The sequence below is a fragment of the Ovis canadensis genome, chromosome 1 (assembly GCF_042477335.2).
Source record: "Ovis canadensis isolate MfBH-ARS-UI-01 breed Bighorn chromosome 1, ARS-UI_OviCan_v2, whole genome shotgun sequence".
NCBI classification, from domain to species: Eukaryota; Metazoa; Chordata; class Mammalia; order Artiodactyla; family Bovidae; genus Ovis; species Ovis canadensis.
In genome coordinates this window covers 280,477,416-280,549,504 of record NC_091245.1, presented here as the reverse complement: position 1 = coordinate 280,549,504, position 72,089 = coordinate 280,477,416, and the positions used below count along the sequence as shown (strand labels likewise).

The window sequence follows — 72,089 nt, the reverse complement described above, 5'->3', positions numbered from 1 at the left end:
ACAGAGGACAGAAGGGGAAGGCAGCGTCTGTAATGGAGACCCGATTTCAAGGCTGAGACTGGGAGAGCGTGAGATTGGTGCAGACACAGCCAACTGCTAACCTGGAGTCAGAAAGGCTCTGTGTCTATAACAGACCGTCCTTCCTCCCTCGTCACGGAAGGTGAGAGTTTGGCAGCCAGGGTGTGTCTGTTCTTTCCACAGTCTCTTGGAAAATTTAGAGGTAGAACAGAAGTTCAAAGCAATCAGAATGATTCTCTGATTATATGGTATATGAAGCCCAACCTCTTCCCTTGGGTATTAGAATGAGAGGGCTACTCCCTCCTTCCCCTCAAATGAAGCATGGATCTGATTAGGCCTCTAGATCCACAGGAAGCAAAGAAGTTACTATAAATTCATGGGAAATATAGAAGCATAGGAACATTCTATATGACAACATGGGTTTGCGGCCTGTAAAACGCACATAGAGAGAAACTCAATGAGAGAAGCACCTGGTTTTTACAAGCGAATCAAACAGAGTGACGGAGTGAAAAGCGGAGACTGAAGCAGATGGAAGGGACGTGGCAGCTGTTTGCCTACCTGTTGGACTGCATGGAACTTTCAGATCCTGGTTTGAACACACACCGAAAATCAGGAGGAGAGAGAGAGAGACAGGAAGATACTAAGAAATTAGTGATTTTTCTTCAGTGGACATAGGGTCACACTTCTTTGAAGGAGTCTTTATCATTTCATGCGTACATGCGTGCAGCTCACATGCTTAAACGTTTATGGGTGAGGTGATGAGGGTTCTAGTGAGAGACAGTATGGCTTGCTGGCTCCACAAGCTAGAGTCAGGTCCCAGGAGAGGGAGGATGCAGTTCCCCCTCCAGCCAGGACGGGCAGGTGTTCCCTGCTTCCTCTCCTCAGTCTTTCTTCAGCGATAGCAAAGTTGATTCCCAGCGCATGGTCTTCTGTGTTCCAGACATTGTAATTGAGTTCACTTACACCAAGTAATTTCTCCAGAACTGAAGAACTAGCAGAGTTATTTCTGGGTAGAAGAAACACATATCGCTCACCGTTCTGCAAGAGGCAGGATGTTGGGCGCTCCTGCAAGCTTGCATGAGGGACACCATCTGCACTGCAGGAAGCACCGTGGCGACCCTTTCCACGGTGTACAGTGTCTCAGCAGCCATGTGAGACGGGCTGGTGGGATGCAGCTGGGATATCTTTGGATATGGTCAACGGTCCATCCCTTTCGAGAGTGATTCACAGGTTCTCGTTTTCTGGTGAGACTAGCTCGGTAAAGATTGTGTCAGGCCTGGTATTTTAGCTCTGAAGCATAGAGGAAATGATAAACGTTCAGTCTCTTCCCAAATATTGTACCCTAATGCAGACTTTGCCAACAAAGGTCCATTTAGTCAAAGCTATGGTTTTTTTCAGTAGTCACATATGGGTGTGAGAGTTGGACTCTAAATAAAGCTGAGTCTATGGGGTCACACAGAGTTGGACACGACTGAAGTGACTTAGCAGCAGCAGCAGCTGAAGAATTGATGCTTTTGAACTGTGGTGTTGGAGAAAACTCTTGAGAGTCCCTTGGACTGCAAGGAGATCCAACCAGTCCATCCTAAAGGAGATCAGTCCTGAAAGACTGATGCTGAAGCCGAAACGACAATACTTTGGCCACCTGATGCAAAGAGCTGACTCATTGGAAAAGACCCTGATGCTGGGAAAGATTGAAGGCAGGAGGAGAAGAGGACAGAGGATGAGATGGTTGGATGGACATGAGCTGCCCATGAGATGGACTCAATGGACATGAGCTTGAGCAAACTCTGGGAGATGGTGAAGGACAGGGAAGCCTGGCATACTGCAGTCCATGGGGTCGCAAAGAATCGGACCATAAAGAAGGCTGAGCGCTGAAGAATTGATGCTTCTGAACTGTAGTGCAGGAGAAGACTCCTGAAGTCCCTTGGACTGTGAGGAGATCCAACCAGTTAATCCTAAAGGAAATCAGTCCTGAATATTCATTGGAAGGACTGATGCTGAAGCTCCAATACTCTGGCCACCTGATGCAAAGAACTGACTCACTGGAAAAGACCCTGATGCTGGGCAAGATTGAAGGCAGGAGGAGAAGGGGACGATGAGGATGAGATGGTTGGATGGCATCACCAATTCAATGGATATGAGTCTGAGTAAACCCATATGGACAGGAGTTGGTGATGGACAGGGAAGCCTGGTGCGCTGCAGTCCATGGGGTTGCAAAGAGTCAGACACGACTGAGTGACTGAACTGAATTGAACTGAATGCAGACTTTGGTTATTTGTCTCGATGGAAAGAGCAGTCCAGCTCAGATTAATCGAATCTATCCAGTCATCTATTTACTCATATCTACTCATCCATCCATCCATCCATCTATATTTATTACATATCTACTTCTAATAAAAATATATATCTTCTGTGTAATTTCTTTGAGGATTTTGATGAAAAATTGATTTTATGTGATATTTATCATAATTATTGATCACCAGCATCAACATTTTGGGGAACATCTTCATGTTTCAGTGGAAAAAGTTATATCAGGAGGAGTCACAGTAACTTAAAATCTTCACTTATTATATATCAGAAAACTGTAATTTTCTGTGCTCAGGTTTCTGCACCTATAAATTGTTAAGAAAATAACTTCCTCTGAAAAAACAACTATTCCAGGAGAGAATCAGCAATGATTTGATAGTATGTTCCGAACTTTTGAAGAGATGGGATATTATTACAACATGTTAAATGAAAAGAATGAAATAGTCTTCAGAATAATCTCAAATTTGTAACATACTAGGTAAAATGTACTAATGCAAATAAATAGAAAATTTTGTTTCTATAATACAAGTTTATGTAATTAAAAACATCTATTTATGATTAGAAAATGCTATAAAAAGAATCTATGATGGTATAACGAGGTAGCAGGTATGAAAAGCCTAAAAAGCTAACACATAATGTAATTATTCAGAACTGATACTTTGTTTATCAAGTTGCTGAAAATCACAGAAAGGCAGTCCAGTGGGTAGATAAAAACAGATAAGTGACGGAACCCCACTGCGGTCAGTGTGACTATATTGGATTCAGAAACCACCTGTTAACCACTTTTAACGAGTAAGATGCTAGGCTAGGTCAAATAAAACTGTTTAAGTAAGGGAAGGTAAGTCAAAAGAATGAGTCTGACGGGACTTCCCTGGTCGGGGATCATAAGAGCCCCCTGCCCCGAGCAAGCAGGCCTGCGCACCGCAGCTAGAGAACCCCCCAGCGCCGCAACTAGAGCCTCCATGCCGCAGCGAAGACCCAAAACAGCCAATTAAAAAAAAAAAAAAAAGAATTTGGCTTTCAGGTAGGGTATTCAATTCTTCTGTGTTCAAGAAGAACTAAGCACAGAATTGGAACAGGTGGTCCAACGGGAAAGCCGAGTGTAGCGTGTGAGCCCTGGAAGGAGATTTGGAGGGCGCTGAACCCAGCGCCTGTGATGAACGGAAGCGCGAGGGAAGGTGGAGTGTGTACATGCTCGCCTAAGCTCAGACAGCACCCGAGTTAGCACCGAGACACGGGTTCAAAAGGCAGGTCACGTTCTGCCGCGCTTTCCCGAGAGCTGACGCGGAGGCCTCCGGCGGGCAGCCACTGCTGCTCGGAGGCAGCCCCCTGGCTGACCCGCCCGAGGGCTGTGATGGCACGCCCCGCCACTCTGCACCGTGGGTTCGGGGCCCCACAGATCTGACGCTTGATCCAGCGTGTCTGCCCTGCTCTTCAGCCGGCCCGACTTTTCTCTTTTTTAACTTTTTAATTAATTATTTTTTGTTATTTTATTTTATTTTTAATTTTACTTAACAATACTGTATTGGTTTTGCCATACATTGACATGAATCCACCACAGGTGTACATGAGTTCCCCATCCTGAACCCCCCTCCCGCCTCCCTCCCCATATCATCTCTCTGGGTCATCCCAGTGCACCAGCCCCAAGCATCCTGTATCCTAGACTGGCGAGTCGTTTCTTACATGATAGTATACATGTTTCAATGCCCTTCTCCCAAATCATCCCACCCTCTCCCTCTCCCTCTGAGTCCAAAAGTCTGCTCTACACATCTGTGTCTCTTTTGCTGTCTTGCATACAGGATTATCGTTACCATCTTTCTAAATTCCATATATATGCGTTAGTATACTGTATTGATGTTTTTCTTTCTGGCTTACTTCACTCTGTATAATTGGCTCCAGTTTCATCCACCTCATTAGAACTGATTCAAATGTATTCTTTTTAATGGCTGAGTAATACTCCATTGTGTATATGTACCACAGCTTTCTTATCCATTCGTCTGCTGATGGACATCTAGGTTGTTTCCATGTCCTGGCTATTATAAACAGCGCTGCGATGAACACTGGGGTACATGTGTCTCTTTCAATTCTGGTTTCCTTGGTGTGTATGCTCAGCGGTGGGATTGCTGGGTCATAAGTGAGTTCTATTTCCAGTTTTTTAAGGAATCTCCACACTCTTCTCCATAGTGGCTGTTCTAGTTTGCATTCCCACCAACAGTGTAGGAGGGTTCCCTTTTCTCCACACCCTCTCCAGCATTGATTGCTTGCAGATTTTTGGATCGCAGCCATTCTGACTGGTGTGAAATGATACCTCACTGTGGTCTTGATTTGCATTTCTCTGATAATGAGTGATGTTGAGCATCTTTTCATGTGTTTGTTAGCCATCTGTATGTCCTCTTTGGAGAAATGTCTATTTAGTTCTTTGGCTTATATTTTGACTGGGTCATTTATTTTTCTGGAATTGAGCTGCATAAGTTGCTTGTATATTTTTGAGATTAGTTGTTTGTCAGTTGCTTCATTTGCTATTATTTTCTCCCATTCCGAAGGTTGTCTTTTCACCTTGCTTATGGTTTCCTTTGTTGTGCAGAAGCTTTTAATTTTAATTAGATCCCATTTTTTAATTTTTGCCTTTATTTCCAGAATTCTGGGGGGTGGATCATAGAGGATCCTGCTGTGATTTATGTCTGAGAGTGTTTTGCCTATGTTCTCCTCTAGGAGTTTTATAGTTTCTGGTCTTACGTTTAGATCTTTAATCCATTTTGAGTTTATTTTCGTGTGTGGTGTTAGAAAGTGTTCTAGTTTCATTCTTTTACAAGTGGTTGACCAGTTTTCCCAGCACCACTTGTTAAAAAGATTGTCTTTACTCCATTGTATATTCTTGCCTCCTTTGTCGAAGATAAGGTGTCCATAGGTGTGTGGATTTATCTCTGGGCTTTCTATTTGGTTTCATTGATCTATATGTCTGTCTTTGTGCCAGTACCATACTGTCTTGATGACTGTGGCTTTGTAGTAGAGCCTGAAGTCAGGCAGGTTGATTCCTCCAGTTCCATTCTTCTTTCTCAAGATTGCTTTGGCTATTCGAGGTTTTTTGTATTTCCATACAAACTGTGAAATTATTTGTTCTAGCTCTGTGAAAAATACCGCTGGTAGCTTGATAGGGATTGCATTGAATCTGTAGATTGCTTTGGGTAGTATACTGCCTGACTGTTAGAAGGAGCCCCTCCTGCAAACCCCCTGATTTGAGGGTGCTGTCTGTTTCCTGCGGGGCCCCTGACTAGGACAGCACTCAGTAACTGTTTTTGAATGAACGATTACAAAACAGATTTTTCAGGACAAACGGATACATTCTCAGGTTTATATGAAATTTTATACATATCCTCATATCATGCCCAATGAATAAGACTGTAGAAATTCTATTTTTTTATTGGAACATAGTTGCTTTACAATGTTGTATCAGTTTCTTTAAATAGCAAAGTACATCAGTTATACATATACACACATCCACTGCTTTCTAAATTTCCTTCCCTGCTTAGGTCACCAGAGAGCATTAAGTGGAGTTGCCTGTGCTGCACAGAGGTTCTCATCAGTTACCTATTTTATATGTAGAAGTGAGTCATTCTAACTCTTAAAGAAGGAGTCAGTGAGTGTTCACATTCTGCAGAATTTAAACTGCTTCAGAACTACTTTGAATGAATTTAAATATAAAATTCTCAGCTACTTGGCAGATAAAGTAGCTTTCTCATTTTTTATCCTTATAAGTGTGTTTTATATTCATAAAGATTTAATTTCTTAATAAACTCCACAGAACTGAGTTGATAATAATTAATTTAAAACAAACCAAGGGAATGCCACTTTTTAATAGTTTTATATTCTCAATAATTAAAGGTAACTTGTTAGCAAATAAAAGACTAATAAATTGCTTTAATTTAAATAAATGATTTTCCATTATTTCCTAGCATGAAGACCTGTGGAGTGGTTTCATTTCACCCTGGACAAGAAAAGAAAGAACAGAAATTAGGATAATGAAGCTCTGTCTTCTTATACGATATCAGAAGCTTGAAAGGTGCTTGCTGATTAGTGCCAATTACTGGCTTATAGAAAATAGTTTGCAAAGGTGGAATATAGATGTTGATTTGTCTTTGTAGGGAATCCTTGTTTAGTGAGTGACTACATTGCTAAAAGTAAATTGCTAAAGGTGGCTGTCGAGTTGCTATCGCTGTATCTCTGCCTCCTAGAAAGTTCGCTGGGATTACACGATGTAGAGATGAGTGGTCCTTTCCTGAACTGGAGTGTGTGGAATGGTTGGTAAGGTGGAACAAAATCTTCCTTTGGAAATCTGTAAATTTTTGAGATGGAACCAGTCTACTGGTCAGTTATAAATCTGTCAGGTTGGCTAAGGCGTTATTGCTCAGGATTCTACTAAAAAGCCAACGGACTGGCCTTGTATCTTGATTTCTATTTTCTCTCATCTCTGTCTGGTCAAGTAGACTGTGTGTGTGTGTGTGTGTGTGTGTGTCCATATAGTACACTCACTTTAAAATATGGAGTAAAATATGCATCCGATCACTCTATCACGCTTTGGTTTGAAAGTCCAGTGTTGGCTCTATCTGGCAACTTCATGCACTGGAGAAGGAAATGGCAGCCCACTGCAGTGTTCTTGCCTGGAGAGTCCTAGGGACGGCGAGCCTGGTGGGCTGCCGTCTATGGGGTCGCACAGAGTCGGACACGACTGAAGCGAATTAGCAGCAGCAGCAGCAGCAACTTTAATTTCAAGAGGAGTTAGAATTTAACTTTCCCAAAGGAACACATTTCCAAGTGGAATTAAAGTTAATATTTTTCAAGGTTATACATCCTATTAATTAGATGGTATTGGTTAAAAAAATAAAAAGTATTGTTAAATAACAACAAAATAAGAAAAAAAAAGTCCTCAGTGGTCTGTAACAAAAGCATTATTTTCTTCATGTGAGTCTGCAGGGCAGCCTGGAGTCAGGAGATCTAGACTGGGATTGGCCAGTCAGCTTTGTTGATCTCGGCTAGACTCACTCATGTGTCTGTGGGTTGCCTGGGGGCTAGTTGATCCAGGCTGGTGGGTTGGAGCAGCTTGGCTGGACGGCTCTGTTCCATGAGTGACTCGTCCTTGCTTGAGGTTGGCAGGCAAGCCAGGTATGAACCTCTCATATACGGCAAAAACACAAGAAGGCAGATAGAAACACTCAGACCTTTTAAAACCTAGGCTGGAACTGGCACAGTTTAGAAAAAGGTGTGGAAACAGGGGGGTGGGTTTAAAGAATTTGGAGCTAATAATGCAATTTACCACAAAGACTAGGAACATTTAATGTAATCAATTTTCTCATTTTTTAATTTAAACACAGAGGCAGCATTATTTTGCAAAGTACCCGATCTGGTTCCCTTTATGTGATATTTCTTTAGAACTTCATTTTCCCCTCTGGGTTCCAAACTCAATTTACTTTGTCTTGAGCAGGTTAGGGAAAAGTCCTCAACTCCAGACTGTTTTTTCACTCCTTTGCAAAGAATTTAAGTCAAAATGCTTGCTGTTTTTTAACTGATAAGTTTAACTAAGGCCTTATAATTTCAGAAATATAAAAGTACAGTAATTATAGACACCTTGAAGACAATATCCAAATATTTCAGTCCAAAGGCAGCACAGAAAGCTCTACTAAGTATATTATAAAAGTAAAACCAAATAAAGCAGCCGTCTAGAATTTAGGCCTAGACCCATGAAAGGCATTTCCCGAGCTCATAGCTGTGTGAAAGTTGAAAATAACGGGCTGATTTCCTAGCAGAGGGTCCGCAGGATTGCATGTTCTAGTGTAGCTTTATAATCTCATGAAGTCTTTGGCCTCAGTCTTTGGCCTACATTTGGATCGAATATAGGAGTATATGCTCACAGGTCATCTGTGCACCTCAGGAGGGCTTCCCTGGTGGCTAGACAGTAAAGAATCCACCTGCAATGAGGGAGGCCTGGGTTCGATCCCCGGGTCGGGAAGATCCCCTGGAGGAGGCATGGCAACCCACTCCAGTATTCTTGCCTGGAGAGTCCCATGGACAGAGGAGCCTGGTGGGCTACAGTTTACGGGATCACAGAGAGTCGGACGCGACTGAGCGACTAAGTGCCCACACTTCAGGCAGTGTGAACAGTTTAGTGAGCTGGTTATAAAGGTAAATGTGACTATAAAGGCCAGTGACAGGTCTTGCTTTCAGCAGAGCCAGGGTTGTGCTCAGCCTAGGTGTGTTGAGGCCCGTCTGGAGGGCTGGAAGGGTGGGATCACCAGGAATCCATCTGTATGGATGAGAGGAGACCCCTGGGGAATGACTCCTCCTGAGCAGGGAGAATGTGTACGTGGGTGTAATCACAGCCCCAAAACACTGGCGGGGAGAAGGTGATTTTAAACGCTGTGCAGAGCGCCCTCAACCAGCGCCTGTGTGGACTGACCTTGAGTTTCAGAGGGAGGCAGGAGACCGCCAAAGACACTGAAGGTGAAGTTTCTCCAAAACTTGAAACGATACGGAAGGCACATCCACTCTTCTGAAATCTGTAGAGAAAAACACTTAGCGCCTCTCTTCTCAAGCTCCTATCTTGGTATATTCTGGGCTCGAGGACTGAATGAACTTTTATTCCGAACCCCCTTAGGCAGGACAGAGAAGCCCTTTGGTTTCTCTTTCTCCTGTGGAGGGAGGTGGACGAGCTGATCTCTTTAGGGAGAGCTTTGTTCACTGGCATTTATCCGTCAGAGAGCGGGGTACTCACACGTGACCTCCCAGCTACATGTGTCCTGGTCTGTATGCATTTATCCTGGGAAGGGCCTGCAACCCATATTCTGAAGAAGGTCTTGTGAGCTAGACCACGCCCAAAAGGTGAATCTACACAGATGTAGAAAACACACTTTTGGTGACCAAAGAGGAAAGAGAAGTGGGCAGTGTTAAGCATTAAGTCACTTCAGTCACGTGCGACCCTGTGCGACCCCATAGACAGCAGCCCATCAGGCTCCGTAGCTCCGTAACTCTTGCCGGATTCCCTAGGCAAGAACACTGGAGTGGGTTGCCATTGCCTTCTCCAATGCATGAAAGTGAAAAGTGAAAGTGAAGTCGCTCAGTCATGTCTGACTCTGTGCAACCCCATAGACGGCAGCCTTCCAGGCTCCTCCATCCATGGGATTTTCCAGGCAAGAGTACTGGAGTGGGTGACATTGCCTCCTCCGAGAAGTGGGTAGGGCAGGATAAATTAGGGGTGTGGGGTGAGCAGATACAACCTACTCTGCATAAAATAAATTACAAACTTTATACTGCACGCAGAGGGCATTCTAGCCGATACCTGTAATAACCTACAATGGAGTCTAATCTGCAAAAAAAAAAAAAAAAAGCCTGAATTACTATGCTGTATACCTGAAACTAATATAATATTATAAATCAACTGTACTTCAGTGAAAAAAAGGTGAGTCTAAATTTAAGGTGAGCAGCACTGATTGTTGTCATTAGTCCTTGGTCGCTGCTCCTTTGCTTTCCTGGGTCTCAGCAAGCAACAGAGAGACGCACCTGAACCCGGGGCTGCCTGGACGTCCAGGCAGCGGGAGCTCTGTGCTTCCTCCTATGTCCTCGTGGAAGCGCTGGGAGCTCTGTCTCAGCCCAGGCAGAGCGAAGGACCGGCCAGGTCAGAGGGACTCAGGGGGAAGACAAGCGCGGGCCCAACGAGCTAACGAGAACCTCTCCACGGCTGCCCGCGTTTACTGTCACGCGTCCCGCTGTGTCTTCGGGGGCACGCCTCCCGTACAGCTGTCCTGGCCCCGCCGGCTTCCCCTCATTCTCGAAGCCCTGTCTGCTCTGCGCGCACCCGGGCGTGTACGGTAGGGCTGTCTGAGTAAGCGTAGGAGTCTGGTTTGCAGCCCCGCCAGGCCTCTGCGTGTGCCAGTCACGCCGGCTTGCAGGTTTGTTAGGGGAGGTGGGAGGCTTGGCCTTGGCCTCCGACTCAGCATCCGACAGTTACCCAGAGGCCCGGCGTTTTGCAGATCCGCGCATAAATCCGCCAGGTGTTTGCTTCTTGCGCGGGCTCTGTGTGCGGCAGCACTCTGAACTACTAACAAGGTATTTTTAGTGGAGAGCAACAGGGGGAGGCTGTCTGTTCTGTCCATGCCTCTGCTGAGGGCACTGGGCAGTCCGCAGGGGAGGGCGCTTGCCGTATTGGAGATCGGGCAGCTTTAGCAAAGCACAGCCCGGGCACAGCGTGACCTCAGACAACACGGCTAGAAGCTGTCATCAGAGGCGGCGACGGTGAAACCGCACGTCCCCGGCTTGGAGGCTTGCGGCCGTGCCCCGCGGAGGCAGGACGGAAGCCAGAGCAGACAGCAGCGAGCAGAGACTGTGAGCCCCTGGCTCTTCAGGCCCAGCCGGCTGTGTCGGGGCCACGCAGAAGTGCTGGGGGGGGCGTCCAAGGGGCGCTGGAAAGCACTCAACAGCAGGCCGGGGAGGAGGTTGAGAACCACTGTGTTTCTATAAACGTGACTCTCTCACTCCCAAACGCGTGGGGCCTGGGGACACGCAGGTGCTAAGGAGTTTGCACAGGTGTTTGGCTCACTGTTAAAATTCTAGTTACAGCTAATCTGATAGCCAGCTCGGGTGCTTGGAATGCGCTCTTTGATTGGTTTGATAATTTAAAGTCTTTTATTTTCTTTCTGGGGTTGTTGACTGTGAACAGAGAGCGCTGGCATCTATTTTTAGCCTTTTGAGGCTTTGGCGTTACTGGTTCCTGAACATGTCAGTTAAAATAAAACCGTTTCCTATGTCCTTCGTGTTTGTGACAGGAACGAGTAAGGGGCAATTAATACTTTCAAGGGGCAAAGTGATGGATGGACAGATGGAAGAAAGGAGGGAAGCTTTAGTAGTGACACAGGAATTTCAAGTTTTAATTCCCATTACTAATAAATCCCACAAATATATATTTTTTGGTTAACGTGTGTGTGTGTTAGTCACTCGGTCGTGTCCGACTCTTGGCGACCCCACGGACTATTGCCCAGCAGGTCTCTCCATCCATGGAATTTTCCAGGCAAGAACACTGGAGGGGGTTGCCATTTCCTTCTCTACTGGTTAACATAGTAATTCCAGTTTCTAGCACAGTATATGATATATTGGAAACTCAGTATTTGTTGATGAGTAAGTGTTTACTATATCCGTATATTATTGTCAATGCAGTATGTGAAAGATGTAATATGTAAACTGTAGACTTTTACAATCTGTAAAAGTCATGAGGAAGTTGTGCTTGGGCGAGAGCCTGAGAGGGAAAGAGTGACATGAGGCCAAGGCAGAGAAAAATTGAATTGAAGACAAGGGATTTATTTTGTTTTTTACTGAAGTATATGACTCACAGCATGTTAGTTTCAGGAAGCGTACAGCAAAAACACTCGGAGTGTATGTGTGAGTATGTACACACGCATATCTATTTTTCCTAGTCTTTTCCGTTACACGTTATTATAGGAAACCGAGCCTAGTGCCCTGTGCTAGACAGCAGGTGTGTTGTTCATTTTACATAGAGTAGTGTGTATGTTTTAATCTCAAACTCTTAATTAATCCCTCCTGTCAGCTCTGTAACCATGAATTTGCTTTCTATGCCTGTGGGTCTGTTTCTGTTTCGTAAATACGTCCATTTGTGCCGTATTTTCGGATTCCATGTATCAGTGATATCATATGATATACATGCATGTTTAATTTGGAAGACAAAGAGTTTTTAGCATTTATTTGACTGAGGAGTCGTTGCCCTGCAGTGTCGTGCTGGCCCCTGCCGTGCACCAACGCGGATCAGCCATCGCTGTGCAACAGCCTCCCTCCCACCTAACACCCCGCCCTGGCTGTCCCAGAGCCCTGGCTTGAGTTCCTGGGGTCCCAGAGCAGATTCCTGCGGGGTGTCTAGTTTGCATATGGTGACGCATGCGCTGCCTTGCCACTGGGCCACTTGTCCAGCCTCGCCGTCTCCACCCTGCCCATGAGCCTGCATCTCCATCGCTGCCCTGTTCATCAGCGCCGTCTTCCCAGAGTCTGCATTTGTGTGTTAACACACAACATCTGTTTTTGTCTATTTGTGTGTTAACACACATTTGTTTTTCTCTTTCTGACTGACTTCACTCTGTATAATAGGCTCCAGGTTCATCCTTCTCATTAGCACTGACTCACATGGGTTCCTTTTTACAGCTGAGTGATACTCCATTGCGTATATGTACCGTAACTTCTTAACCCGCTCATCTCGATGGGCGTCTAGGCTGCTTCCGTGTCCTGCCTACTGTGAATAGTGCCGCAGTGAACACGGGCACGTGTGTCCTTTTCAGTTATGGTTTTCTCAGGGAGTATGCCCAGTAGTAGGATTTCGGGGTCATGTGATAGTTTTCTTCCTAGTGTTTTAAGGAGACTTTGTACTGTTTTCCATAGTGGTTATAACAACTTGCACTCTCAACAGTGCAAGAGGGCTTCCTTTTCTGCACACTCTGTCCGGCAATTATTGTTTGTAGGTTTTTTGATGATGGCCATTTTCACTGGTGAGAGGTGATACCTCGTTGTAGTTTCGATTTGCATTTCTCTAATAATGAGTGATGTGGGGCGTCTTTTCCTGTGTTTATTAGCCATCTGTATGTCTTCTTTGGAGAAATTAGAACACAAAGGATTAAAAAAAAATTTTTTTATTGAAGGATAATTGCTTTACAGAATTTTGCTGTTTACTGTCAAACCTCAACATGAATCGGCCACAGGTATATGTATATCCCCTCCCTTTTGAACCTCCCTCCCATCTCCCACACCATCCCAGCCCTCTAGGTTGATACAGAGCCCCTGTTTGAGTTTCCTGAGCCATACAGCAAATTCCCGTTGGTAAAGGATTTTGAAGACGGAGAGTGACATGGATCTGCCACTTTAAACTCTGAAATGCCCGCCCATCAATCTAGGGGCTTTTCTTGGGTTTTACTCTGTCTTTGCTCAACATGCCACTTCAAATAGTAAGAAACTGCATGCATTTCCCAGGAATGTTTATTGAAAAAAAGTAGTTTAGAGCATAAGACAGAACAGACTCTTGGCTGCACATGAACAATTTGTTCCAAAAAATCAGATTTAAACGCTATTGTGGTGATAAAATGAAAACGTTCGGCAGATCTGCCTTCCTGAGGCCTGGCTGCTTAGCCTAACTCATATCCCTCCATCACAGTGATGGCCTCTGGTCCTCTGATGAGGCCGCTGGAACTGGAGCGCTGGGGGCGGCGCCAACGTGGCCTCCGCCCAGTGGTGCGGTTTCCAGGTCGTCATTTCAGAGCAGCGGAGAGCTGCCAACAGGGGCCGTCAGAGTCGTTGTCAGAATCCTGTATATCAACAAACAGACATCTTTTTCAGAAAGGAGAGCCGCACAAGCTGTCCGTAGGGAACAGAGCTGTAGGCAGCCCGGCATATTTTCAAGCTGAAAGCTGGGTAGTGCTTTTCCTTTCTTAAAAGTGACCTTTGCTATAAAATCAGATGCCACCATCAGTCACTAGATTTCACTGTGATAACTGGCTCAGATCCTTTAAATTAAATTGTGGCTAAAACCTGAAACAGACATGCTTTTTTAAAAAATAAGAAGAGAGTACACGACTGAGGAGGAGAGAGAGGCTGTGAGTCGGCCTGCCCCCGACCTGACGCTCAGAACAGTGACAGCGCGCTCTGCAGAAGCGATCCGGTGCGTCTCATCACCTCTGTGTGCTCGGAAGACATCTGTTCACATCCTGCTTTCTGTGATGTGGTTATTTCTCACAGATTCTCGCTATAACATTTTTCCCCCCTTGAGAGTATATTATGAACTGCTGCAATAAAAATATGCTTTTCCAGAAATACACACAGATACAGAAAACAAACTTATGGTTACCAGAGGAAGAAGGGAATGGGTAGGGATGAGTTAGGAGCTTGAGATTAACAGACACACACTGCTATATATAAAACAGATGAAAAGTGAAGCCCTACTGTGCAGCACAGAGAACTCTACTCAGTATCATTTAAAAAGCTATTAATATATGTCTTCTGTTTGCAAGATTTTATTGCAGGCTTCCTGCCCCTCATTTTCTCTAATCTGTTTTCCCTGGACGTGTTGGGAGGACTGACTTTCATTTTTTTCTCTTTTCTCCCCTCTTTTCTGTTTCTTTGTTCTTTGCTTCTCTTTCTCAGACACACACACACACACACACACACACACACATATGTGTGTGCAGGCACACACACACACACCCCCCTTTGGCTTTGTCTTCCACTCTTCTCTTAGCCTATTCGTTTTTGCTATGTTTTCTTCTCTGAGGTTTATTTTTGTTCCCCGAATGCTCCTTTCTGATAACACCTTGTTCTTAGTCCACGTGTGCCGTGTATTTTGTGGTCTCTGACTCCCGTGGTGTATGTTTATGTGAGAAGTCTTCTCCAAGCAATCTTGGTTTTTTTCCCCCCTAGTTTGTTCTTTTTTTCTGTTTACTTTGTTGTAGCCTTCTGTCTTTTGGGTTAGAGACTTTCCTCAGTGGTTGGCCATCCTTATTTGCCACCTTTGTCAAGAGTCGGGGATGAGAGCTGCTTTGGGAGCTCTGAGGACATTCTTAGAGCATGCTGGCTGAGGGCTGCAGCGTAGAGCAATCTGATTGGAAGTCTGTCGGGAACCCATGCCTCAGTCTTGCCTCTTAGGCTTCTTGGCTTCCCAAGTGGCTCAGGGGACCTGCCTGCTAATGCAGGAGATGAAGGAGATGTAGGTTTCATCCTTGGGTTGGGAAGATCGCCAGAGAAGGAAATGGCAACCCACTCCAGCATTCTCGCCTGGGAGATACCATGGGCAGGGGAGCCCAGCGGGCTATCATCCCAGGATTGCAGAACTGGGCATGACTGAGCAAATGGACATGCACCCTTGGGCTGCTCAGATTTCAGCAAGAAGACTCTCTGGCTTCCTGCTTGAGAGCCCGATGAAGAAAGAAACCGGCTTTTGTTGTCTCAGCATAATTCTGCTGAGCTCCACCTGAGTTGTTTTGTGTATCAATAGTAGTATAAAGGGACTATACAGTCTGCAACCTTCTGAGATTATCTTTTTTCATGCAGCATAAATCCTTTGCACTCTACCCAAGTGGCTGCACGTATCAATAGCTCATCCACTCTTATTGCCGAGGAGTATTCCTGACGTGAAGGTACCGCAGTTTTAACTGTCCACCCAGAGAACATTTGGATTGTTTCCAGCTTTTAGCTCTTATGAGTAAATCTGCTGTGGGCTTTAACACATAGGTTTTTGTGTGAATGTGAATTTTACTTTCCTGGGAATGCCGATCAGTACAATGACTGGATAATATGGTAAATGCGCATTTAGTGTTTTAAAAAAGCTGCCCTTTTGTACTTCTGCCAGTAATGTGTGGGTGACCCAGTTTGTATGTTCTCCAGCATTTGGCGGTTTCTCAAGGTTAATTAGGTTGTTTGTTTTCTAGACTGTACTTTCAGGGTCTTCTTTCTGAATGATTAGCTTAACCCAAGGTCACAAAGATTTTACCAGTCTTCTTCTAGGAGTTTTAGAGCTTTAGTTTTATGTCTGTGTCTTAGACCCATTTTGAGTTAATTTTTATGTACAGTATAATATAATGTATGGATCAAAGTTCTTTTTTTTCATAGGTAGGTACTGAATTGCTCCAGTATCATGTATTATAAAGGCTAGACTTTTCTCATGAAATTGCTTTGCGCCTGTCAAAATCACCTGGCCGTGTTTTTGAGCGTCTGTTCCTAGACTGTCTATTCAGTTCTGTGCATCTATGCATGGTTTGCCAATTCCACAGCTCTGTAGTGAGTCTTGGAGTCAGGTTGTGTGAATCATCCAACTTTCTGATTCTTTTTAAAAATTATTGTGACTATTCTAGCTCCTTTACCTCTCCGTATACATTTTAGAATCAGTTTATCAACATCTGCAAACATCTTATTAAGATTTCGATTGGAATTATAGTAAATCTGTAGGCCCACGGGGGAGAATTGACATCTTAACTCTGTTGAGTCTTCTAATCCACAAGCTTGGTGACTGATTCCATTTCCTAAGGTCTTTTGTGACTTCTTTTATCCACGTTTGGAGTTTTCAACACAGAGACCTGGAGCGTATTTTGCTAGACTTATACCTAAGTGTTTCATGTCTGTGATGCTATTATAAGTGGTTGTACCAGGTATCAATTTATTTTCCATATCCCAAGTGATCTTTTTCAGTTCTTCATCCTCAATGGCTAGCTCATTGTCCAGTGTGGACTAAGAACTTAATAAATATTTGTTGACTCTTGGTCTTAATGTTAGAAAATTTGAGTTCTATCCCTGGCTCCACTCACTGTGATATCTTGGGTGATATCACAGCCTCCCTGAGCTTCACTTTATCCATCTGAAAATACACTGGGTATAGATGATATATATGCATACTTGAGTCCTATTTACTCTGTGAGTCTAACACTGAGTCAGCTTGACATGAATTGTCAAAGCCTGTTTCCCCCCCAACCCCCCCGCCCATACTGCTTACCTGAGCTAAGCAGAATGAGAGGAAAAATGAACTTAGCTAAGGTTTTTCTAACCTACTCTACTGGCCAACTGAATTGAATGCTCTTGACACTGAACATTCAAAACTTTAAAAATAAGTATTTATTGGGATTAATGGGTCTATATGGAAAGAGAATAAAGTCATGGTGGTTCCTATGTATTTCCTCCTATATTTCACAGTCCTTGGAGTTTAATTTAGGTTGGAATGTTCTCATAATCTGTGCATCTCCAAGAGGGATGTGTCTGGCATTAAATGCCCTGGTAATGATCATCCTATGTCACCAGCTTGATTTTACTTGGTACTCTTTACATTAGGAGGAATCAGGTTGGTCTTATGAAATCATGCAAAGTAAAAAGTTACGGCCACCAGAGCAGTTCCACTCACCTTCTCCTCCCCCTCATCCGTGTGAAATGCTGCCTATTTCATTCCCCACTGGCATCCCATTGCCTCAAGTAGTTATAGCAGAAGAAGGGATTTGATTCTCAAGGGCTATTTACTCCTAAGACTATTATTTTAGAGAAATGGTGGCCTAATTATTGTGGGGGCTTAAATATTTTATCATGCTTGGGAGATAAAATCGATAATGCAAGATTTTAATAACCCAGTGACCAGGTCTCACTGACCAGTGTATGACGTTGTCTCCTTTCATGTACTCAAATTATTGCATTGTGTATTAAGACTTCGACTACAACTGTCACCCTTTTCCGAAGTGAAAATGTGTGTGTTCTCAGTCGCTAAGTTGTGTCTGACTTTGCGACCCCGTGAACTGTAGCCCACCAGACTCCTCGGTGTGTGGATTTCCCAGGTAAGAATATTGGAGTGTATCGCCATGTCCTTCTTCAGGGCCTCTTCCCCACCCAGGGACTGAACCTGTGTCTTTTGTGTCTCCTGCATCGACAGGTGGACCCTTTACCGCTGAGCCACCCGGGAAGCCCCCAAAGTGAAGATTGTTTCCATCAATCAGGGTTTAGAAATGCGCTTAAGGGACTTGCCACGCTTGCTGTCAGTGTGCTTTCTCTGCCTCTGCAGCTAGGATTCTGTTTCTGCCCTCGATGGAAACTCCCGGCAGAAGCTACCTGTAGCTTTGCTCCGGTCTTCCGTTACTTCTAGACTTCTCTGAATCGCTTACAGCCTTTGCGATTTTTCCTGGTATTTTCTCTTCCTTGCCTTCTATACACATCTTAAAATATTAGGCCTTTTTTTTTGTTTTAAACTCCCTGGCCCTCTTGTTTTTCTCTTTGTCCTTTACTCGTTTTGTCTTGGAGCAGCTTTGAAGTTATGAAGAAGGATGACCTCGAGGGATTGTTGGCCAGAAGCCAGCTGGGGGCAAAAGGGGGCATCATGGCAGATGTCAGTAAGCACAAGTGAGAAATGAAGACCACCCTGTGTGTTGGCACCACGTAGCCCTTCTGGGATTGTGGGCACAGACACAGCTGAGGTATGAAGTGACCTGAACTGATGAAGGTTAACTTTTCATACCTAGTAGAATGAGAGCTCAAAACAGAAATCAAATTAATTTGTAGAAATAAAGTTATAGCTTGGAAAATACTAGTTTGTGGCCTGAGACTTAAGTTTGCCAAATACAGCACTTTCAAATTGCTCTCTGTTATGTGTATTTTGACCCTGAAAATATTATGAAGAAGACAAATCAATTATGGTTGCTTTCTAGAGTTACGTGACTTTCCCAGTCTGTGAAATCCAGTGGCGGTAAGGCAGGAATTAGCTTTCAGGGCCTCTGCTCCTCCGTGCCACACTCTTTCCACTAGACCACACAACCTCAGGGGTTAACTGCTTATTTAATAACTGCGAAGGAATCTAGTGATCTGTCGTCAGAGGGGCTAATGCCAAGTGAGAGCCAGGAGGGAAGAAGCTGCCCTCAGCAGCAGTAGATACTATGTTAATGGGAAACACTTTTGAGTCAAAACAGCTGACACAGCCATCAATACAGCTGATTGCTATGCGATGTGATCTGAGTCATGCTACTTTGCCATTTTAGTGTCTAAGAATGATTGCTACACGGTTCAAAAGAGGATTAATAAGTGTTGAAGTTAACCTCTTGTGCAGCCTGGCTCATTTTCCAGGTAAGAGAACAGAGGTCCTGAAGAGTTATGCCTTTTATCCGGTGATGAAGTTGGCCAGTGGCAGAAAGAGGGTCAGAACCCAGGTTTCAGACAGTGTGCACTCCCTCAAGCAGAGATGGTGCAGGTGTTTCTGTTTAGGCTGCAGAGGCTGGGGGAAGGGCAGGGACCTGCAGAGCAGGTCAGATTTACTGCGTCCCAAGCAGGTCAGGAAGCAACAGTTAGAACTGGACATCGAACAACAGACCGGTTCCAAGTAGGAAAAGGAGTACGTCAAGGCTGTATATTATCACCCTGCTTATTTAACTTATATGCAGAGTACGTCATGAGAAAAGCTGGGCTGGATGAAGCAGAAGCTGGAATCAAGATTGCCAGGAGAAATACCAATAATCTTGGATATGCAGATGACACCACCCTTATGGCAGAAAGTGAAGAAGAACTAAAGAGCCTCTTGACAAAAGTGAAAGAGGAGAATGAAAAAGTTGGCTTAAAGCTCAACATTCAGAAAACAGATCATGGTATCCGGTCCCATCACTTCATGGCAGATAGATGGGGAAACAGTGAAAACTGTGGCTTGCTTTATTTTTCTGGGCTCCAAAATCACTGCAGATGGTGACTGCAGCCATGAAATTAAAAGACACTTACTCCTCCGAAGGAAAGTTATGACCAACCTAGACAGCATATTAAAAAGCAGAGACATTACTTTGCCAAGTCTAGCCTTTGTCTAGTCAAGGCTATGGTTTTTCCAGTGGTCAGGTATGGATGTGAGAGTTGGACTGTGAAGAAAGCTGAGTGCCGAAGAATTGATGCTTTTGAACTATGGTGTTGGAGAAGACTCTTGAGAGTCCCTTGGACTGCAAGGAGATCCAACTAGTCCATCCTAAAGGAGATCAGTCCTGGGTGTTCATTGGAAGGACTGATGCTAAAGCTGAAACTCCAGTACTTTGGCCACCTGATGCAACCTGACTTTTCAAATGCTGACTCATTTGAAAAGACTCTGATGCTGGGAAAGATTGAAGGTAGGAGGAGAAGGGGATGAGAGAGGATAATATGGTTTGATGGCATCACCGACTCGATGGACATGGGTTTGGGTGAACTCTGGGAGTTGGTGATGTAGAGAGAGGCCTGGTGTGCTGCGGTTCCTGGGCTTGCAAAGAGTCAGACATGACTGAACGACTGAACTGAGCTGAACTGAAGCTTCCTGGACTGGCTCATCCCTCCCTGAGCTCTGCTACCCATCGCCACAGCATTTCAGCAAGCCTGTTAGAGGGTATTCATGCTATTAACCTTTCCTTGGACAATCTGAATATTTTTAGCTTCTGAAGGAAGAGTTTGTCTCAAGGAGCACTGGCTTAGGGTGGGGTGGGTGGTAAATATATCTTTAGTCTGTTAGCTTCTGGCTTTCATCATCATTTTCAGATATATGGTTTTCTGTAAAAGACTTGGAGATCATAGAATTTTTGCCAATCTTATAAGGCATCCAGGTCTTAGACCCAAATAGTATTCTATTTCAGGATGACCATCTAAATCCACTTACCCATTACTCTTTTTTTTTCATTTACTGATGCTTTTTGTTACCTTTAATTTCAATCTCAATTATGTTTCCCCTGTTTCTGCTCCTCACTAGCCCCCTCAGACTGCATAGAGAGCTTACTTCATTCCAAACAAGGATTCTGTCTTAATTCATCAACCATGTGGTCAATTAATTAGCCTAAATCCTTGAATACCTGTCAACTCTTGCTGAGTTGGCAGGTTCGTCTCCTTCCTTCCTTTCCTTTTTTAATGCTTTGTCTTTCTGACTTGTCATTTGGTTAAGTTCCAGTGATGAATAATGTGGTTTTGCTGCAGGTTAGAGTGTTTTAAATTGAAATCTGAGCCTGTAGTCTCCTCAGTGTTTTATTAAAAAACAAGCAAACACATTAACAACCTTTCGTCTGTCTCTACCTAGTAATCTGCATAATTTCCCAAGACCCACGTGTTGTTGGGGAGGGGGGGGCTTGGCTGTCGTGGCTGAAATCCAGGCGCTTAGCCCTAAACGAGGCTGCTTCTAGTGAGGAGAGTTCAGACCGTGATTAGAAAACTGAGCAATCCCTCTAGAGTCATCTGTGTAAATTAATCACACGAGCTCTAAATTCTGTAAAGCTAATCTGAATGAGTGTGAGGTCTTTCACAAGGTCTGGAGTACTTTCCTATATAAGTTTACCCCCAAATATTCAAAAACAGAATGTTCTGTGTCCTTTTATGATTCCAAGAGTAAGAACTATCCAAAAACAGACCATCTCCCTCGACTTCTCGATGGCTGTTACCCTCAGAATTTCTCTGATTTCATTTCCAAGTGTGAACATTCATACCGTGATTAACATTCTTCTTCTGCAAGTTCAGTTCAGTCCAGTCGCTCAGTCGTGTCCGACTCTTTGCGACTCCATGAATCGCAGCATGCCAGGCCTCCCTGTCCAACTCCCAGAGTTCACCCAAACTCATGTCCATCGAGTCGGTGATGCTATCTAACCATCTCATCCTCGGTCGTCCCCTTCTCCTCCTGCCCCCAATCCCTCCCAGCATCACAGTCTTTTCCAATGAGTCAACACTTCACATGAGGTGGCCAAAGTACTGGAGTTTCAGCTTTAGCATCAGTCCTTCCAAAGAAATCCCAGAGCTGATCTCCTTCAGAATGGACTGGTTGGATCTCCTTGCAGTCCAAGGGACTCTCAAGAGTCTTCTCCAACACCACAGTTCAAAAGCATCAATTTTTCGGCGCTCAGCCTTCTCCACACTCCAACTCTCACATCCATACATGACCATAGGAAAAACCATAGCCTTGACTAGACGGACCTTTGTTGGCAAAGTAATGTCTCTACTTTTTTAATATGCCATCTAGGTTGGTCATAACTTTCCTTCCAAGGAGTAAGTGTCTTTTAATTTCATGGCTATAATCAGAAATAGATGTTTTTCTGGAACTTTCTTGCTTTTTCCATGATCCAGCGGATGTTGGCAATTTCATCTCTGGTTCCTCTGCCTTTTCTAAATCCAGCTTGAACATCTGGAAATTCATGGTTCACGTATTGCTGAAGCCTGGCTTTGGGAATTTTGAGCATTACTTTACCAGTGTGTGAGATGAGTGCAATTGTGCGGTAGTTTGAGCATTCTCTGGCATTGCCTTTCTTTGGGATTGGAATGAAAACTGACCTTTTCCAGTCCTGTGGCCACTGCTGAGTTTTCCAAATTTGCTGGCATATTGAGTGCAGCACTTTCACAGGATCATCTTTCAGCATTTGAAATAGCTCAACTGGAATTCCATCACTTCCGCTAGCTTTGTTCATAGTGATGCTTTCTAAGGCCCACTTGACTTCACATTCCAGGATGTCTGGCTCTAGGTGAGTGATCACACCATTGTGATTATCTGGGTCATGAAGATATTTTTTGTACAGTTCTTCTGTGTATTCTTGCCACCTCTTCTTAATATCTTCTGCTTCTGTTAGGTCTGTGCCATTTCTGTCCTAACTGAGCCCATCTTTACATGAAATGTTCCCTTGGTATCTCTGATTTTCTTGAAGAGATCTCTAGTCTTTCCCATTCTGTTGTTTCCCTCTATTTCTTTGCATTGATCACTGAGGAAGGCTTCCTTATCTCTCCTTGCTATTCTTTGGAACTCTTCATTCAGATGCCTATATCTTTCCTTGTCTCCGTTGCTTTTCACTTCTCTTCGTTTCACAGCTATTTGTAAGGCCTCCCCATTTTGCTTTTTTGCATTTCTTTTCCATGGGGATGGTCTTGATCCCTGTTTCCTGTACAATGTCTTGAACCTCCATCCATAGTTCATCAGGCCCTCTATCTATTTAGTCCCTATCAGATCTAGTCTCTTAAATCTATTTCTCACTTCCACTGATTTGATTTAGGTCATACCTCAATGGTCTAGTGGTTTTCCCTACTTTCTTCAACTTAAGTCTGAATTTGGCAATAAGGAGTTCATGATCTGAGCCACAGTCAGCTCCTGGTCTTGTTTTTGTTGACTGCATAGAGCTTCTCCATCTTCAGCTGCAAAGAATATAATCGATCTGCTTTCCGTGTTGACCATCTGGTGATGCCCATGTGAAGAGTCTTCTCCTGTGTTGTTGGAAGAGGGTGTTTGCTATGACCAGTGCATTTTCTTGGCAAAACTCTATTAGCCTTTACCCTGCTTCATTCTCTATTGCAAGGCCAAATTTGCCTGTTACCCCAGGTGTTTCTTGACTTCCTATTTTTGCATTCCAGTCCCCTATAATGAAAAGGACATTTTTTTTGAGTGTTAGTTCTAAAAGGTCTTGTAGGTCTTCATAAAACCGTTCAACTTCAGCTTCTTCAGCGTTACTGGTTGGGGCATAGACTTGGATTACCGTGATATTGAATGGCTTGCCTTGAAACGAACAGAGATCATTCTGTCGTTTTTGAGATTGCATCCAAGTACTGCCTTTCAGACTCTTTTGTTGACCATGATGGCTACTCCATTTCTTCTAAGGGATTCCTGCCCGCAGTAGTAGATATAATGGTTATCAACAACCAGTGAGACAGATGACAAGTCTGAAAAATGTACTGTTAAAATAGCAAAGGCTATTTGTTAAGAACTTTTGAAGTTTTCAAATCCACCGTGAGATCTTTGTTGGGAACTGGCTGGGCAGGGCCTCCCTCTCGTGGCACGCGTTGTACAGATGCCTTCTGACCTGGTGGAGGCACGTCTGCCGGAGATCAATTTCCCACTTGAAGCTGAGAGCAAAGTCATTTATCCTTCCTTCTCGTCCTTGGAGAAAACGGTCCTTTTGTTCATATTTTTATGTAAGGACTTCCCACCTCGTCAGTTCTGACTAATTTCATCCTTTCTGTAGTGTGTTTTGGTTTCTTGCTTCATGAAAGGCAGGTCCATTGAAGAGACTTTGGCAAGGAGGTCAGGTCAGAGACTTAATCTCCCTTTTTATTAGAGTGTCAGTATGGACAGGGAAGCCCAATCTAAAATCTCCACGTGACTTCCTGGGAAACTTCTGAGGGAAGAAACCAACAACAGAATGCTATGCACTTCTTTCTAATGAAAGCCTTTATTTCTTAATACCTAGAAGAGACACAGATCATATCTTAGGGGTTTAGTTACCAACAACTTAATTTACGAGACTTGACTTTCTACATTTTGGGAAGATGCAACTTTACGGGAGGGAAGAATATTTACTTAGGGATATGAAAATCTGGTTTGTCCTTAGATATGTATTAGCTGCATGACATAGGATGAATTAATACTCCAGGCCTTTAGGTTAGATTACTGCAAATTTTCCTGACAGCTACAATGTCCCATGACTATTCCACAATCAGGGGGAGTATGGCAGGGCCCAGGCAAGAACATGCCCCTTGTACAACACAGAACAAATAGGCTCAGTAAACTTTCTGTGTGTCTAGCTCATTCCCACCTCCTCCACCCAGTCTTGTTTTAGGGAACAAGATCTCAAGAGGACCCTGTAAGTATCTGCAAAACAATTTCCATATGCTATTTAGAGTTACACTATTATCCTGGTCTTTAATTGGAAGGATTACTTCTTCCCAAGTCATTCTTTTTGACTTCTAACAGTGGTATTTTTTAGTTTTGTCCCTTGAAACACTTAATAAATGTTCTTCATAAAAAAGTTATGTGATGAAATGGATTTAGTGAACAATGTATCATGCAGTCGTTTACCAGTCCACTTTGGTCTTTGGGTACACAAAGTTCATCAGGATCCTTCTGTAAAGATCCCTGCTTAATTGTATCTAACACAGCATGATGGGCAGAGTAATATCTCCACGTTTGCTTGTGTTCTAAGCTCAGAACCTGTTAATGTGTGTTACATGACAAGGGAAAATTAAGGTTACAGATGGATTATTGTTGATAGTCAGCTGAGCTTAAGATGGTAAGATTGTCATGGAATATCAAATGGGGCTAGTGTAATCACAAGCATCTTTAAAAGTGGAAGACAAAATCAGAAGAGACAGTTTCAGAGTCAGATGAAGACTTGACTGGCTGTTCCTGTTGAAGACGGAAGCGGGTGACTTCTAGAAGCTGGAAAAGGCAAGAAAATTACTCTACCCTGGATCTTCTGAAAGAAACGCAGCCCTGCTAACACCTTGATTTTAACTCAGAGAAACCGCCGCCCACCCCCCCACCCTTGGACTCTGGCCACCAGAATTGTGAAATAATAAATATGTGTGGTCGTAACCCACCAAGTTTATAATCACTTGTCACCTCAGCCTTAAGACTTCGATGCAGATAACGTTTCCCAAAGTTATATGATCATCTTGTTTCCTGGCTCTTGTGTCCAAATTTGGGGCAAAATTTAAGGGGAATGCTGGTCCCAGCCATTTCTTTTTCTTCTTTAACCACATCCAATAGAAGTTTCTGTAATGATGAAAGTGTCATGTCTGAGGTGTCCATTAGTTCTCAACTTTAGGAGCTTCCTGGGTATGAACCAGACCCTGTACGTGGAGGGCTAGAAGATGCTGAAGAAAGAAGAGAATATTCCATAATAATGAGCAATGAATTTTACATCTGAGGCTTGCGTTGGACATCGCAAGACAAGCAGACTTTGCCACATGCCTGCCGGACCTGGAAAGTTCACACAGAGGACTTCACTGGGTTTAGCCCCATACCCTGTCCAGACGGCCTCAGCAGCACCTCACTCTCTCAAGGCTTCGTCTTCAGGACAGGATGTGGGGGCAGACTCTACCTTCCAAGGACAGGGGAGCCGTCAGGGGCTTTCGATTGTTTGGGTCCAGGTCTCCAGTCAAATGGTGGCCATGTCCTCTTGACGACCTTCCCCCACAGCTGCTGAGGACTTGAATTGTGACTCGGTGAAACTGAGGAACAGAAACTTAACTTTTAATTAACTTTAATTCCAATAGGTACACGTGGCTAGTGGCTATCATATTGGACAACACAACATTTCCAAGTTCAATTGCCAGGCAGGATGTATAAATATGAGAGGTTGACCGAATAAAAGCAAGACAACGGTGGAGGTGTTATGATGAACGACGCTGATCTTTGGCCTCAGTTCCAGAGACTCGCGAGGAATAGTGGAGACTGGAAAAGACCCCGATGCTGGGAAAGACTGAAGGCAAAAGGAGAAGGGGGCGACAGGAGGAGATGGTTAGACAGCATCCGCAGCTCAATGCACTTGAATGTGAGCAAGCTTGGGGAGGTGGGGAGGGACAGAGGAGCCTGATATGCTGCAGTCCAAGGGGCCCCAAAGAGTTGGACACAACTTAGTGACTGAAGAAAGACAACAGTGGAGAATGGGAGGTGGGTGTCCTCTGAGCGTGTGCTCGACTCAAGGGGCCAGACTACTTTGCTCCCTTGTCCGTGGGATTGTCCAGGCAAGAACACTAGAGTGAGTTGAATTTACTTCTCCAGAGGAGCTTCCCTGACCCAAGGATCGAACCCACGTCTTTTCCATCTCCGGCATTAGCACTTCAGCACTGAGCTACCAGGGGGAGCCCTCTGCTCCTGCTGGCTATTGCAATGAGGGAACAAAACTTATGATCAGAACAAATTCTGCAAGAGAAACCAAAAATCTGGGTTCTTAGCTACTTCGATTTCTCAGAGTTTCAGATAAAAGCAAGCAGAACGCTGGGGCACATCAACCTGCAGACTTCTCGCTGAGGAGTCCTGAACACGGACGATCCAGAAGTTGCAGAAGTATTTCCATTACTTTACTTCTGAGACCCCAGCGGGAGGGAGAGGGGTATATTGGCATTCAGGGCAGGGCTGCTGTGTGTGGTTGTGTAGGCTGGGCAGTGACCGGGACACACGCACCACGAGTCCCTGTTGACATAGTCCAATGAAAGATGTCTATGTTTATTAAGACAGTTTTTTCAGCAGATAGCAGTATTTTGTTCTTAGAAGACCGCACATTATGACAGTTTTCCAATAACGGAAGTAAATCGCCTTGAAGAAATCTTTTGTTTTGCTTTGTACCTGTTGACTGGACTTGTGGCCACTCTGATAAAGAGAAGTATGAGTTCAAAGGACGGTGTGCAGGAAGGCTGAAAATCAGATGAAATCCAGCCTTTGGAGCCTACTGCTTGTAAACACTAACCTACTCTTTTTGCACATTTATTAGGAGGAGAGGGCTGTAGCTTTCCCCAGAGGGTGCCAGACCGCTGATCCCAGCTGAGAATTCCCACTTTGTGCCTCTTCTCAGGGAGAGCTCCGCTCTGCCGGTCGCTGCAGCGGCTATGTGCCGGGTTCCCCTTCAGTCCCGCGGCCTGCCAACACGGCCCCTCACAGAGGAGCTGCTCGGTGGGTATTCCCTTTCTCACGGCCCCACTACAGGTATCTCTCTTCTTTCCGCTTCTGCCTGTTCCCCCTCTCTGTCCCGCGCCTCTGCGGCTGCCTCGTCTCTTCCTGCCTCCGCCTGTTTCCCCGCCCGCTCCCCGCTCCCCGTCACCCCGAGCGGCTCCCTCCTTGCGGTCTCACTTTCGCCCGCTTTTGCTCTGCTCGCTATTTCTGGCTCTAGCTTCGCTGTCCGTTCCCCACCAGGGCTTCTGAATCTGCAGAGCTGAGGCAGCAGGCGCTGGCACAGCCTGCCCTTAACTCTTCAGTTGCTTCTGTATCAGGAGGCTTTCCGGCTCCGCCCCTTCCCCAGGTGCGGGCCGGGGCGGCGCGCGAGTGCCGGGCGCCCACTGAGACGGAAGTCCTTGCCGAAGCGCCAAGGAGGCCCTTGGAAGGCAGTGGCCTTCAGCGGCAGCGCCTCCAGGGCACGCTGCCTCCTCTTACTCTCTCTCACCTTTTAATCTTAGGGAATAAGCCAGTTTTATCAAAGCAGAATTCCCTGCTGCAAATGAGAGTCAAACAGCTACTTATTTTAGCTTCCATGGCGTTTACTCTTCCCGGGTCAGAAGAACCATCCGGGCCGGTGAGTCTGGTTGTGGTAGCTTACGGTGAACGGTGTCAGACTTGAGCTCTCTGAAGAAGAGGGCTTCGGGACCGGGGACCCGGCTTGATCACTCAAGAGCTTTTGTGCAGCAGAGTTTTATTACAGTATGAAAAGTGAGAGGGCAAGCTCGACAGAGAATCAGCAGCGGGCGGGCGTGCCCCCTGCCACTCTTTAGGAATGTCTCCTGTTAGACGCTGTCCATCAGGTAAGAGAGGCACCTCAAGGCTCAGCAGTCCCACCAGGCCCCTCCCCCACAGTGCGTTTTTGAGATAGGATGGCACCAGGCCTGTCATCCCCCAGCCATAAAACGATGGAGAAGAATACTGGTCTGTTGAGCTTCATCAGCCAGAAGTTAGCCTTAGGTGGAACCATTTTGAAGAAAGGCAAATTCCAAAGCAAATACACGGTTTCATTGACATAGCTTAGGAAAAACATTTCCATAAGAAAAACACATTGGTTAGCTCACAATTCGACAAAAGTTAAGTTCAGGTGAAACCAGGTGTCGTCATGGCAACACAGAATTTTAAGAGAAAAAAATCTGATGCTTGTAGTTGGTTGCTTCCTGCCGCTTAAGGGAGAGATAACAAGTGGCCGACTCTTGCAGCCCGGTTCCTTTGTCTGGAGATCCCGACCTTCCTGCCTGTTACCCTCTCAGCTGTAACTTCCCACCAGCCCTGCGGGGCAGACAGTCGGGCTGAGAACAGGTGAATGAGGAAGGGAAGCCGGCCATGCCTGGCTTGCTCCCAGCCTTGCTTCCAGATCGTCAGCTGCGAAGAAGCCATCCTGCCTGACGCAGGCTACTGCGCTTTGAATTATTCTGCACTGAGTTGCGTGGACCAACCACAGGCGTTTGAGGGAAAGGCTTGCTTAATTTCTCTTCAGGCTGCCTTGGAAACTTAGAATGTTCCAGAAGCAAATGTTCTTCATTTTTAATTAGGCATCTATTATTCTGGCTTCAGATTTATGCTTGTGCCGGCGACGGAATGAAACACCAACAGTGCAGAGTGGTTTGAATCTTTATATTTAACACTTGCTTCTTACAGCTGCTTTATTTAATATCCCTGGCACAACAACCTACAGGGCAAGCTGCCAAGCACTATGATTCAGAGACTATACAGTGAGCAGGCGCAGGGCGAGATAACCTTTACCTTGGCTTATTTACTGCAGCTAAGACTTTGTTTTGGGGAACTTCCTTATCAACTTAGAATCCGTTTTGTCCCAGGGCCTGTTCCTTTTGAGGAATCAGAGAAACATCCTTGTGTGCAAGATATGTTCTTTTCCCACGGGCACAAACAGGATTCTTAGCTGAACATCTCGTTTGCAAGAATGCTCAGCCCTGGTTGAGAGTCTCGTTTGCAAGCACTTCTCAACCTTCCTTATACCTAGTTCCCTACACTGGGCAGAACATTTCGTTTGCAAGAATGTCCAGCCCTGGTTGAGAGTCTCGTTTGCAAGAACTTCTCAACCTTCTTTATACCTTGTCCCCTACATGCTTGGACTCAGATGTATGGTTGGTGGTGATGACAATAATTGAAACGTCCCAGAGTGCCCTTTCTCTGGCGAGGTACGTACAAATTAGCTAGTCACAGCAACTGAACTTGGGAAAAAAGTGTATTTGCAGGAGGTGGGGATGCCAATTATACTTACATATAATTTACGAATGTAAATTATAATCAGAGCTAGTTCTGGGCCATCTAGGGGACCTCTTGTTTAAATCATGATTGAGTTTGCAAGAGACTCTGACCACTGCCTCAAGTTGGCCTCTATACCTTCCTTGTGAGCAGCCAAAGGACTTCTTCCCTTGGTTAATCAAAACGTTTGCCTTGAAAAGATACATGCATCCTGATGTTCATAGCAGCACTATTTACAATAGCTGAGAGATAGAAGCAACCTAAATGTCCATTAATGGATGGAAAAAGATGTGTGTGTGTATACATATATATACACATACGTACATATATGTATTCATAATACACAGTAGAAGATTGCTCAACCGTAAAAGGAATGAAATAGTGCTATTTGCAGCAACATAGGTGGACCTGAAGCTTGTCGTGCTGAGCAAAGTAAGTCAGAAAGAGGAACACCTCATGACATCACTTATGTGTGGAATCTGAAAACAATGATGCAGGTGAACTTGTTTTGCAAACAAATAGACGCATAGACATAGAAAACAGACTTATAGTTACCAAAGGGGAGAGGTGAGGTAGGCGTAAATCAGGAAGCTGGGCTCAGTATATGCTGTTGTGTATGTAACATATGTTCCCTGGTGGCTCAGAGGGTAAAGAATCTGCCTGCAACACAGGAGACCTGGGTTGAAGATACACACGTATATGTACACACATATACGTGTGTATAAAAGCAAGGACCTACTGTACAGCGCAGGGAACTATATTCTATATCTTGTAATAAGATCTAGAAGAATCTGTAGGAGAATATAGATACAGATACATAAACACATGTGTGCTGTGCTGTGCTTAATCACTCAGTCGTCTCTGACTTTTTGCAACCCCGTGGACTGAAGCCCACTGGGCTCCTCTGTCCATGGGGTTCTCCAGGCAAGAATACTGGAGTTGGTTGCCATGCCCTCTTCCAGGGGATCTTCCCAACCTAGGGATTGAACTCAGGTCTCCAGCATTGCAGGCGGATCACATGTATAACTGAATCACCTGAAAGTAACAATCAAGTATAATCAATTATACTTCAAGAAAGAAACCACCCCCACCCTGCCCCCACCACCACACACACAAAACTCTTGCCTTGACTTACATATGACTGAACAGAGCTAGAGATTCAGGACTTAAACACGTATGCTGCCGCTCACTCTTTCTGCTTCAGCCCCCTGGCCTTTTTTATTCCCTTAGATTCAATGCAAAAGAATGCTCAAACTACCGCACAACTGCACACATCTCATACACTAGTAAAGTAATGCTCAAAATTCTCCAAGCCAGGCTTCAGCAATGCGTGAACCATGAACCTCCAGATGCTCAAGCTGGTTTTAGAAAAGGCAGAGGAACCAGAGATCAAATTGCCAACATCCGCTGGATCATGGAAAAAACAAGAGAGTTCCAGAAATACATCTATTTCTGCTTTATTGACTATGCCAAAGCCTTTGACTGTGTGGATCACAACAAACTGTGGAAAATTCTGAAAGAGATGGGAATACCAGACCACCTGACCTGCCTTTTGAGAAACCTGTATGCAGGTCAGGAAGCAACAGTTAGAACTGGACATGGCACAACAGACTGGTTCCAAATAGGAAAAGGAGTACGTCAAGGCTGTATATCGTCACCCTGATTATTTAACTTCTATGCAGAGTACATCATGAGAAACGCTGGGCTGGAAGAAACACAAGCTGGAATCAAGATTGCCGGGAGAAATATCTATAACCTCAGATATGCAGATGACACCGCCCTTATGGCAGAAAGTGAAGAGGAGCTAAAAAGCCTCTTGATGAAAGTGAAAGAGGATAGTGAAAAAGTTGGCTTAAAGCTCAACATTCAGAAAACGAAGATCATGGCATCTGGTCCCATCACTTCATGGGAAATAGATGGGGAAACAGTGGAAACAGTGTCAGACTTGGTGTTTTTGAGCTCCAAAATCACTGCAGATGGTGACTACAGCCATGAAATTAAAACATGCTTACTCCTTGGAGGGAAAGTTATGACCAACCTAGACAGCATATTCAAAAGCAGAGACATTACTTTGCCGACTAAGGTCCGTCTAGTCAAGGCTATGGTTCTTCCAGTGGTCACGTATGGATGTCCGAGTTGGACTGTGAAGAAAGCCGAGCACTGAAAAACTGATGTGTTTGAACTGTGGTGTTGGAGAAGACTCTTGAGAGTCCCTTGGACTGCAAGGAGATCCAACCAGTCCATCCTAAAGGAGATCAGTTCTGGGTGTTCATTGGAAGGACTGATATTGAAGCTGAAACTCCAATACTTTGGCCGCCTGCTGCAAAGAGCTGACTCATTTGCAAAGACCCTGATGCTGGGAAAGATTGAGGGCAGGAGGAGAAGGGGACGACAGAAGATGAGATGGTTGGATGGCATCACTCACTGACTCAATGGACGTGGGTTTGGGTAAACTTCAGGAGTTGGTGATAGACAGGGAGGTCTGGTGTGCTGCAGTCCGTGGGGTCGCAAAGAGTCAGATATGGCTGAGCGACTGAGCTGGGCTGATCTGAAACCCCCCACACTTCTTCCTGCCGCCGGTGTGCACTTCTGGAGTGCTCCTTATTCTCCTCAAGTGCTCCCTTCTGCCAGCCCTCAGCTCTCCCCAGGTGTCCCCCCCTCCGAGAAAACTTTTACTGACGTCCTGAGCACTGGAGCAGAATGATAACCTGCCAAATAGAGGGCGTTCCATGATGTAAGCTTCCTTCACAGATTTGTCCATGTTGTGACTTCATGTTTCTTTCCGTGATCATTTGATCAACGCCTGTCTCTCTTCTTAGACTGCACGACCCCAGATATGGGGGTGGTTTTGGTTACTTTGCATCTGCAGTATTTGTCAGTGAGCTTAACGCACGGTGAGCAGTAAATAAATGTTTGTTGAGCGAATAAGTGGATGAATGAATAGGAGGACTGTAGCATTGCAATGCCATATGAGTCACCTTAGCCATGATCCTGTCTTGTTATCATTTAGTAACTTTGGGAAACAAATTAGCAAGTAGGTTCAGGCCAGCAGGACCCAGACAGAGAAGAAAGAGAGAAAAATCCTTGTGGCAGGCCGGGGATGCAACTCTTGAGAGGAAAGGAGAAGGGAGAGGGTCACAGAAAGAAAGGCCAGTGGCTCTGGTGAGACCAGTCGAATTCCTCCCCACTGATAGGATTAGTAGAGCTGACTGCAGTGGTTAGAGGCTTCTAAGCACCCAGAGCTGCTGCATCCCTGCTGTGGATTTTGAGAAGGAAGCAGTTATAGTAGGAGTGCAAACCTCCAGGAGAGAGGCTCACAGAGGCTGTGGAAATGGATCCAGCGGAGTGAGGACGGATTGGGGTCCTCTGACCACATCCAGTGTTTGCTGCGTTGTGCAGCCAAGGGCCACCGAGTGTGGCGAAAACCTGCTGGAGCCTGCAGTGGAGAACGGTGCAGAGTTGCAGTGACACTGAGGGACGCCCACAGTGCCAGCACCGGGGCGTTTCCAGGGGTAGCAAGCGTCCTGTGGCTGTGAGCCCAGTTCAGGTCAGGTCGGTTCAGTTGCTCAGTCATGTCCGACTCTTTGTGGCCCCTTGAATCGCAGCATGCCAGGCCTCCCTGTCCATCACCAACTCCCAGAGTTCACTCAGACTCACGTCCATCGAGTCCGTGATGCCACCCAGCCATCTCATCCTCGGTCGTCCCCTTCTCCTCCTGCCCCCAATCCCTCCCAGCATCAGAGTCTTTTCCAGTGAGTCAACTCTTTGCATGAGGTGGCCAAAGTACTGGAGCTTCAGCTTTAGCATCATTCCTTCCAAAGAAATTCCAGGGCTGATCTCCTTCAGAATGGACTGCTTGGATCTCCTTGCAGTCCAAGGGACTCTCAAGAGTCTTCTCCAACACCACAGTTCAAAAGCATCAATTCTTCAGTGCTCAGCCTCCTTCACAGTCCAACTCTCACATCCATACATGACCATAGGAAAAACCATAGCCTTGACTAGACAGACTTTAGTCGGCAAAGTAACGTCTCTGCTTTTGAATATGCTATCTAGGTTGGGCATACAGTAACAGCATCCTAATCAGACTTTCCTGTGGTAAAGTACTGGACCAAGGGGACAGTCCCTTGGTTGGTAACTGTTTTCTGAGTCTGCTTTTCCGGTCTTCCTGTTGGGCTGGGAGTTACTACATGACACAGGTGGGTTTGTTGGCTCACACTGTGCACTGTGGGAGCAGAGACTAACCACTGGGGTGAGCATGAGAGTGCGGATCGGGGCGACTGCAAGTCCAAGAGTGGTGAGCAGAACGAGAGTAATGTGATGAAAAGATGCTTACCCCCTGGACAAAGCTATGACCCGCCTAGACAACACATTCAAAAGCAGAGACATTACTTTACCAACTAAGGTCTGTCTAGTCAAGGCTATGGTTTTTCCTGTGGTCATGTATGGATGTGAGAGTTGGACTGTGAAGAAGGCTGAGCACCGAAGAATTGATGCTTTTGATCTGTGGTGTTGGAGAAGATTCCTGAGAGTCCCTTGGACTGCGAGGAGATCCAACCAGTCCATTCTGAAGGAGATCCACCCTGGGATTTCTTTGGAAGGAATGATGCTAAAGCTGAAACTCCAGTACTTGGGCCACCTCATGTGAAGAGCTGACTCATTGGAAAATACTCTGATGCTGGGAGGGATTGAGGGCAGGAGGAGAAGGGGATGACCGAGGATGAGATGGCTGGATGGCATCACCGACTCAATGGACATGAGTTTGGGTGAACTCCGGGAGATGGTGATGGACAGGGAGCCCTGGCGTGCTGTGGTCCATGGGGTCACAAAGAGTCGAACAGGACTAGGTAATTGAACTGAACTGAATGAAATCTTATTAGGGCCCGGGCCTTTCCTTGGATTAGATGGATTAATAGGTGAGTGGCCATAATATTAGCTGTTAGCCATATGGCCAGAGCTATTGATTGAACTAATAAGCTAATAGCTTCAACAGTTACAGGCATGGGGATAAAAGGAGTTGGTGTTCCTTGTAGTAGAAAGTGCCTTAGAGATGCTTCTGTTCTATGGTAGAAGCCGGTGATTGCAGCTCCTGCCCGTAGAGAAACTGCTGTACCAAAATTTATTGAAGGTTGCTTCTTGGGCATAGATGAGTGTGGTGAGAGGCCTACTAGGTTTGTTGAGCCAGTAAATGAGTGACATGAGTATGTGTTCAAGTTTGTCCCTTCTAGTTGCAGACAGTCATGATCTGTTTTGATATGAACGGAACTAGTCACTGTTGAATAGAGATTATGCAGTTATTAATCAGTCAGCTGAGTGTGGTAAATAGAAAGCTTAGAAGTATAATGATTAAACATGTCAAAAGGTAATCCTGTTATGGTTGAGGTGATAAAGAGGCAAATGAATTTTTATGTATTTTGTTTCTCAAGGGGCAGAGTGTTTTTGTGTTTTAGTTGATTTTAGTTATAGGCCTGAAGGATAAGTATACTTAGAAATTTTCAGTGAAATACAGTAAACAGGGCTATAATTATCGATATAATAGTGATAATCCATGCTGATGTATCTAGTTGACATGTCATTAAGGGGAGATTTTAACTCTCAGTCTTTAACTTAAAAGGTTAATACTATTCAGCTTCTTAATGAGCTTATAGTATCATTGCAGATCCTTTCTCAAAGTATTTTAGAAGGCAACCTTCCTGTTAACCTCCCAATAAATTATTTTCTGTTTACCCGGAATCAATCACTATTGCTTACAAGCAGGAAATATCGGACTGCCGTATGGAATGTGAAAGGAAGTGCGAGGAAGTGTCTCTTTCTGGTGCACTCTCTGGACAAATACCAGCCAAGACAGATGCTGTGTCCCCCAGTGACCGCAGGTAGGAAGGTGCGGCTGCTCTTGGCAGATAACAAAGCCTCAGCAAGCAGGGATTCCAGAGCTAAAGTGGTTCCCACAGCTTAAAAGGATAGTCCAATTCAGAGGTTTTCAAAGGGGCAGTTTTACCACCAGGAGACATTTGACAATGCCAAGAGACATTTTTGATGTCACACTGGAGGAGAAACTTGTTAATGAGTTGAGGCCAGCAATGCTACTGGACATTCTACAAAGCACAAGAAAGCCCTCCAAAACAAAGACGTATCTAGCCAAAATGTCAAAGTGTCACTGGTGAGAATTCCTGATCTAAATAATATGTCTAAGGCTCTCTTGCTTCTTCAGTTCAGTTCAGTTCAGTTCTAGTCGCTCAGTCGTGTCCGACACTTTGCAACCGCATGGATCCCAGCACGCCAGGCCTCCCTGTCCATCACCAACTCCTAGAGTTCACTCAGACTCATGTCCATCGAGTCCGTGATGTCATCCAGCCATCTCATCCTCTGTCGTCCCCTTCTCCTCCTGCCCCCAATCCCTCCCAGCATCAGTATTTTCCAATGAGTCAACTCTTCACATGAGGTGGCCAAAGTACTAGAGCTTCAGCTTCAACATCATTCCTTGCAAAGAAATCCCAGGGCTTATCTCCTTCAGAATGGACTGGTTGGACCTCCTTGCAGTCCAAGGGACTCTCAAGAGTCTTCTCCAACACCACAGTTCAAAAGCATCAATTCTTCGGCGCTCAGCCTTCTTCACAGTCCAACTCTCACATCCATACATGACCACAGGAAAAACCATAGCCTTGATTAGATGGAACTTAGTCGGCAAAGTAATGTCTCTGCTTTTGAATATACTGTCTAGGTTGGTCATAACTTTTCTTCCAAGGAGTAAGCATCTTTTAATTTCATGGCTGCAGTCACCATCTGTAGTGATTTTGGAGCCCCCCCAAATAAAGCCTGACACTGTTTCCATTGTTTCCTCATCTATTTCCCATGAAGTGATGGGACTGAATGCCATGATCTTTGTTTTCTGAATGTTGAGCTTGAAGCCAACTTTTTCACTCTCCTCTTTCACTTTCATCAAGAGGCTTTTTAGCTCCTCTTCACTTTCTGCCATAAGGGTGGTGTCATCTGCATATCTGAGGTTATAGATATTTCTCCCGGCAATCTTGATTCCAGCTTGTGTTTCTTCCAGTCCAGCGTTTCTCATGATGTACTCTGCATAGAAGTTAAATAAGCAGGGTGACAATATACATCCTTGACGTACTCCTTTTCCTATTTGGAACCAGTCTGTTGTTCCATGTCCAGTTCTAACTGTTGCTTCCTGACCTGCATACAGATTTCTCAAGAGGCAGGTTAGGTGGTCTGGTATTCCCATCTCTTTCAGAATTTTCCACAGTTTATTGTGATCCACGTAGTCAAAGGCTTTGGCATAGTCAATAAAGCAGAAATAGATGTTTTTCTGGAACTCTCTTGCTTTTTTGATGATCCAGCGGATGTTGGCAATTTGATCCTGGTTCCTCTGCCTTTTCTAAAACCAGCTTGAACATCAGGGAGTTCATAGTTCACACATTGCTGAAGCCTGGCTTGGAGAATTTTGAGCATTACTTTACTAGCATGTGAGATGAGTGCAATTGTGCGGTAGTTTGAGCAATCTTTGGAATTGCCTTTCTTTGGGATTGGAATGAAAACTGACCTTTTCCAGTCCTGTGGCCACTGCTGAGTTTTCCAAATTTGCTGGCATATTGAGTGCAGCACTTTCACAGCACCATCTTTCAGGATTTGAAAAAGCTCAACTGGAATTCCATCACCTCCACTAGCTTTGTTCGTAGTGATGCTTTCTAAGGCCCACTTGATTTCACATTCCAAGATGTCTGGCTCTAGGTGAGTGATCACATCATCATGATTATCTGGGTCGTGAAGATCTTTTTTTGGACAGTTCTTCTGTGTATTCTTGCCATCTCTTCTTAATATCTTCTGCTTCTGTTAGGTCCATACCATTTCTGTCCTTGATCGAGCCCATCTTTGCATGAAGTGTTCCCTTGGTATATCTAATTTTCTTGCAGAGATCGCTATTCTTTCCCATTCTGTTGTTTTCCTCTATTTCTTTGCATTGATCGCTGAAGAAGGCTTTCTTATCTCTTCTTGCTATTCTTTGGAACTCTGCATTCAGATGCTTAGATCTTTCCTTTTCTCCTTTGCTTTTCACTTCTCTTCTTTTCATGGCTATTTGTAAGGCCTCCCCAGACAGCCATTTTTCTTTTTTGCATTTCTTTTCCATGGGGATGGTCTTGATCCCTGTCTCCTGTACAATGTCACGAACCTCATTCCATAGTTCATCAGGCACTCTATCTATCAGATCTAGGCCCTTAGATCTATTTCTCCCTTCCACTGTATAATCATAAGGGATTTGATTTAGGTCATACCTGAATGGTCTAGTGGTTTTCCCTACTTTCTTCAATTTGAGTCTGAATTGGGTAATAAGGAGTTCATGATCTGAGCCACAGTCAGCTCCTGGTCTTGTTTTTGTTGACTGTATAGAGCTTCTCCATCTTTGGCTACAAAGAATATAATCAATCTGATTTTGGTGTTGACCATCTGGTCATGTCCATGTGTATAGTCTTCTCTTGTGTTGTTGGAAGAGGGTGTTTGCTATGACCAGTGCATTTTCTTGGCAAAACTCTATTAGTCTTTGCCCTGCTTCATTCTGTATTCCAAGGCCAAATTTGCCTGTTACCCAAGGGGTTTCTTGACTTCCTACTTTGCATTCCAGTTCCCTATAATGAAAAGGACATCTTTTTTGGGTGTTAGTTCTAAAAGGTCTTGTAGGTCTTCATAAAACCGTTCAACTTCAGCTTCTTCAGCGTTATTGGTTGGGGCATAGACTTGGATAACTGTGATATTGAATGGTTTACCTTAGAGACGAACAGAGATCATTCTGTCATTTTTGAGATTGCATCCAAGTACTGCATTTCGGACTCTTTTGTTAACCATGATGGCTACTCCATTTCTTCTGAGGGATTCCTGCCCACGGTAGTAGATGTAATGGTCATCTGAGTTAAGTTCACCCATCGGCGGTGGTAAGGAGATACTCCTCTTGCTTCTTAGAGTCTTGTACTAGAAAAATATTAGCTTCACATTTTGAGGTAGCATACAGAGCTAAATTGTCTGGTGGAATACTGAGTAACTACATATGGCTATGAAGCACTTGAGATATGACTAGTCTGCATGTGTAAAACACACACTGGGTTTCGTAGCATGAAAAGAATGATGCAGAATGCATGCGTGTTACGTTGCTCCGGGTGTGTTCGACTCTTCGCGACCCCGCGGACGTAGCTTGCCAGGCTCCTCTGTCCATGGGAATCCCCAGGCAAAAATAATGGAGTGGGCTGCTGTACCCTCCTCCATGGGATCTTCCCAACCCGGGGATCGAACCCCCGTCTCTTATGTCTCCTGCACTGGCAGGTGGGTTCTTTACCACTAGCACCATCTGAGAAGCCCAAAATGTAAAATACTTCATAATTTAAAAATTTTATTTGCATGTTGAAATCATAATTTTGAAATATGGAATTAAGTAAATAGGTGATTCCATTTGTTTCGTTTTCCTTTCTTTGTGGTTACTAGATAATTTAAAGTTGTATATGTGGAGTCTATTTCCGTCGGACAGCTTCGGTCTAGAAAAAGCAGGATTGGTTGAGTTAGATTTTGGACATAAACTACCCTGCTCACATTGAAAATAACGAAAGCTAAAAGAGCTGGTCCTTCATTCATTCTTCAGTCGCTGCATCCAGTAGACACTTCTGAACATACGTTATGCGCTCGTCATTGGGCGTAATAAAGACAAACACATCTTCCTTTGTGAAGCGCTCATAATCTGCTGAAGAAGTCAGAGAGTTAAAGGAAGGAACTGCAGAAAAGCGTGTCCATTAGTGTGTGTTGCTCTTGTTGTTGTTAGTCTCTAAGTTGTGTCTGACTCTTTGCAACACTGTGGCCTGCGGCCTGCCAGGCTCCTCAGTCCATGGGATTCTCCAGGCCAGAATACTGGAGTGGGTGGCTGTTCCCGTCTCCAGGAAATCTTCCCAACCCGGGGATTGAACCCAGATCTCCCACATTGCAGGCAGATTCTTGAAGAAAATGAAACGCTGAGGGGAGTGAGATACAAAATGTATCTGTATTTGTACACAGTTTAATGTAAATTTTGTATAGTTTTCATCAACTATTGAATATAAAAATACTATTTTTACATAAAAAACACTATTGGATATAAAAATAATGCCAAACAAACATTTTGTGTGAATAAAAAGGGGAAGGGCAATATTTGAGGTAGCGGTGACAACATGCATATGCCGTTCTGCTGAAAATTAAAAGGTATAAGATCAATGTCATTTTTCAGAAGGAAGAAAGAAATCTTGAACAGCTTCAACTTTAGAAAAATGAAGACTCCAATAAGCATGTTAAACTCTATTAATAAGAGTAACCTCTAGTTTTCTCCAGAAGAGGGGAGAAAAGGGAGAATCTGCAAGTTTATTAATCCAACAAAGTGCAGCAGAAGAGGAAGCGGCTGAATAGGAAGATGGTGGAGAAAGGAGAGTCGTGTTTACAGCACGCACACCTGCTGATTGCTCTGATGCCGCTGCAGTCTTTCTCAGTGTTGCCTGTGAGAGTCTAGAATCAGATCGTGTGATCTCACATACCACCATGTTCTTAATCATCCTGATAGCCCTTTGACTCTGGTCTCGGGGAGAATGCTCTAGCATCTCTCCATAATTCTACTCAGAGATGCGCTATCAGTGGAGTCTGAAATTAAGACCTAAGAACTTGGAAACTTCTTATTCTCCTTCATCTGCCTTTCTTTTCCATCTCCCACCTCTCTCCTTGGGATCTGCGATCAGGTTCCCAGGAAAGCTCTGCAAATCAACCCCCTGGAGGGGCATATTCTTTGAATCCCAAATCAGATCATGTGATCTGAAAAATGGTTCCTATATGGGACTATGGAATCATGTATTCTTAACAGGGGGCTTCCCTGGTGGGTCAGTGGTAAAGAATCTGCCTTTGAATGCAGGAGACATGAATTTGATTCCTGGTTCACAAAAATCCCCTGGAGAAGGAAATGGCAAACCACTCCAGTATTCTTGCCTGGGAAATCCCATGGACATAGGAGCCTGGTGGGCTACAGTCCATGGAATCACAAGAGTCAGACATGACTTAGTGACTTAGCATTAGACTTATTTTTAGTAGAGATGAAAACAGAACAATATTGGACATAATGCTTATCATAAACTACAGGAAGAAAATGAAATTATATTATGTTGTTAATATGAAAGAGAGATAAATTGTACCTAATTTTTTAGATGATCAGTAAACTTACTGAATTGTTGTGTGACCAATTTTCTGGCCTACTACACTGGATACCATAGAGATATATTTACCCGTACATATGATTTTCATCTCATCATGCTATTTAATGTCATATCACTTAATTGAAAATGTGATATCCTTTTTTAAACTATAACATTTTTAATTCACTGCATTTTACTGATTATAAAATTAAGCATGTCTTGGCAGAAATATAGATCAAAGAGTTAAACTAAAGTACTACTTGCGATAATCACTAGTAACATCTCGGTCTATTTTTTAAGTACTTGAAAAAATGTTGGCGCTCCCTTTTCTTGGAAACAAATTTAATCTTCAGTGGGTTTCTATCTTATTCTTGGAGTTCCTAGTGACAAGCATACAGCAAGCACTCAATAAAGTGAATGGATAGACGCGTAAATGAAGAGAGTCATGAATGAGTGAATGAAGTTCATTCATTCAGGGAGAGTTTATTAAAATTCAGGGCGCAAATGTAGAGATACTAGTGTGCAAAGGCTCAAAAGCGAGCACATTATGAAGGTGAGCTGTGGACGGTAATATAAACCCTAAGAAATAGCAAAGTTTATTTTACTGAGAGAAGCGACCCCCAATACAGACTTCATACACTTGGAAAAAGTGGAGTGACTTTCAAAGGAGTACTGACGGCACCTACGTCATCTTAACGGACCTCAGCCTGTGGAGCTACAGATGACATACGCCAACAAACGTAGGTGTAATTGGGGGCTTACACGTTCTGTGCTATTACTGTTAATTGGACCTTAACTCAATGGACAGTTGAGTTAAGCTCGGCTTCTCAGATTTCCCCCCTAGGCTTCACTGAGGGTGAAACATGGTGTAAATTTAAGATATGCAACAAAATTGTTTGAAATGTATGTATATTGTGAAATGATTACCACAGTACATTTAGCTAATCCATCCATCACCTCACATGTTTGCGTCTGTGTGTGTGTAAAGAACTCTTAAGATCTACTCTTTAGCATTTTCAAGTACTGTTGGTCACTGAGTCCTGTCTGACGCTCTGCAACCCCGTGGATGACAGCTCCCCGGGCTCCTCTGTCCTCCACTGTCTCCTGGAGCTTGCTCAGACTCATGTCCCCAGCACAGTGCTCCTAGCTGCAGGCGCCATGCTGTGCGTCACCTCCCGGCGCTGCCCCGTCTCACACCTGGACCTCTGTGCCCTCTCTACCCCATCCCGGCCCCCAGGCTTGGCAACCATCAGTCTGCTCTCTGTGTTTATGAGTTTAGTCTTTTAGATTTCACCTCTAGGTGAGCTCACGCAACATGTGTCTTTCTTTGTCTTATTTCGCTTAGCATAACACTCTCAAATTTCATCCATATTGTTGCAAGAGGCGAGATTTCTTCTTTTTATGACTGAATGCTATTCCATTTTAAATATCGATAAATAAATACTTTGGCCACCTGATGTGAAGAGCTGATTCATTTGAAAAGACCCTGATGCTGGGAAAGATTGAGGGCAGGAGGAGAAGGGGATGACGGAGGATGAGGTAGTTGGATGGCATCACTGACTCAATGGACATGGGTTTGGGTGGACTCTGGGAATTGGTGATGGACAGGGAGGCTTGGCATGCTGTGATTCATGGGGTTGTAAAGAGTCAGACACGACTGAGTGACTGAATGGAACTGATACCTATATATAGCCACATATAGAATACATCTTTATCCACTCGTCCACTGTGGACACTTCAGTCGTTTCCATGTCTTGGCCATTATAAATAATGCTGCAATGAATGTGGGATGGTAGATCACTCTGCAAGGTAGGGATTTCATTTCCACTGGGCGTGCACTAAGACGTGGGACTGCTAGATCACATGACGATCCTGTTTCCAATATTTTGAGAAACCTCTGTGTTGCTTTCTGCCATGACTGCCCTGGTTTATTCTCACCCACAATGCGTGAGTGTGCCCTTTTTAACATTTAGCCAGCACTCCCCTCTTACCTTTCTGAGGACAGCCATTCTAACAGGTGTGAGGTTATGTCTTATTGTGGTTTTGATTTGCATGTCTCTGATGGTTAATGTTGTCAAGCTCCTTTTCACATACCTTTTGGCCTTTTGAGAATCTTCTTGGAGTGATGCTGATTTAAGTTCTCACCCATTTTTAAAAAGGACATTTTAAACATTGAGTTGCACAAATTCCTTACACTATGGATATTAATGCCTATCAGATATGTGCTTTGCAAACACTTTCTCTTCTCTTTTTTACCATGGTTAGATTAGGTAAACATTTGTCATTTAAAAAAAACTTCTCAAGAACCAGCTTTTAGTTTTTAAAAGTTTTTCTATTACTTTCCTGTTTATTTCTGCTCTCATTTTTACTATTCCCTTTCTTTTGCTGACCTTGGGTTTAGTTTGTTCTTCTTCTCCTAGAGCCATGAGGTGAAAAGTTAAGCTGGTCATTTGAAATTTTTGTTTTTGGCATATTCATTTATCACTAAAAACTTCATGCACTACTGCTTCTGGTGCACCCCGCAAGTTTTGGTGTGCTGTATTTTCACTTTTATTTGTCAAGACATTTCTAAAAATTTACTCTTGCTGTTTAGTCTTCGATCCGTTGGTTGTTCAAGAACGTGTTGCTTAATTTCCGTAAATCCACGTGTTTGTGAATTTCCCGGCTCTTCTGTTATGGGTTTCTAGTTTTTTTTTTTTTTTTAACTTTGTGGTCAGAAAAGATGCCTTATATAATTTCCATCTCCTTGACTATGTTTAGACTTATTTTGTTGCTTTACATGTAATATATCCTAGCAAATGTCCTGTGTGTACTTGAGAAAAATGTATGTTCTGCTGATTTTGGATAGAATGCTCAATATATGTCTTTTAGGTTCATTGGGTCTATATTTAATGCCACTATTTCTTTACTGATTCTGTCTGGATGGTCTATCCATTGTTGAGAGTGTGATGTTAAAGTCTCCAGTGCTTATCATGTGGTATTATTTTTCCTCTTAGTTTTGTTGATATTTGCTTTATATATTTACATGATCCAATGTTGGGTATATAAATATTCATGATTGTTGTTTCTTCATGATGGACTGATTCTCTATAATTATCAAAGACCGTTTTTTGTCCCATTTGTCTGTTTTTAGCTTGAAATCTAGAGATGTGAGCACATCACTATTTGTCTGAACTCTTCTTCTTTTTGTACCTTCACTCTCAGTTTATGAGTTTCCTTAAAGTTAAGTGAGTTTTTTAAAAATTGTAATTCAAAACCAGTTACATTGCACTGTTTATTACACCCTAGTCAGTATTTCACTAGTTTAATTTAGAGAGAGCTGATCAGATAGGTCAGCATATGACAGCATGTAGACACTCTGGTGTGTCATTGTTTTATACAATTCTTTTTAAAAAAATTATTTATTTTTAATTGAAGAGGAATTGCTTTACAGAATTTCTGTTTTCTGTCAAGCCTCAATATGAATCACCCACAGGTGTGCATATGTCCCCTCCCTTTTGAACCTCCCTCCCATCTCCCACCCCGTCCCACCCCTCTAGGTTGATACAAAGTGAGTTTTTTATAAGCAGCTTATTGTTGGTCTTGTTCTTTTTATCCATTTTGCAATTCTATGTCTTTTTATTGGATAACGTAATCAGTTCACGTTTAAGATAATTACTGACAGGCGAATACTTAGCTGTTGGCGTTTTCTTGTTTCCTTTTTCATAGATCCTTCTTACCTTGCTTCTTTTGGGCCTCGTGAATCTGATGTTAATTTCTTTCCACATGTTTGAGGAGTTTTTAGCTATTATTGCTTTAATAGACTTTTTGTCCCTTTCTTTTTCTTCTCCTTTATGCTAGGTAGTTAGTTAAGGTCATAGAACAGTACTATGAACTCTTGGCTAATGTGGTTGAATAAACGTGTAGCTCTATTGTCCTGGAGAATCCCAGGGATGGGGGAGCCTGGTGGGCTGCCGTCTCTGGGGTTGCACAGAGTCGGACACGTCTGAAGCGACTTAGCAGCAGCAGCAGCAGTGTCCGGCCATAGTGCTATTCTCCTGTTATTTTTCTGTTAGAAGCAAAACTGGAGGACTTCCCTTGTGGTCCAGTGGTTAAGAATCCACCCGCAAATGCAGGGCACATGGGTTCAATCCCTGGCCTAGGAAGTAGGACCCCGCTGCTGTGGGACAGCTAAGCCCATGTGCCCCAGCTCCTGAGCCTACGTGCTGCGACTGCCGAAGCGCAGGTGCTCTGAGCCCGGGCTCCACACAAGAGAAGCCACTGCAAGGAGAAGCCTGCTCACAAGTGGACGGGAGCCCCCGCATGCCCCAAGTAGGGACACCTGCTCACGGCAGCAAAGACCCAGCACAGCCAAAGCGAGACAGAAATAAAGCACGTGGGAGGGCGTGTGCAGGTTATATGTGAATATCACACCATTAGCAAGAAACAGAGTTAGATGGATATGATTAACCCTACACCCCATGTTACCATTGTGGGTAATGCCAGTTAGCATTGAATAAACTGAAGTTGAAATTGATCATAAGAAGATGACTGTAGGTCAAAATGATCCGTATGAAATTTAACTTTAAAACCTAACCATTAAAGAAAAATAACAGCAGTACAGTCCAAAGATGGGTTTAAATAGACTTGATAACAACTCGTATGAAAGATTTCTGGGTTTCAGAGACTACCTGGCCACCATAAACTGACAATATGCTTGAATGCTGAAAACCTAATATGGTCTTAGGAAAGAGACATATTATATTACTTTATGAAGCATATCTAAGAATTGTTTGCCTCAATTTAAAGAAAAATAGCTAAATTGCTGTTGATGGCCTGTCTGAAATGCAGTAATGCCTCCTGAGGCAGTGAGCTATTTGTTACTGGAATGGTTCAAAGCAAGCCTGGAAGTTCATCTAAGAAGGATGAAATTCATTTGGAAGGAAGGTTGAACTAGGTGATCTAAAAGACTGTTTCAGTTCAAAGTTTCTCGGATTCAAGTGAAAATTCTTTGAGCTTCAATTTATGTTCTCTGTAGAAAAAAAAAAAAAAGAGGGGTTTCAGAACAGATAAGGTATCAGTTCAGTTCTGTTCAGTCACTCAGTCGTGTCCGAATCTTTGCGACCCCATGAATCGCAGCACGCCAGGCCTCCCTGTCCATCACCATCTCTCGGAGTTCACTCAGACTCGCGTCCATTGAGTCCGTGATGCCATCCAGCCATCTCATCCTCTGTCGTCCCCTTCTCCTCCTGCCCCCAATCCCTCCTAGCATCACAGTCTTTTCCAATGAGTCAACTCTTCATATGGCCAAAGTACTGGAGTTTCAGCTTTAGCATCATTCCTTCCAAAGAAATCCCAGGGTTGATCTCCTTTAGAATGGACTGTTTGGATCTCCTTGCAGTCCAAGGGACTCTCAAGAGTCTTCTCCAACACCACAGTTCAAAAGCATCAATTCTTCGGTGCTCAGCCTTCTTCACAGTCCAACTCTCACATCCATACATGACCACGGGAAAAACCATAGCCTTGACTAGATGGACCTTAGTCGGCAAAGTAATGTCTCTGCTTTTGAATATGCTATCTAGGTTGGTCATGACTTTTCTTCCAAGGAGTAAGCGTCTCTTAATTTCATGGCTGCAGTCACCATCTGCAGTGATTTTGGAGCCAAAAAAAATAAAGTCTGACACTGTTTCCACTGTTTCCCCATCTATTTCCCATGAAGTGATGGGACTGGACGCTATGATCTTCGTTTTCTGAATGTTAAGCTTTAAGGCAACTTTTTCGCTCTCGTCTTTTACTTTCATCAAGAGGCTTTCTAGCTCCTCTTCACTTTCTGCCATAAGGGTGGTGTCATCTGCATATCTGAAGTTATTGACATTTCTCCTGGCAATCTTGATTCCAGCTTGTGCTTCTTCCAGCCCAGCGTTTCTCATGATGTACTCTGCATAGACGTTAAATAAGCAGTGTGACTATGTAAAATTTTATGCATAGATATTGGACATATTTAGGCAAGTTCAAAATGAAAGAGCAAGATACGTGGTTTGTTACAGTAAAGATTTTCTAAATTATGCTGTCCTCTTAATTCTTGCTCTTATCTAACCATTTCACTGTTCATAGAATTCTATACACAGTGATGTACAATTTGGTAGAACACTAATGGGGCTTAAAAGTTTTAAATAATGTAAGGGCTCAGTTGTTTTGTTTCTAAAAATGAACTAATTTTTTGTATTTTGTATTTTTCTGACTTGAGAATCTTTGAGTATCTTATATCATCAGGCAACTAGGGGCCCAGCTTTTTGGTTCTCAGCTAGCTCATGAAAGGATAGCTGAAACTGAAGACATCAGGCCCTTCTTAACAGGCTTTTAAAAACTGGTTCCACTGAATAGGACTGGAATTCTCTAGAACAACAGTTCTCGAAATATGGCCCACATGGGTCTGAGGTACTCAAAAGTCTTTCAGGAAGTTCGTGAGGTTGAAGTTATTTTCAGAATAATATCGATACAAGACGACGTTTACCTTTTGCATCGTGTTGACCTTTGTGCAAAGCTGTGGTGTGTAAAGTGACTTGTATTAAAGTGCAAATCAAGGTCGGTCCACCAAACTGCTTCAGTTAGCAGTCATTGTGTGCTTCACGGCTACACTCACAAGCACCAATTTCACTTAAGAGTGTCCTTCGTGCAGTGTGTCAGTTGCTCCTGTCTGACTCTGCGACCCCGTGGACTGTATAGCCCACCAGGCTCCTCTGTCCATGGAGTTCTCCAGGCCAGAATACTGGAGTGGATAGCCATTCCCTTCTCCAGAGGATCTTCCCAGCCCAGGGATCAAACTCAGGTCTCCTGCATTGCAGGTGGATTCTTTACCCTCGGAGCCACCAGGAAAGCCCAAGAATGTCCTTTATGAACTAGTAAAGTTATTAATCTTATTAAATCACCCTGGACAACACTCTTAGAATATCCAGAGTGACATAATGGTAAGTATCCATAAAACACATGTGTGTTTTGAGTTTAAAACTGTTTTCATGAAACTGGAAATTCCACTGTTACTTGAAAGATCTATTGACAGGCAAACCATGATTATTCTGACTTGGGTATTTGGCAAATATTTTTTCAAAAATCATTGAGGTAAGCTGTCACTCAAATTTTCACATGAATATCAGAATTTTAGAAAACTTGCATTTGATATGTGATCTTGACAGTTTCCCAAGGACTTTACTGATGAGATCAGTGGTGTTATCCACTAGTATTATTTTGATATTCTATAATAAAATGTGTTAACATTCTGGAGATGCACAAAAGTCAGAGGACAAGCATTTTCCAAACGACCATCTTGTGCTACAAATGATTCATGATTAAAAGGTCCACTCAGAGTGCAGGGTGGACCAATGGGTTTTAATGTCACAGAGCAAGCAAAGGTAGTTAACTGAGAAAATTTTCAGATTCCTTATTGCAGCTTGTTTGGTTTTGACTTTGCATCAAAGAAGAAAATCCAAAATTATCTGAAAAGGCTATTAAAATACTCCTCTTTTTCTAATTACATATTTTGGTGAGGCCTGATTTTCTTCACATACTTCAAAAACACACAATATTTGGCTAAATAAAAGAAGCTGATATAAGAATCCAATTGTTTTTATTAAGCTGGACATTAAAGGGATTTGTAAAAATGTAAAATAATTCTACTCTCCATCTTTTCGTTTGGGAAAATATAGTTATTTTTGACACAATGTGTTATATTTTCCATAACATAATGTAATGAATGTATTCTAAAGTCAGTTAAAAAAGACTTAAAATATTTCCCTGTTCTAATTTCTAACACTATAAATATTGATGGATATAACTCACATAAACAAAAATTTGGGTTCAGTTCAGTTCAGTCGCTCAGTCGTGTCCGACTCTTTCGACCCCATGAATCCCAGCACGCCAGGCCTCCCTGTCCATCACCATCGCCCGGAGTTCACTCAGACTCACATCTATTGAGTCAGTGATGCCATCCAGCCATCTTCATCCTCTGTCGTCCCCTTCTCCTCCTGCCCCCAATCTCTCCCGGCATCAGAGTCTTTTCCAATGAGTCAACTCTTTGCATCAGGTGGCCAAAGTATTGGAGTTTCAGCTTCAGCATCACTCCTTCCAATGAATATTCAGGACTCATTTCCTTTAGAATGGACTGGTTGGATCTCCTTGCAGTCCAAGGGACCCTCAAGAGTCTTCTCCAACACCACAGTTCAAAAGCATCAATTCTTCGGCACTCAGCCTTCTTCACAGTCCAACTCTCACATCCATACATGACCACAAGAAAAACCATAGCCTTGACTAGATGGACCTTAGTCGCAAAGTAATGTCTCTGCTTTTGAATATGCTATCTAGGTTGGTCATAACATTACTTCCAAGGAGTAAGCGTCTTTTAATTTCATGGCTGCAGTCACCATCTGCAGTGATTTTGGAGCCCAAAAACATAGTCTGACACTGTTTCCACTGTTTCCCCATCTATTTCCCATGAAGGGATGGGACTAGATGCCATGATCTTCGTTTTCTGAATGTTGAGCTTTAAGCCAACTTTTTCACTCTCCTCTTTCACTTTCATCAAGAGGCTTTTTAGCTTCTCTTCACTTTCTGCCATAAGGGGGGTGTCATCTGCATATCTGAGGTTATTGATATTTCTCCTGGCAATCTGGATTCCAGCTTGTGTTTCTTCCAGCCCAGCGTTTCTCATGGTGCACTCTGCATAGAAGTTAAATAAGCAGGGTGACAATATACAGCCTTGACGTACTCCTTTTCCTATTTGGAACCAGTCTGTTGTTGCATGTCCAGTTCTAACTGTTGCTTTCTGACCTGCATACAGAATTCTCAAGAGGCAGGTTAGGTGGTCTGGTATTCCCATCTCTTTCAGAATTTTCCACAGTTCATTGTGATCCACACAGTCAAAGGCTTTGGCATAGTCAATAAAGCAGAAATTGATGTTTTTCTGGAACTCTCTTGCTTTTTCCATAATCCAGCGGATGTTGGCAATTTGATCTCTGGTTCCTCTGCCTTTTCCAAAACCAGCTTGAACATCAGGGAGTTCACGGTTCATGTATTGCTGAAGCCTGGCTTTGAGAATTTTGAGCATTACTTTACCAGTGTGTGAGATGAGTGCAATTGTGCAGTAGTTTGAGCATTCTCTGGCATTGCCTTTCTTTGGGATTGGAATGAAAACTGACCTTTTCCAGTCCTGTGGCCACTGCTGAGTTTTCCAAATTTGCTGGCATATTGAGTGCAGCACTTTCACAGCACCATCTTTCAGGATTTGAAAAAGCTCAACTGGAATTCCATCACCTCCACTAGCTTTGTTCGTAGTGATGCTTTCCAAGGCCCACTTGACTTCACATTCCAGGATGTCTGGCTCTAGATGAGTGATCACATCACCGTGATTATCTGGGTTGTGAAGATCTTTTTTTACAGTTCTTCCATGTATTCTTGCCACCTCTTCTTAATATCTTCTGCTTCTGTTAGGTCCATACCATTTCTGTCCTTTATCGAGCCCATCTTTGCATGAAATATTCCCTTGGTATCTCTAATTTTCTTGAAGAGATCGCTATTCTTTCCCATTCTGTTCTTTTCCTCTATTTCTTTGCATTGATGGCTGAAGAAGGCTTTCTTATCTCTTCTTGCTATTCTTCGGAACTCTGCATTCAGATGCTTATATCTTTCCTTTTCTCCTTTGCTTTTCGCCTCTCTTCTTTTCACAGCTATTTGTAAGCCCTCCCCAGACAGCCATTTTGCTTTTTTGCATTTCTTTTCCATGGGGATGGTCTTGATCCCTGTCTCCTGTACAGTGTCACGAACCTCATTCCATAGTTCATCAGGCACTCTATCTATCAGATCTAGGCCCTTAAATCTATTTCTCACTTCCACTGTATAATCATAAGGGATTTGATTTAGGTCATACCTGAATGGTCTAGCGGTTTTCCCTACTTTCTTCAATTTAAGTCTGAAGTTGGCAAGAAGGAGTTCATGATCTGAGCCACAGTCAGCTCCTGGTCTTGTTTTTGTTGACTGTATAGAGCTTCTCCATCTTTGGCTGCAAAGAATATAATCAGTCTGATTTCAGTGTTGACCATCTGGTGATGTCCATGTGTAGAGTCTTCTCTTGTGTTGTTGGAAGAGGGTGTTTGCTATGACCAGTGCATTTTCTTGGCAAAACTCTATTAGTCTTTGCCCTGCTTAATTCCACATTCCGAGGCCAAATTTGCCTGTTACTCCAGGTGGGTTTTCTTCATAATTTCAAGTGTAACGAAGTTAAGAATATACTGCTGCTGCTGCTAAGTCGCTTCAGTTGTGTCCGACTCTGTGTGACCCCAGAGACGGCAGCCCACCAGGCTCCCCCTCCCTGGGATTCTCCAGGCAAGAACACTGGAGTGGGTTGCCATTTCCTTCTCCAATGCATGAAAGTGAAGAGTCAAAGTCAAGTCGCTCAGTCGTGTCCCACTCTTAGCGACCCCATGGGCTGCAGCCTACCAGGGTCCTCCGCCCATGGGATTTTCCAGGCAAGAGTACTGGAGAGGGGTGCCATTGCTTTCTCTGAAGAATATACTGGCGCTGCAAAATGGCAATTCTATCAGAACCTCCTTTTTAGAATAGACTCTATTTGCCCTGACACAGTCTTTTCTTGGCTTTGTTTCTAGCTTTAAAAACAAGATGCCAAAGTTGAGGTCTTGATCACTGTTAAAGCTTCACTAAGTTTTCTCCAGATCCATGAACTTCACTGCCCTGATCAAATCCCCTTTGGGAAATTAACAGCTTGTGTGATCGAAAGTCCGCTCAGCCTCTCTTGGCTGTGAAATAGTTCACTTCAGAGGCTGCACTTCTATGTGATGGGAAAAAATCCCCACAGTGGACCCCTGCTGCACGAACCGTTATCAATCTGACAAAGAAAACGAAGGCCAAAAATAGGGCGTGAATGGGTGCCACCAAAAAAAGAAATTAAAAAATGCAAAACAAAATGCAAGCTTGAATTATTAACGGCTGGTTGTCTTTACTAAGACCCAAATTTAAAATGAATGTTTACAGATTTCCTTTATAAGTAGTTTTTTTTTTTTTTTTTTCTGGGCAGTTAAATGGTTGCTTACTTGCTTAGTGTTCAATCACTAAGTAGAGATCTTAAGTGTAATGAATAGAAGTCACCATCAACAAGCCACTAGAAAGGGTTGCATGGTTCTAAAATTATAATGTAAGTCAAGATAATTTGATTTAAAATAACTTGATAGGCAAATTCCTTTGGAAATTTCTCTACTTTTTAAGCAAAATAATGTATATGTAAGATGTACAAACTCTTCACAGTGTCTAGCCTTTGATAATGATGTTAAAATAAGGCTACTCAGAATGACTTTTCTGCCAGCTGAAATGACTTCATATATCAGAAATTTCAGTAAGCTACGAATTATGGAGGAAATGTAGTATCTTTTAATTGAGAAATTGTTTAAATCTCACCAATATCATTCACGCTAATGACTAGATAAAGTCAAAGTGACAAGCCAGGTGTAGCACGGGTCCCCACTTGTGGTTAACATTCCGTCAAATTTATACTTGATTGATTCAGGCACTGCACACAGAGACTTCCGTGTAAGTTAGAAGCCCCGACTTTCAGTAAAAGATTGAAAATTTTTATAAACCTAGCAAATTGAGAACAAGAAGCAGCATTGGCTGACTGCTCGGTGTACGTTACGCTGCCGGTCTGCCACTCGACGGACACTGATGTATCTATTGTGGCCTGTCCTTCTCTCCCAGCTGAGTCTTTTGACAATACCCATGTTTGGACTAACTAATTTTATCTTATGTTTTGGTTTCATTTTTCATGGTTATTTTTCTCTTTCTTATTCTGCCCCATCAATAGCAAAAAATCATTATATTCCAAAGTCACAAGACTATGACTTTGTCAGGGTCGTAGTCCGGTAATTCATGGAGTCAGGCTCAGGTTCAGCCTCCCCAAGCCCGTGTTCCTTCAGCAAGACTGTGTTGTCTTCTTAAAATTGAGGATAAACGGAGGTCTCTGAGCTCATTAAAGCACCTTCCCTGTAACATATCCTTCCATGTTAATAGTAATAACCACTTTATCAATGACGTGGTTTCTGAGTCAGCCAGAAGGTATTTTTGTTATCTTCCACGTTATCAAGATGATCTCAGGCGATCCCAGCCCTGTCAGTCACGGCCAGTGTGGAAGGAAGATGAACGCTCCGTCCCGCCGCCCTTGTGAACGATAAACGTATGCGTGATGTCCCTAAGTGGGCTGGACTGGAAATAACAGGGCCGCCCTGTCTAATTCTTCTTCCTAAAATCTGTGAAACTTTGAGCATTTCTTCCAATTACTCACTGCCAAGCAAGACAACTATAACCTGACTTTCACAAAGCTCATTTCTAAAGGTGGCAACATGCTTTGTGAACATGATAATTATGTCAGAAAGTTATTTTTCTACTAAGAAGACATTAATGCAAACTGTATAACAGGTAATTTCACAGGTTTTTTCTCTTTACATTTGTCATAGTTTTAATTTGACAAGTCAGTCTGAATTTGCCAACATGTTTGTAAGTAAACCTCTCTACTAAATACTTTGGTGCCCAGGTTTTCATCTCACACGAACACGTTTTTGTGTTTCCTGGGATGGAAATATCCTTAACGGTAGGAGGAGTAGAAAAAACAGTGGTGTTTTTCTCTTAGTCTGAGTCTATAAAACATTGTAAGCAAACCTGAAAACCAGTAGTCCTGGCATGAGAAAGGAAGGGGGCACAGAGCTGAAATCTGAGGCATGTGGTTTATTTCGTAACTGTGAACAGTGTTTAGGATCTAATTTCTAGCATCAACCTACATGAATTTAAATATGGACTCTATAGCTTTCTGGCCATAAAAATGTTGAAAATTTTGTATTAATTTGTCTCAATTTCTTTGTCTAGTAACAAAGGAAAATAAAAGGACCTACACTGTAGTGTTAGAGTGAGGATTCGATGACGTAACATAAACATGGAGCTTAGTACAGAAACTCTCATATTAGTGTGCAATGAATTTTAGCTATAGCTGATAAATCGTGTGGTATTTCGGATGTCATCTGAGGCTGTTGGAACTATTGCTATGAAAAAGGATGAAAACTGAGTCAGTAGCTAAACCAAGAGGTGTTGACCACACAGATGTTGTCAGGGGTTGAAATTCAAGGGGCCAAATTAGCAGTATGCTTAATTGGCCTTGGGAAGAGGGATGGTATTTGAGGCATATCAAGGTAAAAAAAATTATCCAGCGATGTTGGACAGCAACGCGCTGTGGAGAATAAGCGTGAATCTAGAGCAGACCAGAGGCGGCGTGGGGAGCACTCTGGTGAATGAGAGGAGACTGAGTTTGGAATGAGAGCTGATCAGAGAAAAAGAAAGGAGAGTCATAAGAAATATCTGAGATCAGTCTACCTTTTGCCTTTATCAGATGATGGGAGTGTGGTGCATGGATTGTCCAGCTGCTGTATAAAGTCAGAGGCAATCCACATTCATCCTAGTTTGAGGAATCCCATTGGCGGGACATTGATGATAAGGGGTTAACATAATCCGCCTTTGTTTCAAACTCTGCATTATATAGCTGCATTATCAGTTTTGCGGTCAGAAAACCAGACTTCAGTGAGAGGAATGTGGTAGTGATTGCAGATCACAGAGTCCCAGTTTGAACTAGTATAGGCAAAATGGGAATTAACTGTGTAAATCCCAGACTATGTAAAGGGCAAGGACAAGGCTGAGCCCCAGAGGTTTCTGGAGCAGAGAGAGCGGTGTTGCTGGGACAGGCCTCCTGCTGCTCTTCACCCTCCCTGCGTCTCTCTGCGTAAGAGCTTCAGTCTTTCACACCGGCTTCTGTGGATAGCTGGAAACCTGGCTCTTGGCTGCTTTTTATCCCATAATTTTTTCTCTCAAGAGAGACAGGCGATAACTCTGAGTAGCTGATCTGACCCATGTGCCCATTCCTGGACCAGTGAGAGTGGGTGGGGATTGGGCACGAAGACTGATCGCTTCCACTGTAGCCTCAAGTTTGGAATTAGGAAAGAAAGGGTCCGCAAAGAGTCAGACACGACTGAGCGACTGAATGGACTGAACTGTGCATGGATTTTGTTGTTGTTTAGTTGCTAAGACTTTTCTGATTGTTTTGTGATCCCATGGACAGTAGCCCACCAGACTCCTCTGTCCACGGGATTTGCCAGGCAAGAATGCTGGAGTGGGCTGCCATTTCCTTCTCCAGGGGATCTTCCCAACCCAGGGATGGAAGCCTGTCTCCTGTGTTGGTAGGCAGATTCTTTACCACTGAGCCACCAGGGAAGTCTGCACATGGGTTATTGGTGGGTTACTTCTCTTCCTTTTTCTGACTAGAAACTCCTGGAGGAAGAGAAGCCCTGTCCCATGGCACCTGGAATGGTCCCCTGCTCTGATTTAGTGCCTCATAAATATTTGAATAACTTAGTCTTCCCCGAACAGGTGGGACAGTGATGTCAAGTTTATGTCATTTGTTTGCTTTTAGTGACATGTTTGTTGAAGTATGCTGTGCATACAGGAAAGTCCACAAATCATCAATGTATGCTTGATGTAGTCTCGGAAATGGAAAGCACCCGTGTCAGCAGCCTGGACCCAAACGACGTCTCAATGTCAGCTGAAGCCCTCTGTGCCCTTTCCAGTCACTGTTCCTTCTAGCAGCAGCCATTGTAAGACGCTACTGCTTTTAACAATGTGTGACAAAGGCAGCGAATCTTTTAATATATGGTCTCTAATGATAAAAATCCCTATGTCAGCATGCTCAAAAGACCCCCAAGGTGTAACCTTTTGACACTCTGCTTCACAAGCATCAAAGGGTGTGTTTCAGGGCAGAATCTGGCAAGGAGTAAAAACCTAACGAGGTGTTCGAGAGTGCTCTTGTGAAAAGGTATTAAAGTTGCGCAGATCCTGTGGCTCCTGGGGTGGACTTCTATACAGGCAGGAAAACAAGCCAAAAACAAATGAGAAAGCAAAACACTCTGAATTAAAGACAGACGAGCACAATCCCTAACTACAGGATACAAGCCATAGCCTTCAAATTTGAGGGCCAGGTCTCCTGGTTACTAACCAGTCTCTAAGGGAGTGGTGATGGACAGGGAGGCCTGGCGTGCTGCGGTTCACGGGGTCCCAAAGAGTCGGACACAACTGAGCGACTGAACTGAGCTGAACTGAAGGTGCTATAAGTGCCCAAACTGAAAAAAGGAGGCAAAATCTTCCAGGTAATTTCCATGCTGGTTTCTCTTCTTCTTACTCAATGTTTTCTGCAGAATGGAAAAAAAAATATTTCAAAGGATGCAGTCTTATCTCCCCTCCTCTTTTTTCACAAACTCAGCTGCGACTTTACTTTGCCATTGCTGTTCAGTCGCTCAGTGTGTCTGAGTCTTTGCGACCCCGTGGACTGCTGCCAAGACGGAGTCCTTGGTCGTTTTGTTATCTGCGTGTGGAAATGACATCACGTCGCCTTTGCCATATTTTACTCACTGATGCATCACTGGGTTCAGCCACTCTCAAGAGGAGAAAGGGCGTGAAGGAGGCAGGGATCACGGGACTGCCCCTGGCCCTCTAACATCCGTCAGCTGTGCTCGAAAATCCTTCCTTCCATTTCCAATAGACAGCAGAAAGTGAAAGAAAGAGAAGAAAGAAAGTGGAGTCGCTCAGTCGTGTCTGACTCTGCGACACCGTGGACTGTGGCCCACTAGGCTCCTCCGCCCATGGGATTCTCCAGGCAAGAGCACTGGAGTGGGTTGCCATTTCCTTCTCCAGGGGATCTTCCCAACCCAGGGATGGAACCCCGGTCCCCCGCACTGCAGGCAGACGTTTTAACCTCTGCGCCCCCAGGGAAGCCCAGTAGACAGCAGACTGTGACTGACTGAACCGAAGTGAACGTACTCTAAGTGCCCAAACTGAAAAAAGGAGGCAAAATGTTCCAGGTAGTTTCCATTTCAAGGCCCAAAGTGAAACTGAAGCTCAAATGTCTCAGTGTCCTGGGGTGGGCAAGAGACAATCCAGTCTCAAGCTATCTGCCTTTGTACCTCACTTCTTCCAGGAAAAAAAAGGGACTAATTTCCTAAGAAAGTTATAGATCTTTGATTAGGTCTAGGTCAAAACCCAATTTTCAAGAGGTAATTTCATGAACAAATTTTTAGACTTCCATAAATTTAGAGAATTCATATAATGCTACCTCCATCTGGTTTTCTATCAAGAACATGCAGTTTAAAATGATGTTCATTCCCAAACTGTCAGTCTGGGCTTGCAATGATATTCCCAGAACCCTCACAGTGTATGTTTGGTGTCTGACACGATCGGATGGTCTTTGGCACTATTTTTCTGGGAGTTGAGTTGGTGTGGTTGATGGGGCACTCTGAGGCTTGGGTCTTTGCTGTGTTTTGTCTCAGCATACGCCAGGACTGGGCCTACGTTCATACTGCCTGTGTGGTGGCCCCCAATATACAGCCAGTGTAATCCTGGTCACCTAAGGATTCATGTTACTCTCAAGGAGTTACTGTCCATTACTGAAGCTTGAAAGAATCATGTCCCTCAGCACAGCGGGTTTTCAAACGGCAGCACAAGCACTTTCATGCAAGGTGCAAAGCTTTCTATGAATATCCTCTTTTGATCTCTCTCTGTCCTCGAAACTTTCCCTACTATGCCCACTGCTTCAAGCCTCCTCCCACCAGCCCCGCTGCCTCTCTCGCTGACTCCATCAGCACCCTCCCGTGTTTCATTGCCCTTCTCCTCCCCAATTGTACTCGGTATGCAACGCACTTTCCCAAAAGAACTGTGTGTGGCCCTTGAGAAGATAGTTTGGTCCCTGTCTGAAGGCCTGTCTCATGATAACCAGGCATCAACCCTGCTTTGAAACAGTGATGAATAAAGTCATCTCTCTAGAAAGGGCTGGCAACAAGAAATCAAAGTTTGGATCTCGATGTTTTTCTCCTTTGGTTCCTTTCTCCCAAACTCAATTAGGAAGGAAATGTAGAGGAAACTTTTTCATGGGCAATCTTAGGAATAAAGAAAGGCTCTGGAAGTGTAGTATTTATCCTAATAACCAGTCTTAAATTATTCAGTTTAGAATCTCTGAGCTGTTCTCCCAGTTCCCCACCCCCATTCACTGAGTCAACAGAGCCAAAAAAAAAAAAAAAACCCAAAACAAAACCCCCCAAAAACCGACAGTTCTCAATATTCAAGTCATATAAAGTTATATTCAATATCAACATTTCTTCTTTACTACTGAATATTCTGTATGTGTGTGGTTTTTGAGATGGCTAAAAGATGTTTTGGGTAAAAATACTGCTGTAAATAAAGTCACAAAGAGGAACTAGAGAGCCTCTTGATGAAGGTGAAAGAGGAGAATGAAAAAGCTGGCTTAAAACTCAACATTCAAAAAAACCAAGATCATGGCATCCAGTCCCATCACTTCATGGCAAATAGATGCGGAAACAATGGAAGCACTGACAGATTTTATTTTCTTGGGCTCCAAAATCACTGCAGATGGTGACTGCAGCCATGAAATTAAAAGATGCTTGCTCCTTGGAAGAAAAGTTATGACAAAGCCAGCCAGCATATTAAAAAGCAGAGACATTATTTTACAGACACAGGTCCATGTAGTCAAAACTATGGTTTTTCCAGTAGTTATGTATGGATATGAGAGCTGGTCTGTAAAGAAGGCTGAATGCTGAACAATTGATGCTTTCAAACTGTGGTGCTGAGGAGACTCTGGAGAGTACCTTTGAGAGCAAGGAGATCAAACCAGTCAATCCTAAAGGAAATCAACCCTGAATACTCATTGGAAGGATTGATGCTGAAGCTGAAGCTCCAATACTTTGGCCACCTGATGCAAAGAGCTGACTCATTGGAAAAGACCCTGATGCTGGGAAAGAGGAAGGCAGGAGGAGAAGGGGGCGACAGAGGATGAGATGGTTGGATGGAATCATTGATTCAATGGACACGAGTTTGAGAAAACTCAGGGAGATAGTGAGGACAGGGAAGCCCGAGGTGCTGTAGTCCATGGGGTTGCAAAGAGTCAGACATGACTGAATGCCTGAACAACAAAATAAAGTCACAGTTGAGTTCGCTGAACAAAGAGGAGAGTAGATGAGAATGTATCTTTGAAATTTTTTTTTTTGTTCATTTTGCAGAAAACATAGAGAAAAAGAAGAGAAACCAACATGGAAATCACCTGGATGGTTTTGCCTCCTTTTTTCAGTTTGGGCACTTACAGTGCCTGAGTTAATACCCGGGAGACCCGGCCCTCAGATTTGAAGGCTGTGATTTGTACCCTGTACTGAGGGACTGTGTTCATTTGTCTCTAATTTGGTGTGTTTTGCTTCTCATTCGTCTCTAACTCAGTGTGTTTTGCTTCTCATTTGATTTTGGCTTGTTTTCCTGCCTGTGTAGCAGCAGGTGTTTGGGTGATAATAACGTCTAAAATAATTCTAGGAAAATGTGCAAATTGGCTGGAGAGCAGCAGGAGCTATCACAATATTTCCTCCCCACGACCCCCTGGTAATTCAGTTTAACTAATCAGCTTGCAGCACCAAAGCTGTGATGTGCCTGGGACACGGTATTTTTTGGTGCATAATTGTGTTGCTGCTCTAACCACAAGGAGTGGCGTATGGGGACGTTCTATAAACTGGGAGATTGGGACAGACACACGCATGTGAGCTTAGTCACTCAGTCGTGTCCGACTCTTTGTGACCCCATGAACTACAGCCCACCAGGCTCCTCTGTCCATGGGAGTCTCCAGGTAAGAATACTGCAGTGGGTAGCCATTCCCTTCTCTGAGGGCTCTTCCCAGCCCAGGGATCAAACCCAGGTCTCCTGCATTGCAGGCAGATTCTTTTTTTTATTTTTTATTTATTTTTTATTTTTTTATTTTTTGCAGGCAGATTCTTTACCCTCTGAGCCACCAGGGAAGCCGACTACATATAAACTAGATAACTGATGAGGACTTGCTGTATAGCGCAGGAAGCTCGACTCAGTCCTCTGTAACACCCTATATGGGGAAAGAATCTAAAAAAGAGTGAAAGTGAAAAGTGAAAGTGAAGTCGTTCAGTCGTGTCCGACTCTTCCAGACCCCATGGACTGTAGCCTACAAGGCTCCTCTGTCCATGGGACTTTCCAGGCAAGAGTACTGGAGTAGATATATCTAAAAAAGAGTAGACATATGTAAATGTCTAACTGATTCACTTTGCTGTACAGCAGAAACTAACGTTATAAATCAACTATAACTCCAATAAAATTTTCATAAAAATTACTATTAATACAAGATTTTCCCACGTGATTACTATTAGGATTACATGTAATATCTCAAACTTATAACAATAAAATAACAAATAAAGCAAGAAAAAAAGGAAGAAAAATCTTGTAGTTTGGGAGCAGTACTGCCACATTCTAAAAGGGCCCAATACTGAAAGGTTGTGGCTGAGCCGTGAAAGATGCCCAGATTCTTGGCCTCGGAGAAGGATTCAATCCAGGGCCAGTGTGAGACTTGACCCCTTAGAGCTTCTGTGTGATGAAGTTTTATTAAAGTACAAAAGAGATAGAAAAAACTTCTGTCATAGACGTCAGGGGACAGAAAGAGTGCTCCTTTGCTAGACTTTAAGCAGATGTTATATAATTGCAGCTTTCCTGGCAGCTCAGACGGTAAAGCATCTGCCTATGATGTGGGAGACTGGGGTTCGACCCCTGGGTCAGGAAGAACCCCTGGAGAAGGAAATGGCAACCCACTCCAGTACTCTTGCCTGGAAAATCCCATGGACGGAGGAGGCTGGTAGGCTACAGTCCATGGGGTCCCAAAGAGTGAGACACGACTGAGCGACTTCACTATCAGTTCAGTTCAGTTGCTCAGTCGTATCTGACTCTTTGCGACCCCATGAATCGCAGCACACCAGGCCTCCCTGTCCATCACCAACTCCCAGAGTTCACTCAGACTCACGTCCATCGAGTCCGTGATGCCATCCAGCCATCTCATCCTGGGTCGTCCCCTTCTCCTCCTGCCCCCAATCCCCCCCAGCATCAGGGTCTTTTCCAATGAGTCAACTCTTCGCATGAGGTGGCCAAAGTATTGCAGTTTCACCTTTAGCATCATTCCTTCCAAAGAACACCCAGGACTGATCTCCTTCAGAATGGACTGGTTGGATCTCCTTGCAGTCCAAAGGACTCTCAAGAGCTTTCTCCAACACCACAATTCAAAAGCATAAATTCTTCAGTGCTCAGCTTTCTTCACAGTCCAACTCTCACATCCATACATGACCACTGGAAAAACCATAGCCTTGACTAGATGGACCTTAGTCAACAAAGTAATGTCTCTGCTTTTCAATATGCTCTCTAGGTTGCTCATAACTTTCCTTCCAAGAAGTAAGCATGTTTTAATTTCATGGCTGCAATCACTATCTGCAGTGATTTGGGAGCCCAAGAAAATAAAGTCTGACACTGTTTCCACTGTTTCCCCATCTATTTCCCATGAAGTGATGTGACCGGATGCCATGGTTTTAGTTTTCTGAATGTTGAGCTTTAAGCCAACTTTTTCACTCTCCTCTTTCACTTTCATCAAGAGGCTTTTTGGGTCCTCTTCACTTTCTGCCATAACAGTGGTGTCATCTGCATATCTGAGGTTACTGACATTTCTCCCGGCAATCTTGATTCCAGCTTGTGCTTCTTCCAGTTCAACGTTTCTCATGATGTACTCCGCATAGAAGTTAAATAAGCAGGGTGACAATATACAGCCTTGACAAACTCCTTTTCCTATTTGGAACCAGTCTGTTGCTCCATGTCAAGGTCTAACCATTGCTTCCTGACCTGCATACAGGTTTCTCAAGAGACAGATCAGGTGGTCTGGTATTCCCAACTCTTTCAGAATTTTCCACAGTTTATTATGATCTGCACAGTCAAAGGCTTTGGCATAGTCAATAAAACAGAAATAGATGTTTTTCTGGAACTCTCTTGCTTTTTCTATGATCCAGTGGATGTTGGCAATTTGATCTCTGGTTCCTCTGCCTTTTCTAAAACCAGCTTGAACATCTGGAAGTTCACAGTTCACGTACTGCTGAAGCCTCCAAGCCTGCTTGGAGAATTTTGAGCATGACTTTACTAGCGTGTGAGGTGAGTGCAATTGTGCGGTAGTTTGAGCATTCTTTGGCATTGCCTTTCTTTGGGATTGGAATGAAAACTGACCTTTTCCAGTCCTGTGGCCACTGCTGAGTTTTCCAAATGTGCTGGCATATTGAGTGCAGCACTTTCACAGCATCATCTTTCAGGATTTGAAACAGCTCAACTGGAATTCCATCACCTCCACTAGCTTTGTTTGTAGTGATGCTTTCTAAGGCCCACTTGACTTCACATTCCAGGATGTCTGGCTCTAGGTTAGTGATCACACCATCGTGATTATCTGGGTCATGAATATCTATTTTGCACAGTTCTTCCGTGTATTCTTGCCACCTCTTCTTAATATCTTCTGCTTCTGTTAGGTCCATATCATTTCTGTCCTTTATCAAACCCATCTTTGCATGAAATGTTCCCTTGGTATCTCTAATTTTCTTGAAGAGATCTCTAGCCTTTCCCATTCTGTTGTTTCCCTCTATTTCTTTACATTGATTGCTGAGAAAGGCTTTCTTATCTCTTCTTGCTGTTCTTTGGAACTCTGCATTCAGATGCTTATATCTTTCCTTTTCTCTTTTGCTTTTCACTTCTCTTCGTTTCACAGCTATTTGTAAGGCCTCTCCAGACAGCCATTTTGCTTTTTTGCATTTCTTTTCCATGAAGATGGTCTTGATCCCTGTCTCTTGTACAATGTCACAAACCTCCGTCCATAGTTCATTAGGCACTCTGTCTATCAGATCTAGTCCTTTAAATCTATTTCTCACTTCCACTGTATAATCATTAAGGATTTGATTTAGGTCATCCCTGAATGGTCTAGTGGTTTTCCCTACTTTCTTCAATTTAAGTCTGAATTTTGCAATATGGAATTCATGATCTGAGCCACAGTCAGCTCCCAGTCTTGTTTCTGTTGACTGTATAGAGCTTCTCCATCTTTGGCTGCAAAGAATATAATCAATCTGATTTTGGTGTTGACCATCTGGTGATGTCCATGTATAGAGTCTTCTCTTGTGTTGTTGGAAGAGTGTGTTTGCTATGACCAGGGCATTCTCTTGCAGAACTCTATTAGCTTTTGCCCTGCTTCATTCCATACTCCAAGGCCGAATTTGCCTGTTACTCCAGGTGTTTCTTGACTTTCTACTTTTGCATTCCAGTCCTCTATAATGAAAAGGACATCTTTTTTGGGTGTTAGTTCTAAAAGGTCTTGTAGGTCGTCATAGAACCATTCAACTTCAGCTTCTTCAGTGCTACTGGTTGGGGCATCGGCTTGGATTACCATGATATTGAATGGTTTGCCTTGGAAACGAACAGAGATCATTCTGTCATTTTTGAGACTGCATCCAAGTACTGCAATTCAGACTCTTTTGTTGACCATGATGGCTACTCCATTTCTTCTGAGGGATTCCTGCCCATAGTAGTAGATATAATGGTCATCTGAGTTAAATTCACCCATTCCAGTCCATTTTAGTTCGCTGATCCCTAGAATGTTGACGTTCACTCTTGCCATCTCCTGTTTGACCACTTTCGATTTGCCTTGATTCATGGACCTAACATTCCAGTTTCTTATGCAGTATTGCTCTTTACAGCATTGGACCTTGCTTCTATCACCAGTTACATCCACAGCTGGGTATTGTTTTTGCTTTGGCTCCCTCCCTTCATTCTTTCTGGAGTTATTTCTCCACTGATCTCCAGTAGCATATTGGGCACTTATTGACTTGGGGAGTTCCTCTTTCAGTATCCTATCATTTTGCCTTTTCATACTGTTCATACTGGGCATCTCCTTTCTATAATTAACAGCCAGCCAGCCAGGCTGTTAATTATAGAAAGGAGATGCCTGAAAACTCAGAGAATGGCACCAGGCCCCTCACCCACAAGCATGCATTTTGAGATAACATTGGCACCAGGTGAGTCATCCCGGGCCATAAAATGATGGGCAGATTTCCAAGTAAATATAGAGTTTCATAACATAGATTAGGAGAGCAATGTATGAGTAAAGCATACAGGTTTGTCAGGTCGGTTCTGAGTCTTAGGTGGATCTGACTTGAAGCAGAGTCTGGGGTAAATACATAGTTCATTAACATAGCTTAAGACAAACATTTCTGTAAGAAAAATGCATTGGCTAGCTCAAGGCTTGAGGAAAGTTAAGTTCAGGTGGAGCCAGGTGTCGTCAAGGCAACACAGAATTTTGAAAGAAGCCTCTTCTTGAATTTGTGTAGAGAAGGGGAAATACAGCAGTGGTTTGTTTCCTCCTGCCACTTAAGAGAGAGGTAAAGAAAGTCTGACACTTGCAGCCTCTTTCCTCCATTTGGAGACCCCTGGCTTTCCTGCCTGTTACCCTCTCACTACCAAGTAACCCCCCTGAAGCAAGACTTAGGAAAGAAGAGTTTTTAATTCTCAAATTTGAGCTATCAAATATGAGACTAGTGTTCATTAATATTTACATCCATTAGGAGTACATTCTGCTTAAAGCAGAAGAAAACCCACGAAACAATGATTTAAACAAATAAGAGTTTTTATCAGACAAATTTGAGAAAGTATTCAGTAGGACTCTGGTGCCATCAGGGCCTCGAGTTTCTTCCAATGCCCCGCTCTACCATCCTGAGTTTTGCTTGTGCCTGAAGAATCTAAGCTACTCCATTTTGTTAACAGAAAAACTCCATTTTGTAAGGTTCCGGGAAAAGAGCCTTTGGAAATCCAAGAGCCTTTGGAAATTCCCTGAGCTCATCCCACCACCCACGAGCCAATCAGACCCCAGACCAAAATCTCCTGACTTAACGCTCAGGAACCTGTGGTCTACCTAGACAATAGGGACCAATCAAGAACCAACACACAACCCTTTGAAAGAAAGTGGCCAACCAGACGTTCCCCTACCTAGAAATCCTTTTTCTTCCATGTATACTCCCTATATAAGCAATATAATCCAAAACCCGGGGCTCCTCCCTATAGCCGCTGTGTCGGTATCGGTGGGAGCCCCGGCTCGAGCTTGGTAATAAAAACTCTCTTGCTTTAGCATTGGATATCGGCTCCCTGGTGCTCATTGGGAGATTTCGCGACTTGGGCATAACAGTGTCCTCCAAAAGTCAGTTTCCCCAGTTCTTTGTAAGTTCTGTAATCAAATCCCACTGGCCTCTAAAGTCAGATTCGCTGGCAGTTCTCAGTCCCCTTGCCAGATCCCCAGCTTGGGAAATCTGTTGTGGGTCCTAGAACTTTCTTATCAGTGCGAGAATTTCCTTGGTATCATCTTTCTGCAGTTTGCAGGTCATCCGCTCGGCAGCTCACGGGTGACTCCTCCAAGAGGGCTCGTGCCACAGGCTGTGTGCCCAGGGAGCCGCACGCAGAGCCCCTGCCCCTGTGACTGCTGCCGACTCATGCCTCTGCAGGAGACTCAGACCCAGGCCTGGTCAGTCTCTGTGGGGTCTCTGGGTCCTGGTGTGCACACAAAGTTCTGTTTGAGCCCGACAAGAGTCTCTGGAGGGTAAGGGGTTTGATTCTGAATGTGATTCTGCCCCTCCTACCATCTTACTGATGCTTCTCCTTTGCCTTGGACGTGGGGTATCTTTTGTTTGGTGGGATCCAACATTCTCCTGTGGATGGTTGTTCAGCAGTGAGTTGTAATTTTGGAGTTCTTCCAAGAGAAGATGAGTGCATGTCCTTGTACTCCACCATCTTGCCAGCTTCCACTAGCTTAAATGGAAGAAAACAGGGAAAACCACGAGACGATTCAGGTATGACCTAAATCAAATCCCTTACTATTATACAGTGGAAGTGAGAAATAGATTCAAGGGGTTAGATCTGATAGACAGAGTGCCTGAGAGCTATGGACATAGGTTCATGACATTGTACAGGAGGCAGTGGTCAAAACCTTCTCCAAGAAAAAGAAATGCAAAAAGGCAAAATGGTTTTCTGAGGAGGCCTACAAATAGCCGAGAAAAGAAGATAAGCTAAAGGCAAAGGAGAGAAGGAAAGATATACCCATCTGAATGCAGAGTTCCAAAGAATAGCAAGGAGAGATAAGAAAGCCTTCCTCAGTGATCAGTGCAAAGAAATAGAGAAAAGCAATATAATGAGAAAGACTAGAGACCTCTTCAAGAAAATTAGAGATACCAAGGGAGCATTTCATGCAATAATGGGCTCAATAAAGGACAGAAATGGTAGGGACCTAACAGAAGCAGAAGATATTAAGAAGAGGTGGCAAGAATACACGGAAGAACTGAACAAAAAAGAACTTCATGACCCTGATAGCCGCAATGGTGTGATCACTCAGCTAGAGCCAGACATCCTGGAATGCAAAGTCAAGTGGAGGTGGTGGAATTCCAGTTGAGCTATTTCAATTCCTAAAAGATGATGCTGCAAAAGTGCTATACTCAATATGCCAGCAAATTTGGAAAACTCAGCAGTGGCCACAGGACTGGAAAAGGTCAGTTTTCATTTCAATCCCAAAGAAGGGCAATGTCAAAGAATGTTCAAACTACTGCACAATTGCATTTATCTCACACACAAAATAATGTTCAAAATTCTCCAAGCCATGTTTCAACAATATGTGAACTGTGAACTTCCAGATGTTCAAACTGGATTTAGAAAAGGCAGAGGAACCAGAGATCAAATTGCCAACATCCACTGGATCATAGAAAAAGCAAGAGAGTTCCAGAAAAACATCTACTTCTGCTATATTTATTATGCCAAAGCCTTTGCTGTGTGGATCACAACAAACTGTGGAAAATTCTTAAAGAGATGGGAATGTCAGAGCATGCTGTCTGCCTCCTGAGAAATCTGTATGCAGGTCAAGAAGCAACAGTTATAACCAGACATAGAACAACAGACTGCTTCCAAATTGGGAAAGGAGTTTGTCAAGACTCTACGTATATTGTCACCCTGCTTATTTAACTTATATGCAGAGTACATCACGGGGAATTCTGGGCTGGAGGAAGCACAAGCTGGAATCAAGATTGCCAGGAGAAATATCAATAACCTCAGATATGCAGATGACACCACCCTTATGGCAAAAAGTGAAAAGGAACTAAAGAGCCTTTTGGTGAAAGTGAAAGTGGAGAGTGAAAAAGTTGGCTTAAAACTCCTCATTCAAAACATGAAGATCATGGCGTCTGGTCCCATGACTTCATGGCAAATAGATGGGAAAACAGCGGAAACAGTGGCAGACTTTCTTTTCCTGGGCCCCAAAATCACTGCAGATAGTGACTGGAGCCATGAAATTAAAAAGCACTTGCTCCTTGGAAGGAAAGGTATGACCAATCTAGACAGTATATTAAAAAGCAGAGACATTACTTTGCCAACAAAGGTCATCTAGTCAAGGCTGTGGTTTTTCCAATAGTCACGTATGGTTGTGAGAGTTGGAAAATAAAAAACCTGAGTGCTGAAGAATCGATGCTTTTGAAGTGTGGTGTTGGAGAAGACTCTTGAGAGACTTGCAAGTCTCCAGGGGACTGCAAGGAGATCCAGCCAGTCAATTCTAAAGGAAATGAGTCCTGAATATTCATTGGAAGGCTGATGCTGAAGCTGAAACTCCAATACTTTGGCCACCTCATGCGAAGAAATGGCTTATTGGGAAGGACCCTGATGCTGTGGAAGATTGAGGGCAGGAGAAGAGGACAGAGGATGAGGTGGTTGGATGGCATCACCAACTCAATGGACATGAGTTTGCACAAGCGCAGGGAGTTGGTGATGGACAGGAGGCCTGGCGTGCTGCGATTCATGGGGTCTCGATGAGTCGGACACGACAGCGCCTGAACTAACTAACTAACCGTCCTTAGTGTGTGGAAACCCTCCTCCCTACAGTTTCTGAGTAGCTCCATACCGCCAAGTGTCAAATGCATATTCTAGCCTGAATGACATTCACAGTGCCTTCCCTTTCAGTGATGTCTCATTGAGTAAGACTGAAGGATCACCCACAATTGCAAAAATGGCTAGGAAACCAAAATTTCTAGTTTGGCAAATTTGACACACTCCCCAAATCAGGCTTTCGGTTATTAAGAAAGTAAGGGAGAATGGATATTTAGTAGGTTAGTAGAGAGCCTTGAAAAATCTCCTTTCAGAGAAAAATCTTCCTCATCTGTATATGATGGATATATGTATATGTAAAGTGTCTGTGTGTTTCCACACCATGTTTAAGAATGTGGTCTTTCATATCTGACGGAACTGAATTTCAGCTTTCTTCTGCTACTCACTTAACATGTGACATCAGGGAAGTTATTTCAGCCTATCCATCTCGTGTTCCTGAGATTACAATAGTATCTACTTCACAGAGGTTTTGTGAGAATAAGAAAGCTATATATGTAAAGCGTGTGGCGTGGTGCTTCAGTCAGTCCAGTTGCTCAGGCGTGTCTGACTCATGTGACCCCGTGGACTGCAGCACGCCAGGCCTCCCTGCCCATCACCAACGCCCGGCACCTGCTCAAACCCATGTCCACTGAGTTGGTGATGCCACCCACTGTGGCTGGAATATAATAAACTTTCAGTAACGTCTCTTGTTTTGATTATTTTGCAGTACTATCTTACTGCTATTATTATCAACCCCTGAATTTCCTGAACTGATAGGCATTTGTGACACTAGACAGGAGCCAGGGTTGAGACCTGCCCTCACCTCCTCTGAACGGTGGCCACAAATGGTGGTTCAGCTGCAGGAACATGAAGGTGTGGCAGGTCCCTGTCCAAGGAAGGGAGAGAAAAACCCATGAATATACCTGCTTATTCCTTCTCCCTCTTGGTGTCTCTCAAGCAGGCCCATTGCAAGTAGCGGCAAATATGGGAGGGAACCCAGGTGCAATTCGCAGTGAGACAGGTTGTGTGGTACAAGAGATTCTACCCGCACCACAGGGAAATCCGCCCCGTCCCCTGGTGGAAAGGAGCTAGTCAGGTCCAGTTCTGCTATCCCATTGTCCCTCAACCTGGAACCATTTCTGCAGCTTTGCAGGGCAGTTACTCCAACTGAGTGCAGCCCGTGATAACAGGAGGGGCCTTGCTTCCTGGCTGTCCACCGTACGCAAAGCCTGCCTCTGCAGGGCTTCCCATGCAGGCCTTCTGCTGGGCTTACTTGAGAAGCCATCCTCATGTGGACTTCTGGTTTCAATATTTCTGTAGCAACTGGGAAGCCATTCAAGAAATGACATCTGAATACCCAGAAATGGAATATCTATCTTCAGTCCAGCCAACAAGTCTACACGATGCCAAGAAGGTATTGGCCATGCTTGTGTGTTCTCTGTTGCGTACTTGATGGACACCCAAAGTCACCAGGTGGGTATCTTGTTTGATGGACACCCGAAGTCACCAGGTGGGTATCTTGTTTGATGGACACCCGAAATCACCAGGTGGGTATCTTGTTGTTTAGACTGTAATATTTAGGGTCAAGTGAGATAGTCTCACTGCAAGAAGGTCTCTTCATGGGTATTCACTAGGATATCCCAAGTGTCCATGGGCACCAGTGCCTCTGGGTCAGAGATGACAGAGACGGCCTTTGACTAGAAGATACTTGCATGGAAAGGCTGCTTTCTTCATTGCTATAGCCTTGTCGCCACCACTCTAAAGGGGTATGTCTGTCTGTGCAACACTCATATCATGCACAGATGCTCACACCCAATACGACATCTCTAGCGCCACAATAAGGAAGTCTGAGCTCGCTGTGGACTCCTTCATGCAATCCTTAATCCAACAATATCATGATAAATTGTATTTCGCAGCCATGACCTCGTCCTGGAGGCGCTGGACCCTGACCAAGGTCCTGCACGCCATCCTCGGCTTCATGTTCATCACCCGGGAGAGCCACTTCCGTCCTGTTCATATAAGGCATGTATCCCATCTCAACAGTGTGATTCTAACAGGATTTTTATCCCCAGAAAGTGCAGGAGGAAGTTTTGTCTCAGACTGGGTCCTGGAGTTTACCCTCCCAGCCACTTCCACCCCTTCTCTGTAGTGGAGTGCCTTGTTAGAATTCTCTGAATCTTGAATTTTGTTTCTTTCTTTTCTTTGCCTCTGAGTCTTTACCCCTTTCATTCCTTGTACTATCCATGAAAAATGAAAGCTTCTCTCAGCTATATGATGAATATGAAATATGAATTCATGTAGCAGCTTGAGAAAAAATGAAATAGATCAAAACTTCTGCTTAATGACATGGCAATCAATTAGGTGCATCCAAAAACTAATTCTGAAAGGAAGCTGCCTTATAACCTTTCAGACATTATGGAAAGTCATGTTCTGATTGCTCAGCCCTCCTTCTTGCTCCTGCATTGTCATTCTCTATTCTCATCCTTTTTATTTTCCTAGGTCCTTTCAGCAATGACAGTCATATTGAAGGTAAATTCTAGAGAAAAGAAATGCTAAAAAAAGGAGACTACCTGTCTGAACGTCAATGACCATTTCCAACCACCGAGACAGAGACACTCCGATTGCATGTGAAATTCCAGACTCAGTGTGGCCTCTGGGGATGGAGCTGGGATTGCCAGTCTTTCTGTACGGTAGAAGGTAAACTTTGGAACGAAGACTGCTTTTTCCAGCATCCAATTATCTTCCACGTCCTAGAGCTTTGGAAACCCAGTAAATGGCGTGATATACTTCACATAATCCTGTGGAGGAAAGGATTCCTATGATTTCTGGCCAATAATAAATATTTTAGTATCGAGTACATGTGATGGCAGATACAAACTTGATGGCAAAACATTCCATAGTTTATGTATGTGTTGCTGCTGCTGCTGCTGCTGCTAAGTCGCTTCAGTTGTGTCCGACTCTGTGCGACCCCATAGATGGCAGCCCACCAGGCTCCCCTGTCCCTGGGATTCTCCAGGCAGGAACACTGGAGTGGGTTGCCATTTCCTTCTCCAATGCATGAAAGTGAAAAGTGAAGTCACTCAGTCATGTCCAACTCTTTGCCACCCCATGGACTGCAGCCCACCAGGCTCCTCCGTCCATGGGACAATGTATGTGTTAACTTAGTACAAAGATTTATAAATTTAGCCCAAAGCAAAAGTAGTATTTTTATAACTCTCAGCTTGATATATTTAATCAGGAGTATTTTAATGGTAAAAGTCCTAGAAATTAGTTCTACCACAGGGAATAATGGGAATTGATGATGTTGGCTGAAAACCACCTTCTTCAGTAAAAGTGATCTTGAGTTCATTCATTAATTCACTTATTTCCTTACTATCATTTGCTTGCAAAACCCCTAAAACCCAAGTCTTAAATGCTGGAGCCTAAAGTGATGAAACTTTGGAAATATAGGCATAGAAGAAAATATCTGCTTAAAAGTACCCATGCCAAATCTGGATCTTCCCTGTAGCTCAGATGGTGAAGAATCTGCCTGCAATGCAGGAGACCTGGGTTTGCTTCCTGGGTCAGGAAGATCCTCTAGAGAAGGGAATGGCAATCCACTCCAGTATTCTTGCCTGAAGAATCCCACGGACAGAGGAGCCTGGTGGGCTACAGTTCATGGGGTCGCAGAGTCAGACATGACTGAGTGACTAACACTGCTACTGCTATGCATGCTAAAAAATGTATTTAAGAAAAACAGAAAATTAATACCTGTGAAGGCTTCCTGTATTACTACCTTTAATTGGAATGAAGGCTATGGCTGAATACAGACTTCTTGCACTAAATTTGGGTTGGCTATAACCAACTGAACGAGTGTGTGTGTGTGTGTGTGTGTGTGTGAATGAATGAATGCCCAGCATAATAAAATGTTGGATGAGTCATTGAAAATCATTATAAAATCACCATTGATGTTGTTTTAAGCATTTCTAATGGATATTGGAAAGTGGAGATTATACCACGTGTTTGCTATTTTAATTTGATTGAGATTGACAGAGAAACATTCTTCCTGACAATAATCTCCAATTGATAATGTCTAGGAAGATGGCTGAGTTCTGGAAAACACCAATAGGCCACCTCTTCTAATTTCTCAAAAAAGCGTAGGAGATCATTTAATCTGGAAGGAAAATGTTTTCACTGGCCTAAACAAAAGTATTGCAAGTGAACATGTTAGTCACTCAGTCATGTCCAACTCTTTGGGACCCCATGGACTGTAGCCTGCCAGGCTCCTCTGTCCATCTAATTTTCCAGGCGAGAGTTGTGGAGTGGGTAGCCATTCCCTTCTACAAGGGATCTTCCCAATCCAGGGATTAAACTTGGGTTTCCCACATTGCAGGCATATTCTCTGCTGTCTGAGCCACTGGGGAAACCCCAAAATATTGAAGAATATTTAAAATCACCAGAAGCTCTGTTTACAATTGCCAGGACATGGAAGCAACCTAGATGTCCATCAGCAGATGAATGGATAAGAAAGCTGTGGTACATATACACAG

At 43.7% G+C, this 72,089-nt stretch overlaps 1 long non-coding RNA gene across 1 annotated transcript; it reads left to right on the top strand.

The window, feature by feature from the left end:
• The first annotated feature begins 27,608 nt into the window (after positions 1 to 27,608).
• Positions 27,609 to 70,417, top strand: LOC138436612 (uncharacterized). Its single transcript, XR_011255496.1, has 4 exons — positions 27,609 to 27,842; positions 68,881 to 69,033; positions 69,477 to 69,582; positions 70,060 to 70,417. It is a non-coding gene; the product is annotated as an uncharacterized lncRNA (long non-coding RNA).
• The last annotated feature ends 1,672 nt before the right edge of the window (positions 70,418 to 72,089 follow it).